Source organism: Pollicipes pollicipes, unplaced genomic scaffold (assembly GCF_011947565.3).
Source record: "Pollicipes pollicipes isolate AB1234 unplaced genomic scaffold, Ppol_2.1 Scaffold_4881;HRSCAF=5763_pilon_pilon_pilon, whole genome shotgun sequence".
Lineage (NCBI taxonomy): Eukaryota > Metazoa > Arthropoda > Thecostraca > Pollicipedomorpha > Pollicipedidae > Pollicipes > Pollicipes pollicipes.
Window position 1 is genome coordinate 58,963,256 of NW_023596576.1, and position 53,764 is coordinate 59,017,019.

The window sequence follows — 53,764 nt, forward strand, 5'->3', positions numbered from 1 at the left end:
CTCGTAATGTCTGCCCTTGTCACACTTGAAAAACTTACTCTCTAGGTCAATGGTAAAGGCTACATAAAATACATTAGTACTTAGCCAAGCATTCATTCGTTCAGTTAGGAAACACAAAAATAGGTATCATTGTGATGCTCGTGATGGTCACCCTTACCACAATTAGAAAAACTAAACCTCGAGTTCAAAGATCAAGACCATAAAACCGCAGCACATCGACATGTGTTCAGTTTATTAAAAAATGCAACAAAAGGGTATGATATCGATGCACAGGATAGCTGCCTTTGTCATGCTTGAAAAACTCAATTTCAAGGTCAATGTGACAACAAATGCGGTACCCTTGTAGTTGTTCATTTACTGAATGGGAATGTTCCACGTTTGAAGACATCGAAGCAAGCATCAGATGTGATGAAATAAGCCCAATTCTATTGGTATACTTTTAAGTGGAAAAAAGAAAACACGATTTCTCTGTTTGGTAAATCATCACGTCGCCACCGCACCATGCACAACATTGATTCAGAGCCAGTTGACGTCCGCTATGTCTGTAAATCGAGCTCACGAACGCCAGATGTGAAATATTCGGCAGAGGGGCTTAGGTCTGTAGGGGGGCAGAGTTACGGCTTGCACTGAGTCGCCTTCAATATGTCTATTTCAGCGCTAGGCCCGACGCAGATATGAAACACTCTATTTAGAGAAGGTGAGTGGAACACTGCCTTGTATTTATTCGTTTACTTGAGAAATGACACAAAATTCGTGTCATGATGGTGATCGTGATGCCCGCTTTCGTCACACTTGAAAAAACACAAGTTCATGCCAAAGCCACAAGAATTTGTATTCTGACATCTTTCATTACAACAAACTAACAACATGGGTACCTTAGTTACGCTCATAATTTTTGATTTTGTTGTATTTTTTCATTAAACAAGCAAATGCCAGGGTACAAAGGTTAAAAAAGAACAAAGGTAAAATGCCTTTGCCCTTTGATCTTGGGGGCTAGTTTTTTCAATGTTACGACAGCAGACATCACAATATTATGTGGTGTATATTGTATACATTATATTACATCATCTCGTCATTCCAGTAGGATTTTTCGGAGCTGCACAACACTGCAAGTAGGGAAGGGGCGAACTCTCTGGACCAAGAACAAATCCAAACAATTGAAGAAAAAACCCAAAGATTTGAAGTGCAGCGAATGGCCTCCCTGACTGATTTGGGGGACAGGGCACGGGGCGATAGGGTTTCCCTGTACTGATCCTTTTGAGGTTAACAGCTGCGGCACCAGGTATGGTGTGGTGACCAATGTATGTCATTTATACCTGGAACAGGTGACTTTTCCTTGGTGCCACCTTGAGACCGACGGCGCGCAGCCTTTCAAGTACTTTGTGGAGTATCTGGAAATGCACTCCGCGCTTGAGCTGGTGCAGAAAATGGCACCGACGTGCAGTCGCACTGCCGATAGATCTCCCAATGCCTTTATCATGGCATGTGTAGGAAATATGATGACTGTGTGCATTCCATTGGCATTCTACGCAGGTAATACGTTTTCCCCAATGCATAAAAGGCACATGTTTGACTGGAGCTCTCTGACAAACGTAAACTTCAGAATGCGTGCCTTACTTTCAAGGTAGATGCAATCTCCAGCCACCGAGCGAGAAAATAAGATTATCTTTGCTTGGGAGCACGGATGTTTTTGGAACCAGTAACTTGTTAAGAGCACGCATAGCTTGTGCAGTCCTCATTTTATCGGAGTCCTTCGCAACAAGCATGGTGGGAGAGTTCCAGTCTGACGGTACCCTTTCTTCGATAACTTTGCAGCCCTGCAACTCATCCAGTTGCGCCTTCCATTGGGCCTCGCGCGCGGGGAGTGGGGTAGGGCTTGGTGCATACCGGACACGCGCCGGGCTTTAAACCAAGATCATTCTCTTCTCACGATACCGATCAATATCTGAATGGCCGCCTTGAAAATGCCTCCGGGAACGCAGCCATTAGGGTGGCCAACTTGTTACGCTGGGGACCAGCGACGGAATCGCCCACCACGAAATCAGAGAGAACGTCATCAGTTTTCCTTCTCACGTACCGCCCATCGTCTGAAGACACAGCGTCCACCTGTGCTGCCGTGCTGTTGGCACCGCCCGACGCAAGCTAGGGCCAGCAGGACTGATCATTCGTGATCGGCTCAGCATATCCGATGATGCTGCGTCTGTGCAGGGTGATGGTGCCGTCAGAATGATTGCGAACATACAAAGGAATCTCATTTTCCGAGCCAATAGTCAAGCTTCACATCCAGGCCAATGGCAGTACGTGTCGGCATCGACACAGGCTTCTTTATTCTCAGTTTTAATTTGATTTCATGGTCTGGCGAGCAGTCAAGCAAGACTTTGTCCCAACCCAAGACTGCATTCTGCATACAAGTATCGACCACTACACATTTCGTTTCGCAGGCCCCTGCATTGGGCCCTATTGCCTCCACTCGAAGCTCACAAGTATCCAAAGCGTTCAGCGTGCCTTGAGGCTGAAACCAGACGGGTGGGTGGAGTCGAAAGCGAGCCTGATGAGAAGACACCGCAAACACGGCTGTCTATCAAAAGTACTTAACTGCCAGAATCAGTTAAGGCGTACCCACAATGAGCCTGGCCATGGCTGCTTGAGCTGTCGGGAGGTTCACGTCTGGCCGTCAGCCCGCCCGCCAGCACGTTTTGGCGATGCCTCTTGAGATGACCGAAGCCGCGTCAAAACCAGCATTGGACGGTGCGCTGCCCATGTCCGCGCCCTAGTGGCGGATCCTCTTCATCCGATGGCGCGCCATCCGCTGCCTGCCTCGAGGCGTCAAGGGCTATGATCGCTCGCCGCTGGGAGGAGCGCCGCGCCGGCCCGGGCACCGAGCTCGCCGCAGCCTCTAGCGGTGCGCGGCCCGGGTCGGCTAGCGTGGTGGCCTTGCCGCTGTCCAGCGGCGCGCCGCCCGGGTCGGCGAGCGCGGTCCACAATGCGGTCCGGCGATAGAGCTGGCGATCCGCCACGCCTACGCTCAGTCGTCTCGGCGACCAGCTGGCGCAATAACCGGCTGCTCCCCTACCGAGCGATCCGGGGAGTAGGAGCCACGTCCGTCTTCACAGGAGTCGACCGTTTCGTTCCGGTTTTGCTCCCCACGGAAGCGGGACGCAGATGCCCGACATTGTCACAAAGAGCCAGTGGTTACCTCGCCAAACTCCGCGCACTGAACCGCCTCGTGGTGACGTTGACTCTGAGAAGGGTCAGCTCCGCAGACGAAGCGCTCTCCCACGTCAGCTCACAGACTGCTGCCTCGTACCACACCACACCTTGGCGTAAGTGCAGGCATTTCTGGTCCAGTGAGAGACAGACGAGACAATGACGACAGAGCGCTGCTTAGTAGGTCCGGCACGCAGATCTTATTTACATCTCCCACCGCATAGAAAACAAACCTGGGCAATTTTTTTTTAAAGGCCCAATGGATTATTTTCTTGATGATAAAAGAATAGTCCAACACTGACTTTTTCCCTTCTTGCACGGCGCTCAGCTGTGCGGCTGCCGTTTCGGGCCTCGGGGATACGAAATCTTCAGTGAGAAGTGACGCCACTTTAACCGGCGCTCGCCAGCACTGTGCACAAACTTGATCTCGAGCCCGCAGCATTTCGCCATCATGATGCCGGCAGACTCGTCGGCAGGGATGCCTCCCAGATCCACCAAGCGCCAACATTGCCGGATGAACGCGTCTGGCGGCTTTGAACCGTCAAAAGTCGGGAAGCCTGCAAAACACGCCCTGGCCGTTGGCGTGTGGTCTGGGACGTCACGCTGACCTCGGTACCTCGGGCCATCACGTGACCAGGGATATCGTAACCAGTGGCGGACGCAGCCAGCCGAAAAGGAGGGCCTGACGGATAGCGATGGTCTTTGCCACCGACAATGCCACGAATAACGCGATGCTCGCTTGCGGGCTTTCCGTCCCTCTGTGTCCTTAGATGTCCTCGCGGCAGTCACATCGGCTGGCTGCATGCTCCTAACGATTCAGATGCCTGTACATCGTGGCGGGGTGACGAAGTACACAGCGTTGTGCTGTGAGTTTCGTAATGCCGCCCGACACGGGAGAGTGGGCTATTAACTTAATTGACACCTATTTGACTCTGGTAGTTTAGTATTTTTGGTAGACAGCCATGTTTGCGGTATCTTCTCATCAGGCTCGCTTTCAATTACGCCCATCCGTCTAGTTTCAGCCTCAAGGCACACTGAACGCTCTGGATACTTGTGAGCTTCGAGTGGAGGGAATAGGGGCCAATGCAGGGGCCTGCGAAACGGAGTGTGTAGTGGTCGATACTTGTATGCAGGATGCAGTCTTGGGCTGGGACAAAGTCTTGCCTGACTGTTCGCCAGACCATGAAATCAAATTAAAACTGAGAATAAAGAAGTCTGTGTCAGCACAGGGAGAGTGGGCTAGTTGTGAATCTGGATTTGCCACCATGGAAACAGTTTGTCGAGCAGCAGTTTCACAATTATTAAGAACGCATCCTACCGTTCGTCAGGCGAAAAATGCAGCGGGGCAGTGCTCCAGTCAGCGGCGACCAAATCGTGCAAAACCATACGAATGCTTATTTGATGAAAGTTTTGCTTTTTTTCTGGTGCTCTTCTGTTACACCTCATGATCAAGACAGAAGTGGTCACGTGATGGCTACTGCAGTGGCTAGGTATGGCATCCGTGTGTTGGATCTTGTTCGAGGGATTGATGATAACCACGTCAGGCGATTATTCACATCCAATGGGTAACTGGAACCTTGCTGCGAACACAATTTTGGTAAGCGAAAGAAGTCTCAACATCTAACTATGCCGACGAACGCTATATCTGGCTGTATTCGTGCAGCAGGTTTTAGACGAGATAACTCATAATAAGCGCCGACCGCATACAACGTGCACTGTACAAGACATATTCAAGCCTGCCGAAGGCTTGACCAAGGGCCTCTCACCAGCATTGGCACGCGCATTGCCCAACCGCGCCACCGGTGTGGTCAGAAGGAGGAAATATATGTGTTTGACACTTGCTATTAACGTGAATAGTTATTGCCCTTATGACATATCTCTGGTGGATTCGTGACTGTAAAAGGCTGTCACATAAGCCCCCTGACCAGAAGTCGCAAGGTGTGCTAAAGGCTGGAACGCAGCACTGACGTTGGGCATGTTGGCAACGGCAAGTGTTGTTTTGACATCGATAGCTGTCGGATGACTACCGTTAAGGCTTCAGTCGGTTGGTGTCAGTCGTCATGTATAGGTAAATGGGTAACTGGGTAACTGAGCGTCAATCTTCTGGGCGTGTATCTCGTGAGTATAGGCCTCATGAGCGTAGATACAGTGATAGTAGGCCTCCTGGTCGTAGGCCTCCCGGGCTGTCCCCATTCGTTGATCGAAAAAACAACAACTAGTATCTGTCATATTGATGACTATGATGTCTGCTTTCATCACACACAGCAAAGCGGAGAGCGGAGAGCGGAGAAACGTCACGGCGATCGACGATCACTTGATATGATCGTAGAGGTATCTCTGCCAGTCCTAAAAAGTGTTGGTGGAAACGCGTGATATTAACACCTGCAAATGACTTTTTACCATGAGTTTGTTTTTTCCCTCTTTGCATTATTAGTTTAGGTGACGAGGATTAATATGCTACCCATTTCATTACATTAATTAAATAAACGAAACCCAGGATACTTAAGTTTTGACCATTCATTAATCTGTAAAGGTGAAACTAAGGGAATTCGAGATAAGAATATTCTAAATTCGCGAATGACCCAACGTGTTTGACCTTGACGGAAAGCTCTTGGAAATTTAAAGGCGTGTCTCAAATGGTCAAAGCTGATCTTCACGGCGGCGAAAACGACCGGTATTCTGGAGAGATTTGTGAACAGAAATGTATCTCAAAACAATCCAAGATGCAGCAGCACGACGGGATTGACGGGATAGCTGCGGTATCGCAAACTGCTTTTCGATCGAGATTCTCGTATTTTGCTTGGTGCTTCGCAACTGGCGATTTCTGCGAAACGGAATCAAGAACGAATTCATGGGAAAGGGGAAAACCGGACCATACTTCCCTAAATGGCTTGAGCCTTGCAAGAAATGGCGTCTCTAGAGTCTAGAATGCGAAGAAGGCAGAGTATCTATCAACAAGGGATTTTCTTTTAAAAACTCGTGTAACAGAAAGCGGAATGCGTTCAGTTACGAAAATCGGGACGCCATTTGACATTTTGCTCACAAGCTGACGTTCGTCTCCTAAGACAGCATTTTGCATTCACCCTCGGGTAAGATGCGACCTAATAAAGCAATCAATCAACTGAGTATTGATATCGCTGATTCGCAGATGATTTACTTCAAATTGTAATAGAATTGTCTTTTTTCCAACCTTAGCATGGACTTGGCAGAAAAGCTTTGTTATCAAGGAATATTAGCAGCACTTTAGGCCCATAGCAGCTTGGCGTCCTCAGTGCAGACCTTGAACCTTAAATGCGCCGGCGCTGACAAGATGGCGTACGCTCCAAAAAATGATGGTCGTCCGAATTCGAAGTTCTACGAATCTCCAGAAGTCCTTGCACTGTTTGAGGGTGTGAAATCGTGGCTCTTAAAGAATTCAAAGAAGGTAAGCTTTATTGAGCGCCAGTTATTGTTAAAATAGTGCGAGTATAAGTGCGTTGCATTTGTCGCGCTTTGGGACCGGCTTTTTGTATAGGCCCAGACAAATGCATATGCTTTGGGGTTGAAATGTGCCCTTGAACGAAATATATGAATTTTTGTGATCGTTCAATGATCCAAAACACACAATTTCTGAGCATGCTGTGGCAGGAGGATATGGATGGTATGTTCTTAGTAGGTTAAGGTAACTTCCGAGCTGGGAGTTTTTTCAGCACTTATATGCCTTCAGATTATGTGGAGGCCAGACTATGAAAATAACTGTTATTTAGAATGTGTCTGGCTTAAAAGTAACATTGAGATAGCAGCTTTCAATTTTGTGCACGGGCACTGTTTTGAGAGATCATTGTGTAAGCATATAGTGACCATCAGTTCCAGCATGTAAGGATCTATTTTTTCAAGGGGCTATGCTGTAGCAAAGGTATTTTCAGGCAGGCCCACTCCAAAAGTGTCATCTTAAGAATGTGAAAATACAGTGCAACTTGTCTTGTCATAAGTTTCAAATGCTTGAGCACAATGCTTGGAGCACCAATGTCTGGTAGATGCATGGTGCATTTGATGGTGCATGAATGGTATATGGAACTGCTGTGTGATTTGTTTAAAATAGCATAATTTGCAGTTTCCTGGCTTAAGATGCACAAGTAGGTATGGGCAAAGTGATGTCTTGTGTGCAGTTGGTGTTGTAACTATTATTGAAGCATCAGGTAATAACTTATCATGCTGAGAACATGTCCAGCAATATTTCTATACAATATTATTTTCAAAAGGGTGTTTGTTGTGCACTGTGAATGAAGACATCAAGTACCATATTGTTTTGATTTATTTATGTGCTAGAAGAGCTCAAATTACTATCTGATGTATTCAGTAAATGCTAATCTATAAGGTGGGCATTTTATTTGGGAACCTTGCTCCATCCAGGTTAATTCACAATCTATAAGGTGGATGTTTTATGCAGGAAATCTTGTTCCATTCAGGTAAGTTCACAAAAAACTGGTGATATTAACATTGCGGAAACAGAAAAGGACTAGTAGAATCAGAACTGTTCTATTTTTCATCACAGGATTAGGTGCTATATCAAAATTTTCCTGCTGTTGGCAAAATATATATGCTGTGGACATAGTTTGTGGACCAGTGATGGCATTTTAGAGAAATTATTGGGGTCTTTTCAACTGCAAATTGAAATGCTTGAGTGTCATTCTTTTCATTTTCACAATGACAGCCTTCATAGGTGCATACATTGGAGGATGCTTTGTTATGATATCACACCACGCATTGTAGCCTCAAGTTGAAGCTTGCTTTATAGCCTAGAAAGTAGGCATGCATTTGCTGTTGCACTCACTAAGAGGTGAGAAAATAATGAAAAAGGTATTAGCTACCAGTTTATACTGGCATGTGGCACACCACCAACAAACCAGCAATACTAAATATGTTTTCTGCTTTGTAATCTTGGTTATCAAACTGACCTTGGGTATTTTGAACAACCCAAATATTATTCCATTTTTAGCAATGCACATAGTCTGCCTGGCTGGCATCATTTCTGCTATGCATGGCTAAATTTGTTACCAAGTTTATAATGACATGCATAATGTGAATATAGACCACTTCAATCCCTCTGTTATAGTTTGCTGGAGGAAAATAATTTTTGCGCACAAATTCAGCTGCTGTGTATCAGATGTGGCACTCTGCCTAACAACTGCCCTTGCATACATCACAGATATTCTGGTTTCAATGGGATTTGGGCTATTTTGGCTAGTAAGAATTATTTCAGGGCTGCAGGATGGAAGAGAATGGGTGGTGGAGAGGATGGGGAGGGGGGGGGGGGGGCAAAGCGGCATGCATCCTGGAGGCCTATGCCAAAGCCTGTTCCACACAAGCACCCCTCATTGGGGTATGTGCTGGGAGCTCTGGGACCTTTCCTGGAGCTCTCAGTAATGTGGATATTTACTGGCCAGACTAGTTTGAGTGAGCCTGACCTGGCCAGCTCCAGACCTGCTCCAGGACTTCAAACATCTGTGCTGGTGCCTAAGGGTCTTTGCTCCACCTCCTCTTGATAAGATGTTGTTGAAACCTGCCATTGTATCCAGACTAGTGTGACAGGGACAAGATGCTTGGAGCAGCCTTGGTCCTGCCACAAGCAAGGCAGCAATCTGCCCTGTTTTTGGGAAGCTTGACAATGCAAATTTCTATGTTTTTGACTAACGACGTACGGGTTTGCCCCAAACATGTGTAGTTAAACGTAGGTTCTCCATCGCTAATGGTTATCTAAGGTGTTCAAGATCCCCGCCTGGCATGGAAGGCATTATGGACCAGAAGGGGTCGGCTTCACGTGCCCCAATTTTTTTGCAGCACGTCGCAGCAGATCCTCCAACAGCGAAGAGTCTAGTCCAGCTTGTTGTTCAACTGATACAGTTTCAAGAGGACAACTTCGGAAAGGATGCTGACAAACCCGCTAGAACACGGCTTCCAGTAAGTTACATTTTTTTTCGAAAATGATAAGTCTGTGTGGCTGGTTATTTTATGTGGATATATTTTGTTAACCATATCATGCATAATGGTGCAATTATTTGAAATGTCATTTTGCAAGGTTCTGGTCAGTACCAGTCATTGCAGCATGTGACACACCTGTGTTAATTAGTGAAATTTGTGCCAAGCTATGTTGCTCCCCTTGTGTGGCAGTAACATTATCTGTTGATAATAGCATTTTAGCTTCAACATTTTTGCTGGCTGGCACCCAGATACCATCACCAGTACAAGTTGCCCATTAATGTAACCACACTCCCACCTGCCCCCTTGTAGCTCTGACAACAGGTATCCCTGTGCTGAGTGAAGATACACAGCATGCTCTGCCATCATCACAGATACATGCTCTGCCATCTGTCGTGGTCCTGTGCTCTTCCTGCACTTATTCCATCACGTTGGGAGTTTGGGGGTGAAGATGATCCTAACCTATCCTAGCCTATGATGATCCCAGCCTATCTGCCCTGCCGATGTTGTTACTCATAATGGAAGCCAGGACGCCATGCTGGCGTGAGGTATGTTTCGGAAGTAGGCTGTGTCGTTTACGTACGTCCGGTGAGAAAGTGTTGGATTTGTGTAGTATCTTGATAGCTTTTTATTCCAAATAACAGCAGCTTGATGTGATTTTGTTTTAATATTGAGCATATGGTAAGTCACCTGTGTGTGGTTCAGAGAGAGTAATGTGGGGCTTTGAACAAATAGACGTATTGAAAATATTTCGGTGCTGTTCACAATCCTGCCCTTTTTAAGACACAAGTCCCTCCGGTTTCTGATCTACACGCCGGCGAAAATGGGGAAAGTTATATTGGGGAGAGTTTTTCAAAGTCACCTCGGCATTCATGACTTTATGATGACGTCATTCAAGTCGTGTCATTCCGTAAGCCATGCGGCGAGCAAGACCAAGAAAACGTTGCCGATGCGTTCATATCTGACGTTAGTGAGCGCGATTTCCACATATAGCGGCCGTCAATTGGTTCTCAATCAATGCTCTGCAATGTACGATGACGTGGTCAAACCATCGCAACGAAACCAACCATGGAGGAACATATTTTCTAAATGGAGAATTGTGTTGTCTACAGCAGTCTTTTCCACGTACGAAGTATGGCAACACTTAAAACTGAGTTTGTTTCATCGTATTTGACGCTTGTTTCAATGCCTTCAGATGTGTGAAATTTCCTTTAAATAAATGAATTCATAAGCATTTCTTATCAAGAAAGTTTCTCACTGCCATATTAGCCCGTCTAATCTCATCCGTATTGTTTTATTACGTGCGTCATTTGATTACGTTTTTGCATCATGTTGACTGAATGACACGTTTGCCTGTGTTGTTCTGCATCTCACATTGGTGTCTTCTCCATAGGCACGGTGTTTTGTGGACTTCGAACCAGGCAATGGTTTATGTCAAATTCTGGCAGCAGTATATAAGTTTAAGACGGACCATGCCCTACGAAGGTTTGATCTCCAGGTAAGGAGCATCTTGTTACTGTGAAGTTAGTCCTACATCACTCACTGCGCATGCTTTCAATGGATGTTCTAGACGTGTTCATGTTCTTGCCATCAGTAGACAATGATGTGTCATTCAAAAGTTGCCACCGACGTGGTAATCTACATGCAAGCATAAACCTTCAACGTCCGAAACTGCGTCCATCCGTCTTGCTTCGTGTGGTCTAGCCCGCCATTCAATGGGCGAATACGTGCCGCAAATCCCCATTCTGCGGCGGCCCAGCGCGTAGTTTGAGCCGGCTCGCAGTCGCCCCGTCCTCGATTAACTTGTGGCGGGTGGCCGGGCGCCGACAGTCGCCGTCCAAGATGGACCGCCACATCGAGCTGTTCCAAGCGATCGAGAAGACGCTGGTGGCCGCCGGCCAGTTGGTCATCCCCAGCGTGTTCATCGCGCACGAGGTGGACAAGACGGAGCGCGACAAGCTGAAGGAGACGGTGCGCGCGCACGGCGGCACCATCGCCGGTACGTCGGCGACCGGCGGCCGCCCTGCGCCCGCGTCGGACGGCCAGCCCGCTTTGCCGAGTGGACGAGGGCCGTACCTTTGCGTGCTCTTCGTGTTTGGTGTGTTGATGTGACGTTGATTTGTGTAAAATGGTGATCAGCTGTGTTCTATGTGGTGTTCCTGAACTAGGCCAAAAGAGCCCGTGAAGATCAGAGGCACACGCGGGGTGTGCTGGGCTCAGGTGGTGCTGACGTACCCGGACCCGCGCCGCCAGAGTCCCGCGACAAGGCCACGCACGTGGTGTACCCGACGCAGGACCCGCTGGAGGAAGAGTACGCCCGACCGCTGTTCAAGCGCGACAAGTACACCATGCTGCACTGGTACTACTTCCCCGACTCGTACGACACGTGGGTCACAGGTCAGTCGACACGACGTAGTCAACGGAACGTGGGGGGGGGGGGGGGGGGGGGCGTCCTCTCGTCTGAAACGTGTCTCGGGATATTTTGTTGCTGCAGTTGCATGACTTATCCTTTTGGTCAGATCCATTTTTGCTTAGTGCTGGCATTAAGTTGCTTGTGGAACAAATAATGAGGATTTTGTTTGTGTGACCTGCTGACGTCATGCACATATAATGCCTTAAATCCTAGCATGTTGGCAAAGGTGGTAGCAAATTTGATAGTTCTTCCTTTACATTGTTCGCTTACGCGCGTATTGCGCATGCGCAGGTCTTGAATTGGACGACAACGTACCCGAGTCGCCCGAATTCGATGCCGAGAAGCAGTGGCGAGTCACCCTGAACTGGGTCCAGGACCTGGACGAGTACAACGAGTGGATGAATGAGGAAGACTACGAGGTCGACGAGACGGGCAAGAAGAACAAACACGAGGTAAAGGAATGCTCGACGACAGGCTGCCATACCCAGGCTTGTCGCGAGCCACGATCATGCATATGGAATTTCGATAAACCTTTTATCTAGTTATTGTGTCAAATGCTGTGGTATGAAGAAGCCAGTTCAGGAGAAAAGGCAGCACTTCTGGCTGACCCAACCAGGATAATCCTGGACGTGAGTCTCAGAAGTGCTGGTAACTGTCTTGGCTTTCAGGGATATAAAACAGTTGCACTTGCTTAAGGACCCATGGTTGGCGTTGCGGTCTACCCCTGCATGGCGTCATGTGACTATGTCAGAGCTGACTGACCAGTGTACTGTCACCAGATGTGTTTGTCCGTCGACGACCTGGACGCCATGGCCGCCGGCGAGTCGGAGAAGGCCAAAAAGTCCTCCAAAAAGCGGAAACGCTCGCCGTCTCCGGTGGCCTCCAAATCCAAGTCCCGAAAGTAAGCCACCAGCAGACCGGATGGGCGCGGTGCTCCCGTGCACTGGGAGCGGTTGTTTGATCTTTGGCGGAGATATCGTATGGCGCGTGTGTGACCTGCACTGTAGCGTGTCATGCAAGTAAGCGTCTCACAAGTACAGCGTCATCTGCCACGACCACGCCGCTGTACGCTGCGCCCTCCGCGACTGTTGTGGCTCAGATTTGCCAATGGCCTGTGCCCTGCCGATCCGTAGGACTCCCGGCCCGAAGCCCAAGAGCAAGCGGTCCAAGAACGACGACGAGGAGGACCTGACGAAGGACATGGAGGATCCGCCGGCCGAGACCAGCATTGCCGAGGTGGCGCTCCCCAAAGGCTGTAAGTCCGCGCCCGGCCGCCGGTCCGTGTGCTCGGCTGTGAAGCGGTCGTTAAACCCCCTCCTTTTCGTCGCCATCTGACCGTTCAGTAGCGTACAGTTAATTTCAAGCACATACGATGTGGACAAGCGACATGACCGCCACACAGTGTCATCGGCTTCCGGTCTTGTCCGTCTGACGTCTCAGCGTGGGCTGTATGGTGGAGCTCCTCCGCGCCATCTGACTAACGGCTAGCCATTGGGTGCGACTAACCCCAACGCGGCCCCTGGCGTCCGCAGCCAGCAAGAAAGATGGCGACAACCAGCCGGTGAAGGGCGGCACGCTGGTGGACCTGGATGAGGAGGCCAATCAGGAGGAGCCCAGCAAGGCGGCCGACGAGAAGAAGGTGAGCCGACGCGGGCCGGCTCTGGGGGCCACGGGGCTGCCCTGAGAGCCACGGGGCTGCTCTGGGAGCCGCGGGGCTGCTCTGGGAGCTGTGGGGCTGCTCTGGAAGCCACGGGGCCGCTCTGGGAGCCGCGGGGCTGCTCTGGGAGCTGTGGGGCTGCTCTGGAAGCCACGGGGCCGCTCTGGGAGCCGCGGGGCTGCTCTGGGGGCTGTGGGGCTGCTCTGGAAGCCACGGGGCCGCTCTGGGAGTAGCGGGGCTGCTCTGGGAGCTGTGGGGCTGCTCTGGAAGCCACGGGGCCGCTCTGTGAGTAGCGGGGCTGCTCTGGGAGTAGCGGGGCTGCTCTGGGAGCCACGGGGCCGCTCCGGGAGCCGCGGGGCGCGGGGATACTCGGAGCTGAAGGGCGCGGGGCTAGTCGAGGAGCCGCGGGGCGCGTAGCTGGTTTGGGAGCCGCGGGCCGCGGCAGGCTAACGCTACCAAGCCAGCGATGTGCCTTGAGCTGCTGTTGATACGTCGTGGGTAACTGGCGCGCGTTATATTGCAACTTCTTGGTCGGTGGGATATCAGTCAGACGAAAATGCGTTCACCAGGGTCCTGGAAATTATTCAGCCCTTATGGCTGAATGCGTGTTTTGCTTTCAGCTGGCACATCAGGCTCCGGAGTGTGCTTGGCTTAGTACATCACTGCCAGTGATCACATTCATTGTACCACTTTCATAGTGACGCACGGTGGCAGGCTGTTACTGTAACTACACAAAATAACCCACCACTGTCACTGAATGTATTAAACTCATTTTCATTTTACGCCTTCCGTTATTGCTGTTGCGTTTGACGCCGAGTGAGGTCAATGGTTGCAACTGGCTCTGCTCTTTCAAAAATTGACGAGGACTGACTGCTTGGTGGCATCAAAGTGTTAGTGTTCACACTGAAGTGAACGCCTGTTAGTGACAGGGGTCTGTGCCTCGTGCTAAGTTTCACCCAAACGACAACTGAAGACCACAGCCCCAATTCAAGTTGAACACGACTCGCCCGCGTCCGGCCTGACTGAAAGCCCCAGCGCGATGCTGGCTCCCGATACCACCTGCGGGGCTGGGGGGGGGGGGGGGGGGGGGACGGGCGCCACTCTGCTGCGGGGCGACTGGCTCTCGCGTCTGGAGCCCGGCCCCTCGCCCCGCCACGGAGGCTGCTCCGCTGCCCGGCCGCACGCCCGTCCGCCGGGCCGACGTCCCCTCCTCCCGCCTGACGCTCTGCCCACCGCCGCCGCCGCAGGACGAGATGGAGGACAACGCTACTGAGCAGACGCACAATATCATCGTGCCCAGCTACTCGGCTTGGTTCGACTACAACGCCATCCACGGCATCGAGAAGCGCGCCATGCCCGAGTTCTTCAACGACAAGAACAAGAGCAAGACACCAGAGACCTACTTGGCCTACAGGAACTTCATGATCGACACATACAGGTGGGCCGATGAGGCTAGCACAGGGGCTGTAGCCAGCCGTTGGTATGGTAAGAACATCTGTGTCGGGCGGTTTTGATTGTTTGTGTGTGGTGTGTGCGTGTGTTACTGGCCGTGACCTTTCAGCGGTTGTGTGTGTGTGCGTAAAACCCGATCGTTTCCCCCCAACTCGACAGTCTTCCGCTGTCAGCAATGGCCATGCATGCCCAATGACCCCTGCCAGCAACTAAGTGCTGCTGTCCCCCAGACCCCGCACACACCGGGTGTCCTGCCTGTGCCCCCCTCCCTGCTTGGCGTGCGTCTCGAGTCCGGTACTGCTGTCCGTTCATGTATTCCCCGTGCCCGGCAGACTGAACCCCACGGAGTACATGACGAGCACGGCTGCCCGGCGGAACCTGGCCGGCGATGTTTGCGCCATCATGCGGGTGCACGCCTTCCTGGAGCAGTGGGGCCTCATCAACTACCAGGTCAGCCGGCCGGCGCCGCGTGGGGTAGCCGCAGCGCTACTGGAGAGCCGAGCTTGTTCGACCGGCGACAAATCACCGGATAGCTGGTGCCGTGTGAACTGTGTTGGATCGCGCCAGCTGATGCTCAGGCGCCGTTGCCGTGGTTGGCCGCAGCGTGGCCGAGCGGTGGTTGGCGCCAGCGCGGCGGGGCGGGGCGCCGGGCGCTGCCGTCGCCGTAGTGTCGCGCGTGACCGTCGTCCCCCGGCGGCAGGTGGATAGCGACAGCCGGCCCATGTCGATGGGGCCGCCGCCCACCTCGCACTTCCACGTGCTGTCGGACACGCCCACCGGCCTGCAGCCCATCAACCCGCCGCGCACCGGGCAGCCGTCGGCCGCCAAGCAGTTGTGCGACTTCGACAAGAAGCCCGACGGCGAGGCGGCCGGCGCCGGCGCCCGCGCCGACGCCAAGGACATCACAGACAACTTCGGCCTCAAGCTCGATCAGTAAGCCGGCGGCTCGGGCGGGCGGCGGCCTTCGGTCTGCCGGTTGTCTTGTCAAAACTTGGGGTCCGGGGCGGGTGGGGGCGTGTTGGTGATGAGCTATGTAGGTGGTCGGGACAGACGGCTACCAGCAGGAATCTGCACGGACTAGCGTGCCTCTGTGGTTACACAGCTACGCATGCCGGCGGTGCCTACCGGCTGCGTGGTGTTTCTCTTCGGTCGTCTCTGGCCCGGCACCGCTCGTATCACCTCTTGAACCCCCTGTCCGGCCCTGCAGCGCCGTGAGCTCATTGCATCTTCTCTCTGTGCGTGGCCAGGTACGCCAAGAAGTCCGGCCTGATGCGGAACAAGCAGGCAGCGAACCTGGCGCGGGACTGGACCGAGCAGGAGACGCTGCTGCTGCTCGAGGCGCTCGAGCTGTACAAGGACGACTGGAACAAGGTCAGCGGCAGCGGCCGGCGGATCGGCAGCGGGCGCCCAGCAGGCGGCGGGGAGGCACGAGCGGGTCCGAGTCAGAAGGGCTGCTGTGTATTTTTTCGCTGGTGTTTGTAACCGAAAATGCGTGAGATACTCGTAAAAGCACTGCAACGTCACTGAGCCACTATTCCGGCCGGTGCGGCGCCGGCGGCTGGTGGTTTGTGGTGCCGAGCCGCGCGCGCTCGCCACGGTCGGCGCCGGTGCTGCGGCCCGGCCACGGCTGTCGTGCCTGAGAGCCGCGCGTGACGCAGGTGTCCGCCCCCGCCGGCAGGTGTGTGAGCACGTGGGCACGCGCACGCAGGACGAGTGTATCCTGTACTTCCTGCGGCTGCCCATCGAGGACCCCTACCTGGAGGATCCCACCTGGGGTACGGAACGCCACTGCGAATGCGAGTGCTTCTGACGCGATGCGGGGCTGGTTGGTGTTGATTGTCATAATTACCGTCCTGCCGTCTACGATAATCTAACCAGTAGCTTTGCTGGTGATCTCAGTTACTGTGTTTCGGTTCCGTATCCGTATCCGTATATATATATATATATATATATATATATATATATATATATATATATATATATATATTCAGTATCCGTTTCGGTTCGACGTATTTTTCTGGTTTTGCCACGATCACAAGCCGTATGTTCGCATGAAATCTGTCTTAGGTCCATCAACTTGCAGTGCGTTGGTGAACTTTCGTGTGTCGTGTCTACCATTTCCCCATGGTTCATCCTACTCGTCGGCCCGCCCCACAATCGCCTTGTACGCGGGAGAACTGACGCTATTTCGTAACCTGTACGGTATGTGGCGCGAGCTAACCACACGACCGGGTTTGCGCGCGCAGGCGAGGGGGCCATCGGACCGCTGGCGTACCAGCCGATCCCGTTCAGCAAGTCAGGCAACCCGATCATGTCGACGGTGGCCTTCCTGGCCAGCACGGTGGACCCGCGCGTGGCCGCCTCCGCCGCCAAGGCAGCCATGGAGGAGTTCGCGCGCATCAAGGAGGAGGTGCCGTCGGCGCTGCTCGACCAGCACGTCAAGAACGTGGCGCGAGCTATCGCCGAGGGCAAGGAACCCCAGGCGGCGCTGGAGAAGGTGGGTGCATGGGAGGGTGGGAGTTGTGGAGTATTTGAATGTTTGAATATTTGAATATTTGAAATTTGGAAGGAATATTCGGTGGAGTATTCGGATTCGGCGAATATCGGAGCGGCGAAATCGGTATTCGAATGGCATCGACTCCGGGTTTGAGTCCCGCAGGTAGCGAACTGCGCCATACTGGTCACACGCCACTGGTATGCGATACTCCCATAGCTCTCGCGCCGAATGAACATTGCGAAGGCACCCGATCGTTAACATTGAATGCCAGATATGTTTTGCACAATACATTACTGGCTTCCTGTGCTGATTTCGGGCTAATGAACTTCCTTGATCGATGTCTTCCCAATTCACGACGCCCTTGCCACTTTGTGTTAGTGCCGTGCCCGCCGGCCGTGCAACCACCCCGATATTTCCTTTTTCCTTTGGTATTTACCGGATTACCAGGATATTGAAATTAAGTGGAATGCTCATCCAGGGGAGAGTTCCGTTACGTTGGCGTGCGGTAGATCATCTGTAGGTGTCTCCGGGCAGGGGTTTAGCTTCCTTTTCAGGTCGGGGTGAGGGGAGCTCAAGCTCCTCCCAGGGCTTCAGTTTCAACCCTTGGCCCTCAACTTGAGAAAAAAGTTTCCGACAATGTCCAAGGTAAACCCTGTTTGATGGTGCATTTTTTGGCGTAGGATTTGTAATTTTCATGGTTCATCCCCCCATACCCAAAAATAACTGATGTTGCAAAACTCTAACCCTGGCACCAGACATTCTTTTTTTGTGCCATGACAATCCGTGGAGATACTCATGGGGCACTGATATTCACACACGTACGTGAAGCCGCGTGTCCGTGTGGCGGCGCGGCCTCCGGCTCGCCTCTCCACCCCGCCGTGCTGACCGGCCGCCCCCCGTGCCGCGGCCGCCGGCCCGCCTCCCCGCCCCGCCGTGCTGACCGGCCGCCTCCCGTGCCGCGGCCGCCGGCCCGCCTCCCCACCCCGCCTTGCTGACCGGCCGCGCCCCGTGCCGCAGAGCGGGATCGCCGGCACCGTGCCCGAGAAGGAGGACGAGGAGCGGAAGGCGACCGACAAGAAGGAGCCGTCCGCCGGCGGCGAGGGCGGCGACAAGCCGGACGGCGACGAGGCCGCTGAGAAGCGCGACGGCGACGCAGCCAAGGAGGCGGCCGGCGCCGAGGAGAAAGAAGCGGCCGGCGCAGGCGGTGACCAGCCGGCGCCCGCCGCCGCCGCCGCCGCCGCCGGTGGCGAGCCGGTCAAGGAGGAGCCGGCCGAGCCGGCCACGCCCGAGGAGGTGGCGCGCGTGGAGACGGAACGCGACCGGCTGGTGAAGGACGCTAGCCTGCAGACGGCCGCGTCGGCCGCACTCAGCGCCGCCGCCATCAAGGCCAAGCACCTGGCCGCGGTCGAGGAGCGTAAGATCAAGTCGCTGGTGGCACAGCTGGTCGAGACGCAGATGAAGAAGCTGGAGATCAAGCTGCGCCACTTCGAGGAGCTGGAGACGACGATGGACAAGGAGCGCGAGACGCTCGAGTACCAGCGCCAGCAGCTGCTGCAGGAGCGCCAGCAGTTCCACATGGAGCAGCTGCGTGCCGCCGAGTTCCGCGCGCGCCAGCAGGCGCAGGCAGTGCTGGCGCAGGGCGGCGCGCCAGCCGCCGTCGCCGCCATCGGCTCGCCGGTGCCGTCGCCCAGCACGGGCGCCTCGCCGCAGCCGCCAGCGCAGGCATCGCCGGCGCCAGTCTCGCCCGCCGTCCAGTAGGCGGCGCCACCGGCGCCCGCTGTCCGGTAGGCCGGCTCCGCCCGCCGTCCAGTAGGCGGCGCCACCGGCGCCCGCTGTCCGGTAGGCCGGCTCCGCCCGCCGTCCAGTAGGCGGCGCCACCGGCGCCCGCTGTCCGGTAGGCCGGCTCCGCCTGCCGCCCAGGAGGCGGCGCCACCGGCGCCCGCTGTCCGGTAGGCCGGCTCCGCCTGCCGTCCAGTAGGCGGCGCCACCGGCGCCCGCTGTCCGGTAGGCCGGCTCCGCCTGCCGCCCAGGAGGCGGCGCCAGCGTCGCCCGGCATACTGCGGCGGGGTGCGCCGCAAGTGGCGCCGGCGCGCCCTCATCACGCCCGCGGGCTCTGCACACTCCGGCGGCTCTCATCTACAGTACTCTATGTGTGTGTGAGTGTGAGTGTGAGTGTGTGCGTGCGAACAGGCCACACGGGCCATTGAACTGTGGCAAGCGGCTGGCTTGTCGGTTACGAGTGAACAGGGTGACCGGCCGCCTGGACGATTCTAAGGTCTCAGCGTGATTCCGTTTTTGTTGGAATGCGTCGTCCGTGCCCGCTGCTTGGTTCCCACGACCCGTGTACAACTCTCCCTGACTACGTCAAAGCATGTGTATCATTGCGCAACATTGTAATACATAAGTGATGCTGTCGTTTGGCTGTCACTGGCTCCGTTGGAGGCCGCGACGTCCGTTCTGCTGAAACTAACATGGTCATGCTCAGACAACGTACGTGGGCGTATCGCAACTTGCTGTCAGTGATGGTCAGGTAGCGCACACCATCGGGGTCAGTTTGTTAAGAGAACAGCGTGCTCGTCCAGCTTCCGTCGTGATGGAACGAAAGGCGTAAAACCGGCGTAGACATTGTTCTCACTTGAGGCGATGCGACCGAGCTTGCGTCTGTGAGGTGCCGCACCACCGTGGCTCGGCTTCAATTCGTGATCTCCGGCGCGCGCGCGCAGGGCGGGTGGAGCCTCAATTCCAAGGTCGCGTCGTCCCACAGGGACTCATAACCAAGGAGACATCAGGCGTGGAAGAGGACTGCACGGACGCCACAGCCACTTTTTGTTGCTCACATTATGTTTTAAACCTGGCGTAAAAAACAAAGGCGGTCACAACCATTTCAGGTCCCTCATTAGGCTGACGCGTCTTTTTGTTAACATGGTGTGTGCCGTGGCTCGGTTCGCCCTATTAATTATCTGGCTTCGCGGCCCTCGTGCGAGTTTCTGCGCATGAACCGTACATTGTGGGCGGGCGCATTTTTATGAACGTATCGCGGTAGCTTGAGTGTAATGACGCAATCGTAGTGTAAAAAAGAGTCATTTATTACAGTACGTTTTTGTACAACTTGATTGCAAACAATCGAATGGCTACCATTAGTTGAAAAAGATCGTTGCGTGGCTCCCGTAGCAGCCAGGGGTGCAGGCAAGCCTTCTCATTAAGTCTCGGGTTTTTATGGTTTCATCCATCGATGGTACCCGACAGAAAGCTAAAATTGGCGTGGTTTACAATCGCCGAGTTCTGTCCCTCCCCCGACCCAACTTAAGGAACTCCTTCCTGCGCCCCTGGTCACGGTTGCCCGCGGCTCAGATGGCACGCATGTAAAAACGAATGCCGGGCAATCCCCATGAAACAAAGCTAGAACACTCAAGTACCATACAGAAGTCGACTGAAATATTAGGTTACAGACGTTAGCTGGAGATAATTATATATACAAGCTACGTCTAGCTTGACGTGGACAAAATGGTTAAATATAAGTAAAGATAGAACGATCCAGTTACGTTTCGTCGTTTGTCCAAGTATCTAGATAGCAGGCTGGTCATGTTCATCAGTGCCATGATATCACTAACCATCCGGGAGGCCTCTACCTGTTAACTACTCCTTCTGAATAACCCGGAGACCGGTGGCCCTAAATCCAGCCGTATCTGGCGTCTCCATCTCGCGCCTAACACGCGCCTGTACCCTCTCCGATTGGGCCAATTAACCGCGCTCATTAGTACCCACGGAGCACTACGGGGGACGCGCTCGGCGGGGCGCATCCCGCCCCGGAACCGGTGTGGCGACATTTTCGTGGGACGAGCGACGCCGCGGGCGCCGCGCGTCCATCCGCCGGCGACCGTCAGGGTCCGGCGCAGCCGCCGCCGGCTGCTCCTCTTCAGCCGGCGACCATCGGATGACCCCCGACTGACCTTGGGACGGGGCCGGACCGGACCGTCAAGGTGAGCAGCTGGCGCTCCGTTTTTGTGATCTGATCTCGCTCGGTCTCGTTTGGATTGGCCAATGTGGGCGGAGCGTGCTCTCACCAACATAGAAACACATTCGGATGCTGACAATCAAAACCTGCGATGGCATCTTTACTCCGCTACGTGGTGAGACTGCGCTCAGTTACGCACTAAAAGGATCACGGTGGCACATTGGACGCTGGAACTCGCACCCTCACACTCGCACTACTCGCTAAACTCGCACCCAGCCTGGATCCACACTGCTTGATTTTTCTTCGAACTACATCCGCTACCCTACAGCCCATAAAGTCATCGATCATGAACGTGTGTTTTCTTCGGCAGCTGTTACAGCCACCAGTCAGACGTGAACTGTCCTCGGCTGGAGCCGCGCACTACACTCTGCAGCAGGGGCGTACCCGCACCTCTTCAGCTGGCGGACTGAGGATGAGATCTCCTGCACCGCCGTCCATGAAACAGGCGGTCGTCTGGCACAGAGCCCTGCACTTCACCCGCCCCGGGTGTTTCGTGGGGCGTCCGGCTGTTTGCACAGGCGTGATCCTTGAGAGCACCACCCGGGGCGCGCGGGCGGGGGCCTGTGCCGCTGCTGAACGGGCGCAAGAGGTTCAAGGGCGAGGTCTGGATCACGAGCGCCTTCCCATATGTTTTCACGACCGCTGCTGCCTGATGGCGGGCGGTCAGGCGACTCTAGCACAGTGAGTCAGTGGCAGATGAAACGGCCGAGACCAGGCGACCACTGCAGGTACGTCGCTTGGTCGATCTGGTGGCGTGAACATTCTGCGCTGGTTCCGATACATGGCGCATCACGGGTGTAACCCCGCTTCCGAGAGTAAACGGGACATCAGGATTGTAGGGTTATGATGGAGTTGGGAGGAGATGACCTGATATGGGAATGAAATTTGCACGAGAAAAGTGCGTGAAAATGTGCATACTACCTGAGAACTTAACGAGATGCAGTTTAACATTGTGAAAATGCAAGCGTGTGTATTCTCCAAGCCCTCCACCAGTGGTGTAGTGTACACCCACGTAGTGCATGGTGACGAACAGGCCATAGGTACAGGATTTGTATATGCCGAGTGATGGGTGGGGATCCAGCGTCTTCCTAGGGCCCTGATGTTTGACATGGCAGTTGTGAGTATGATGCATAGATACTTTGTTTAGGGGCATTAATCCCTCAGAAGTCATAGGTACCCCTCCCAATGAGTTTTTAAAAGATCACTCAGAATAGACAAAGCTCGTAATAGATTCCACAATAAACTGCCGAAACGTAATTCCGGCTCGGCCGACCCTCCCCACTTCGCTCATACAACGCGGTATAGGCGTCCGACGTTACCACGGAGACGTACGTGTATTCCCAGCGCGTCCGGAGACTGCAAACGGTTCAACAGTCACTAACACTAATAACGAGGAGCCCGAGCAAACAAGCAAACATCCCGTACATTTGTGCTAGCGCTGAGTGTGCTCTGCGCCATCCCCCTTCTCTACACTCGCGCCTGTCTCTGACGCTGCAGAGTTGTTGCAGAACCTGCGTTGATGTGATGTCAGATATGACTGCAGTCCAGACGTCGCCGAGGCGGCAGACGGCGCGGCCAGCAGAGTTTGTCTCACGTCCGGGAGAAGAGAAGGACCACGCCGCACCCACGTCGAGGATACCACCTGCAGGCTATCGACATTCATCGCGATCTACCTAGTAAGAGCAAAGTAGGAAGATTTGCATCCGTTTTTTTTCTTCTCTCTGAGCTGCCCATACCAGGGGTGTTGTTGGTGAGAGGGCCTGCCCTCCGATCCACCCATCCGTGGCAGGGTGCGTTCGAGTCCCTTTAGGCTCGCGCTGTTGGCCCTGACAATATGGTCTGCGGTCGGTAACAGCCACCGCGTCCAAGGTCAGGTGACCTCAGGGGGCGGGGCGGACCGTGCCGAGCATTGCAGAACGTTAAACTTTGGCCACCGTTTCCTGCCGTTGACATGGGATCGCATAATCGGATGATAAAGATCAGTGCTCACACAACAAGCACCGCTCAGCGTGAGCTCCGATCTCAGAAATCCATCTATTGAAAAGGACAGATAAAATCTATAAAAACAGAAAAGTGTGTCCGGAATGAGGGGGCGTATGATATGTACATGCGTATAATATAATGTCACGCTACACATTACCCGTCCTTGGCCATTTTGGTCAGCTGCCATTTGACCTTCATCTATACAAGTCACGTAAATCTGGTCCCAGGGAGGCCGGGCCGCGTGTCTACCACGCATTACTCATACGGCTGACGCTCCATGAGCTGGGCTAGAACCAGATATAGAGGACATGGATGTGAAAGTTTTAAGACAATTTTACGAACATATTTGATGCAAATAAGGCTGTCCATGAGAGCTTTGAACTCGTTTACGACGATGATTAATCCCATTTCCAGAGCTTTAGCTTTCAGCCAATTTTGTGAATTTGGATCTGGTTGTGTTCTGTATCATAAAAGCAAAGGTGGTTGTATGAACCAATGAAACACCATTTTGTATAAGTTTTCCTCTCCTTACATTTACCCTAGTCTACCCTAATCATCTTGCATGCAAGTGCTGAGCTTAATGAGACCGGGTAAGCCATTGCAAAGTGGAAGCGCCTTAGCTTTCCTGGCAAAAGGCCGACATTGCTTTGATATGAAAGCAAAGGTCTGGACGATTTTTGCGTCTGTTTCGTGCATATGTCTCATGTCACTCCCTGGTTTCCAGACACAAATCCTGACACATTCAGATGCTTTAGGAAGACGTAGTAGTCGCTTCCGCACACGAGAATAAAGGCCGAACCGATGATAGTCACTAAAATCTAGATGCTGGTAACGATAGACACACCGAGCCCGCTATACCTTTGGTACATTATACCCCTGGTGCACTATGCGCTTGGTACCCTCTACTCTTGGAACACTATATCCTTGGTACACTATACCGTTGGTACACCATATCCTTGGTGCGCTACACCCTTGGTACACTTTACCCTGGTGCACTTTACCCTTGGTACATTATAGCCCTGGTGCACTGCACCCTTGGTGCACCATACCCTTCGCACACTATACCCCTGGCATACTAAACCCTTGGTAAGCACACTTTACCCTTGACACCCTAATCCCTTGGTACACTATACCCTTGGTACGCTATCTTCTTGGTATACTAACCCGTTGGTACACCATACCCTTGGTATACTATAGCCTTGGCTGGCGTTTTCCGGAAGAGTTACGCGCCCGGTCATGACTCGGTCGTGACTCGGAGTGATGAACTGGAGGGGGTCCGGCGAGCTGACGTCACGTGGTAACCTCGGAGCTGACCTAGACCCCGGAGGTCACCGCTCGTTAACTTAATGGGAGCAACGGCGCTAACTGCCCACGGTTTATGCCAGCCGGCGCCGAAACCGAGATCCGCCTAGCGCAGACGCCATTTTGTGTTTGATTTCTAGTTTCGAGCAAATACCACGCCACTGCTCATGGTTGCTACAGAATAGTGATGCAAAAGACACCTATTGCATAAGCTTAACCTTGCTTCTGAATGGCTTGCATATATATCGCGCTTAGATAAGCTTGTTCAGACATGGTTTTGGCGCAGGGAGCAGAAGTGTGCGAGATATTTCATGTCTCCCAAATAAAGGCCATGGGAACTACCACTCACTACCTTTCCTACGTTTTAGTCATGGGAGAGACATCTCGAACGCTTAAAGGCGGGCTCAAACTGCCTTCTCTAATAGCCTTTTATGTTTCACAGGACTGAGATCAGGCATGATAGCTGGGCTTTCTTCCTTTGCTTCTATTACAGCTGAGATAGTTGACGTCTTCCTCACGGAGATCGCTTTGATTTATCTGCATTGTCCTATTTGGAGCGTTAGCTATTAACCGCTGACAGCATTTAGTTGTCGACGCTCGAGCCAAACGATCGATTGCTCACAACAAATGTCCCATACAACGACATGACAGCCAAATGCGGTACCCACGTAGTTCACGTAATACATGCACACACATACACACACACACACACACACACACATACACACACACACACACACACACACATATATATATATATATATATATATATATATATATATATTTATGTATATATATATATATATGTATTCATGTATACACATATGAGTGTGTTCTACGGTGACGAAGCATAATTTTCTCCATCAGAGATGTGCATGTTTAGATGCTGACATTGACAAATGAGTCCAAGGCTGAAAACATTCGCAAGTGATGCCTATAATAGCGGGAAAGCGGGCGTCAGCTCCAATCACCCGCACACTAATAATTTAGACAGGATGCTAACCACACACAGATATTATGCATCACTCCATTGGTATCAGTATGCCTGATCATTAATGACCTCAACCGGCATTCTTGAAGCAAGTTGTGCAGGACTTCTGCGACACAATGTAAACTTATGAGCAACACGCTCGCATCTGGCGTTGAACTGCGCGCAGACTACTGGCCACACGTTCAGAGTTCTTTATCCCTGTTAGAGCACGTGCCTCCAGGCCCGTTCATCGTTGTCAGAGCATGTGTCTCCAGGCCCGTTCATCCCTGTCAGAGCATGTGTCTCCAGGCCCGCTCATCCCTGTCAGAGCACGTGTCTCCAGGCCCGTTCATCCCTGTCAGAGCACGTGCCTCCAGGCCCGTTCATCCCTGTCAGAGCACGTGTCTCCAGGCCCGTTCATCGTTGTCAGAGCATGTGTCTCCAGGCCCGTTCATCCCTGTCAGAGCATGTGTCTCCAGGCCCGCTCATCCCTGTCAGAGCACGTGTCTCCAGGCCCGTTCATCCCTGTCAGAGCACGTGCCTCCAGGCCCGTTCATCCCTGTCAGAGCACGTGTCTCCAGGCCCGTTCATCCCTGTCAGAGCATGTGTCTCCAGGCCCGTTCATCGTTGTCAGAGCACGTGCCTCCAGGCCCGTTCATCGTTGTCAGAGGACGTATCTCCAGGCCCGTTCATCCCTGTTAGAGCACGTGCCTCCAGGCCCGTTCATCCCTGTTAGAGCACGTGCCTCCAGGCCCGTTCATCGTTGTCAGAGCATGTGTCTCCAGGCCCGTTCATCCCTGTCAGAGCACGTGTCTCCAGGCCCGTTCATCCCTGTCAGAGCACGTGCCTCCAGGCCCGTTCATCGTTGTCAGAGCACGTGCCTCCAGGCCCGTTCATCGTTGTCAGAGGACGTATCTCCAGGCCCGTTCATCCCTGTCAAAGCACATGTCTCCAGGCCCGTTCGGCGGGATCAGCTACAGGCTCTGCGCCGCCAGCTAGTGCAGGTTAGAGGTGCCGTCTTGACGTCCGCAGGCTCGCAAACCACGGGTAACATGGGGACAAAGTGCTGTCTCTTTCGTCCGCTACCACTGAAGACTGCAGACTCTGCAGCGGGTTCTGCAGCCGGTCCTCAAGGTGTGAAAGGGCACTCAGAGCCATGGGGTTTCTGCGCCGCTGGCGGCCGGCACCGGCGGCTCGGCACCGGTCACGTGCGCCGCCGCCTACAGAGGAGCACGACCGGGCCGCCCCTCGAGCCGCGGGCGTCGGGGCGGACCCGGACACGGGCAGACATCCGGCGCCTCGCCTCCCGCATGGCATCAGAAGGGGCAGCGGGAACAGGGCGCTCGGGGGAGGGGTGGGGAGATGGATATTGGTGGGCGTCTGAGGAACTGGATATCTTGGAGGTGTGAGCGCGTTTGATTCTGAATTACGCTCGGACGAGCGTCCTCCTCACCAGAGTCTTGATCCCCGCCACGCTTGATCCATGCATATGTAGCAGTGCACGGCTTAGAGTCATGTCGTTTCTCCGCCGTTTTTCAGTGTTTCTTTTGACAGGTATAGGTAAGTCCTAAAGCGGCCTATAGGTAAAGGGAGACGGATATAATATAGGTAAGAGGGTCACATGGTAAGCCATACTTTTCCAACCGGATAGTGGCTCATATGCGCAACGCGAGTGTCTTTTATGCCTAAGTACGCCATGTGTTGTTTGCATCTTGATGACATGGATCTAGACCACCCAAAAGTTTTGCTAACTCCCCACGCCTATTTTTTTCAAAACGAACAGTCATCATACAATCAAGCAGCTATTTTCTCCATGAACAGTGGAGATTAAAAGAAACCTTCCCTTGTTTAATAGTACTTCCAGCTCCCCATGCCGCCGAACGCTGCACCAAAAGAATACGGCGACGCAATGCAGATAAGTATATGTAGAGCACTAGCCTCATTAAGTGCGCGTATACCTTCGCCGAAGCCAAGGTAGCTTAAGTTATAGCTAAAGACGGAGCTGTTTTAGATATTTGAGCGATGCTTTCTGCTGAATAAAATACGCAGACACGCAAACTGCGATGCATGAAATCCCATGCTCCCATCGGCTGTGCCTGTGGGACTTCTTGCTTCGCCGAGCCTTCCACTGCCTTGATAGGAAGATCACCTTTTGAGGCATCGCCCTTTGGAGCTTCCGTGCGCGGGGACCGCCATCTGGCACCTCCGCCAGCCGGCGGGACGCTGTCACGGGGCGTGGCGGACCCCACCGTCGGGTCGGAGGCATGTACCCGAGTTCAAAGTCAAGGCCACGCCCGTCGCCCAGCACAGCGCGTCGCTATCTGATCGCGTTTTGCACTGCGGAGCAATAAGCGGAGATCAAGTGGGTGATGTTTGGTGGTCGCCTGGCTCCTAAAGTGTTTATGATTGTAGGGCCTTAGCAGTGGAAACAACAGACACGCCAAAGGCGTCCGTGGAGGACAATGGCCCCGCTGACATGCCTCCTGTGTTCTTGTGCTTCTCGTGCCAGCGTCCAAGGCCACCTGCTCTGTTGTCAGATGCGTGAGCCACGCATCGCCGCGTGGCTCGACTCGCATAGCGAGCTCCCGCCGGCTGCGGAGGGCCGTCGGGGTCGGCCCGGCCCGCGTCGACTCCACTTCACCGCGCGGAGCCCCGTCGGGACGACCCGTCGGCGGTGGCGTAATCGATTCGTCATTGGGCAGGTACCCGGGCAGGACAGCACGTTTCCACGCCGCCGGCCGCGCTGCCCGTGCAGTGAATGATGACGCGTCGGTGACGGCCGAAGGAGCACGCAGCCGGATGCGGCGCTGCTCGGAGCATGACGTCATCCCGCCACCAATCAGCGCCGTCGAGCGGCCGCTCCCCGAACGGCACCTACGCAGTACGCAGGCCTCTCGTGCGCGTCCTGAGGACCGCCGGTCCTGGGATAGCCTATCCAGGGACAGCCAGCCCAGGGACAGCCCGGTCCAGTGACAGCCGGCCCAGGGATAGCCAGCCCGGGAACAGCCAACCCAGTGACAGCCGGCCCAGGTATGGCCGCCGGCTGGAGCAAGGCAGTGGATGGGTGGAGCGCACAAGGGCGGCCAGCATGGCTGACCTCTAGTCATTTCTCCTTTAAATACCTGGGGCTGGATAATCCAAACGCTGAAACCATCTCAGAAATCGTGTCGAAAGAAGGCATCCCTAGGAAAGATACTGCCACTGTCTCGAAGTGAGACATTCCGTGCCCGCCTCCTCCAGCAGCGGACCGGTGGAAATACCTGACATCAGCGGCCAGTGGAGCGTGTTTCCCGCTACCGTCAGCGGCAGACCGCAAAAAATCGAGGTTTGGCTCGCCCGTGATCAGTCAGCCCATTGCCCGCTTTGCTCTATTACGCACAGACAAGGTCGCTGGATTCAACCACGTGGTGAACAGAGATCACATAAATCGCCCTCACGTTTTGGAAGCGGTGTACGACCGTGCGGCGCCTGCGGGCTTACGCTCATTGGTGCGGTGTTCGGAACTCGCTGGTGGAGGAAACGTCTTCAAGGACATGCCTTCATCCGCTTTCATCTTATCGATTTATAATGTTACAAATGTCAGAGGCAAGATACATACATTTATATATATATATATATATATATATATATATATATATATATATATATGTGTGTGTGTGTGTGTGTGTGTGTGTGTGTGTGCTTGATTAAAAATGACAGCTGACCCAGCATTGACGAGCTTTTTGACGCATCGCTCTAGTTTCCGGCATTTGACTTGGCATTATCGTTTAGATTAAAAATGTTCCGCGCAAAATTACTCATCTATTCTTCGCTCTTTACATTCCAACGTCTTGTGATCCTATTTCATCGTCGGAGAAGACTGAATGACACAAGATGTTAGTTTTAAGTTTTAAAGGACAAAAATTGTGCACTACTATTGGAAAACATATTTTGGTACAGAGAACACAACTGAAGCATGGCTAATTGAAGTGAGATAAAATCCTATTTTCACGTTGATTAAAAATACATAATGGGAATATATATATATATATATATATATATATATATATATATATATATATATATGTGTGTGTTCCAATTATGTATTTCCCCAATATTCCTAATGTATATATGCATATGCTCAATATATATATATATATATATATACATATATATATATATATTTATAATAACATGTATTCATAATGGGAACACTACAAAGACACAATAGGGATACTTTTGTCACAATCACACCAATGGTGCTCACCACCCATCACCTAGTAGTGCAATGGTTGTACAAGAATTTGTTTGTGTGTTTAGGGCTGAAGAGAGTTCGTTAATAAATATACTTCCGCAACTTTAAAGACGTCTGCTGTCATTGCACGTCCGTAAAATGGCAGTGCTGTCTGTCAGTTGTTGTGTCAACGTCCTGTCGTGTTCGTGTCGTATGTGGTCCAGTATGTGGTGCCCCGTTACGCAAGTGCAGTGTCAGGCGTCGTGAGAGTGTCGTTGTGGCTACACCAATGTAGTGTATGAAACGAAGTTTGCAGCCTTCGATGTTGTATTTGAAGTGATACACTACATTGGTACAATTTAGTCTGTCGGGTTTGCCTGGGCTGTTTTTCATATTAGGTGGTGGGCGATGAGCACTACTGATGCGATTGTGGCAATACTGTTCCCATTGTGTCTTTGTAGTGCCCCAATTATGAGTGCATTTTATGTACATAACAGCGAAAGTAGGATTTTGTCTTAGTTCAATGAGCCATGCTTTACTTGTGCTTTCTGTAACAAAAGATGTTCTCCAATAGAAGCGCACAATTTCTTATTCTTTTAAACTCAAAACTTATTTCTTGTGTCATTCAGTCTTCTCCGACGGTGAGACAGGATCTCGAAACGTCAGAAGGTAAAGAGCAAACATTATATGAGCAATTTGCGCGAGCTATCTTTAATCTAAGCGATAATGCCAAGTCAAAAGCCCGGAAACTGGAACGGTACGTCAAAATGCTCCTCAATGCTGTGTCAGCAGTCATTTTTAATCAACCATCTCTTCCCCCCTCTCTCTCTCTCTCCCTTTCTCTTCCCTCTTACGTCCATACTTATTTGTTTGTCCATGGATGCATCTATGCATATACATCCGTTTTGTAAACCTGAATTATGCGAATGTATATATATATATATATATATATATATATATATATATATATATATATGTGTGTGTGTGTGTGTGTGTGTGTGTGTGCATGTATGTATGTGCACATCACATGCATTCGTATATGGTTGTGCCAACAATTGGGATTCTAGTCGTTTTGATACGCTGCGGTGCGGCGGTCGGACTCCTTATGGTTATCGTCATTTGTACCACCGGACAAGCGAGTCCTTAAATAAGCCTCAATCCAAAGAACAGGAAACCTGAGGGAACACGGGACTGTTGTCATAAAACTCCTCCAGTCCCGCTGCGCGGCACTTCAGCTTTGTCCAATTTCATGACGCTTGTTCCCGTCGGCAGTTTCAAAGTTGCTGCTTGTGTCGCATATACATCCACGTGCGCGAAAATATCAGCAGCCAGAAAGCTCACTTAGCTTAAAATATGTTTCTAGTGAGAAGCCCGATGAATGGTTCCTGATTCGAACAATACAATACATTTGTTCCTTCCTGTTTGCGTAGTTGTAACTGTTCTGGCTGCGTTCAGCCGCGTTGACGCTGAAGACAATCCGCATCCACCATCCAGAGTGTTTCAGTCATGGTCACGCAACTTTAGAAGCCGTCTTCCCTCATTCCATGTTCACTACCTCGTATATCTTCGCCAGGCATCCGCTTCCACGCCCACACCCGTTGCCTCCGTGTATCCGCGTCCTCTGCGGCTGCCGGCATCCTCCAGGCGGCACGCCCACTACCCGAAGCACCGCTGGTCGGCCGGGCCACCTCAGTCAAAGACCCGGACCCGTCCCGGCCGTCCGGGTGTGATGACCTCCGACCCCACCTGACCGCCGCGTCGGGACGCGCGCGCCGTCCACCGCCCCGGGCGGCGGCCGCGTTTGATCCGCCTGCTCGGCAACGGCGGTGGGCTGGTGAGCGGGCGATGGCGGCGTCGCGTGACTGCGATGACCGACCTCTGCCCTTGGCGAGAGACGAGGGGTTTCTGTTGTGACTCTCCGTCCCAACTGATCACAGATGGCGACGGCCGATTGACGGCCGGATGGGGAGATGGCGATCTCGGCACCAGGCCGCTGGGAGGATGTCCGATCGGCCCCGGCGATGGCGGCAATTCTGACCTTAGGACGCCGCTGTCGAACAATGCCCCACCTTTAGCATCCGGCGAGCTGGTCGTGAAGAAAGACACCCGGCCTGTAGCTATCCAGGTTTAGTGCTCCTAAAACTATCTCAGATGTCATCACGGCTCCCAACGAGCTGAAAGAATCTGAATGGTCTAGGGCTTTGCCACAACCGTCAAAAGACTGAACTGTTCTTGAAGACCAGTACGCTAACCCGCGGGGTCCACGTGACGGTCCGACTTTTACGTAATCCAACCCAGCACCTGTCAGTGACCGATGGTGTGACACCATCGGTCACTGGTGTGACGCCATCGGTGCTGCTCTTGCGCTCAAACGTCGATCGTAATTGGTGATTAAAGACGGGCTTAGCAGGACGATAAACTGACTCGTTCCCTGGTGCTCCACGTAACGCATCCTTTACTGAAAATGTGAGACAGTTTCGAGTTACGGGCTGGTCCAACTGCCCCGTGTGTATGTACATCCGTATTTGTTTCGCTCGGGCGCCGACATTAACCGCGCCCGACAGGGGCTTTGAGACGGCCACACCCGGCTGTGGGTGGGGTGCGGGTGGGGGATGGGGGGGGGGGGGTGAGTTGACTTATCCCTGGAATCTCCTACTTCCAGACGCCGTATAAGAAAATTTAAAGGCCTCGTCAACTTATGAGTAACGCACATTAAAGTTTTGAGCTCAGGTCAAATGTGAGGACACCAGAGGCCACCAATATTGATACTGAGGGCACGGACATAGGCTTTAAGACTGTGTGGAATACGCGGTTATACGCGTCGCGCCTGTTTATCTAGCCTCTCCGCTTCTGGCAACACAGGTCATTAATTTTGGATGGTCTTGCATGACTGCATGTCCTCACAAGACCTATTTGGACCTCATTATGCAATGGAATGATGTCACAACATGTTTTCATTGGAGTATTCTAATTCTGTGCTTTCTGCGTTGACCTAGCATTTTCTGAAAAATCTGGAAATGTACAAACTGTAGATAATACCATATCCTATTTTTACAGCAAGTTTGAACTATGGTGAATGGCCTATTGAGAAGTATGTGTGATCAATCATTAAGAGACTGGCATCTTTAACCTTACCTAGGTAACTAACATTGTTAGATCAAATCTTCAAGTTTGTACAAGGGACACCAAATTGATAAATGCACAGGTACTGAAACTTTCGTTTTGCTCCTATTGCTCATTTTCGACCTGTGCTCGAAAAACCGTATGGGAAGTCAACTTTCCCTTCGGCCGGGCGCGGGTTAAAACAACCAGAGAGGGCTTTACCGTGTATGGTTTAAGGTCTTCTTCACCCGTCGTTTGATGATCGGCGACGGCCAGCGGTGCGTGTGTGCGTGCGCGCGCGCGTGTGTGTGTGTGTGTGTGTGTGCGTGTGTGTGGGCGCGTATTCAAAATCCCAGTAACTTTCATCTCTCCGGCATGGGGAGGCACACAGCCCCAATATTGGACATCCTGCCCACCACCAAGCTCTCCCGAGGACGCGCAAACACCTATGAAGTGCCGGCCACTTGTTCTGTCCGTATGTATATACGGGTCAACGTACCCACATCCGGAAAGGCTATGCTATGTATTCTTAGGTTGGATCTATTTCCACCAGGACGTTCATTTTCAGGCGGTAGCGAGCATTATAAACGCGTTTGGGATCTCTTGGCGCCTAATTGCATGTTCGACATGCCCTTCATAATTGATGTTTATGCGGCGCGATTGGCTGACGACGTTCACGTGACAAGGCGCTACTTACCATGAAGAATGACGTGATTACATGGATGAGTAACACTAGCGCCGCTGTATAACATTAGCGACCGATCACCTAATGAGCCAACAGTGGTCATAGCCGGAGTTACGATTTTGATCTTGCCTGGCGCTCCAAAGCAGCGGCTTGAGTTGCTTTAGTGTCGCCGCGGGTGCCCCTGAGGCCAGTTGTTTGCATGTTGCCAACATCAGATGACTCGATGGCAGCGCGCCACGTCCGGCGGTGCCTAACCACCATTATCTTCCACGTCACCGCGGGCTATGCGATTACCCTCGCCTATGCTATGAGGAACCGGGCTGCAGGGACGCCGACCAAGCTCGTGCGGCGATGACCCCGCCGCCGGGGCAGCGGCCCGCCCGCCCGGCCCGGCCCGCAGTCGGGAGCCAGCCGCGGGCCGACGCCTGCGGGCCGGGCGCGCAACAGAAATAGCAGACCCGCGCCAGCGGCGCCGGACATGCCCGCGGGGCTCGATGGCCGCGGCTCGGATGGGCCGATCGCACGTCATGAGAGGCCCGGCCGCCGCGGCGGGTCAGCGCTCCGGTGATGGGTCCCCTCCGGAGTGCGTGTGTAGTGCGTGGCGCCGCGGCGCGCGCCGTCGCTGGGTGGTCCGCCATCGAGGGGTCATTCACGGTGTGTGGGCTTTGTTGCCAGAGCTAGGTGGGGAGAAGTGACGTTATTTGTATAGGGTTATCGTGTGGGGAAGTGAAGCGAGTAAGGATGAAAAATTTGTGCTATTTGGACAAACTAGTCCAAATGTGTCCGAATCCATAACACCGCCGTTTCTAAATTACACCGTCAAAGCTTCTAGGCCGAAAATTGCTGACCTAAACTTCATGTTGACTGAACAAGCTTTTGTCACTGACGAATAGGGCAAATCAGGAGAGCGAAGTAGTTTTCAGTCAATATGCTTAAATCGTGCGATTGAGCAGTGACGATGACGCGGCTTTGCTTCAGCAGACGGGCCACAGAACTACCTATCGACCATGGTGATCATAATCATGCCAAGTTTTGATCAAAGTCCACGTCGGTTGGCGCTCGGAGAGTCTGAAGAGACCTGCGTTCGTGGTTCCGGACTGTAGATATTCAGCATCAGGCCATGGTCGTTTGCAGGAATTCGCAATGCGGTGGGGACAAACTCAAACCTATTCGCCGAAAGCTCCGACCAGCGCGCCACAGCCGTGCAAAGTATGTTGCATGACGTTAAACAGCATGACACGTTCTCGATCAGATTGACTTTGCGCATCTACCGTGGATTTTGCTGTCATATAGTATTCATGCACATATAAATGCATGTAAAAAGTTCATAAGGGGGGAGGGGGGGGGGGGCACGAGAACCACGACCGCGACTACGCCGCCCCATAAAAGGCTGGGTGCTTCCGTGTTTTACATGCTAAACTGCTGCCCCAGCGCGAGGGGTGACGTGTGTGGCAAATTTGCATAGCACTGCGCCGCTTTGGAATCCCCGGACAATAAACGGGCGTTGAGGATGCAGGCACCTGCGGCATGCATCGCGTGCTGTGTGCTTGCATACTAAACGAGCTCGACGCCACCCGAGTTTATCGCTTCCGACACAGACCGAGCTTTTCGAATCAGTTACCGGGACAAACACTTCAGCCCGGCCCTACATCATTCCACCACCTCCCGCTGAGATCAGCCCGCGTCTACCTGCGGTCTGCGTCGGGTCCTTCGCCTCCCACGCGTGCGCCGCTAACCGCCGCCGCGCCAGACCGTGTCCGGGCGTGGGACAAGCCATCTGTTCGGAGCACCTGGCCGACGCATCTTCGCTGCACGCTGGCTGTCGAGCCGCCTGTTTACGCCGCTGCCGCCGACCTGGGGCGTAGGTCGGGCGGGCAGTTCCGGTCTGTGGCTTAACCCGCCGCCCCGCTGCAACGCTGGGAACGGCGCAGCGGCGGCGTGACCTTGACCTCGGGAGGCAAAGGGCAGGCTCGAGGGCGCTCACGACGGCGTGAAGTCATGTTTCACGGCGCCGTCGTATAAAACCAGGAGGATGCGCAGTTGGATCCCAGTCAGAAACATGCTGCGGATGGTGCTGGTGAGTACGCGAGACGTGGCGGACGCGTCTTTTGAGGGCAGGCTTTGGAAATCGCTAGGGCTGATGATAGGATGGCGGGACGGGAGTGACTTGCGGAGCTTACTGGTACTGCATCCGGGTTCTCTAATGGTGGTAGGATTATGCGTATTAGAGAGAGGCGTGAATGGGATGCCGGATGTCGAAAACGCTCGAAAAAAGAGTAAGTGCGCGTGCTTGTGTAGGCCATCATGGCATGCAGTAATGCGGTTGGCCGAAATGTAGGAGCATCCAGGAGCTTAAGGGCGTAAGCTTGCTGGACAATTAACACTTTTTATAAGTAGCAAAGAAATTCTTGTGTCGAATGACCTTTCTGGTCAAACTACCTGTGCCAATGGGCATGTTTTATGCGGTTTGTTTCTAACCCTCGTGTGATATTTGTCATCCAGAATTAATACGACGATAAGTTCTGAGTCGGCATTGCGACCAATACTCTCCCTGTGCGTGTTCACAAGGCATGCCATACAACGTCTCTTCCGAAAAGATTAACCCCAGCCAAGTCGGCTTAGCAGCTCTCAGATTGAGCACCGCGATAAACAACATACCTTCTGAGGCGCTGGATGGTGTTTTCACAACAGTGTAAATATTTCCCTTATCAGTTACGGGATCGCTGTCAGCGCCTGATCCCGGTCACGCCTCCCTCACGTGTAGCACACCTGGCTACCGTGACGCTTACCTGATCCAGGCGACGGACCGGCCCCGCGGACCACTGCGCGTGATCAGGGTTTTGATGGGGCGCGTCGTGTGCTGCGCAATAGCAGACCAAGACGCGCAGGACAACTTGGACGACCTCATGGTCATCCTTCAAACAGTGGGGGTGGCCAATGTGAGACAATGCTACGTCTGATTTTCGACTTGTGGTTGTGCTAAGGGGGTTTCGTTGCCGCTGTTTATGGGAGTCATCTTTATGTTCCATTGTGTGCATGCACCACGACCATGCTCCCTCATGCAGTTTGAGCGGGTGAGTTATAGTGGGCGCAGGTCTGCTTCCTATTCTTATCATCCAAGTCATTCAGAGCACTAAATTGACGCCGTCAATAGCAATATTATGTACGTCATCCATTGCATGTAGCAGGAAATATATCGTTTTCAACAGATTTAAATCAAACGGAGACAATTTACAGCACAGGTGGCGTCTAATGTACCTCAAACGAAGTTGCTAGCCTCATAAGAAAGAGCCATTGTTTGCTACTTTCACGATCGTCACTTGAAAATGTGTACCGGTTAACATATCGCTAATAGCTAACAAGTAGTCACATCTTTCGGAGACCTGACGCCAGGTACATAAGGATGCTGCATTCTCATTAAGACACACGCTAACATTGTAAGGCGTGATCACGAACAGCCGCCGGGTCGACCGTCCTGTATTTTGTACCGGGTATTTCTAGCTGCCTTTTTATTGATGCTGATCGGCATAATGCTTAGCTGTTACAGTAAGACATGGATCAAAATGATTGGTACGCGCTTGGTGTTTTTGATTCGTCTAATGGTTGTTGAGCTTACAGGATGGCTTCCGTTTCCAGGTATCATGCCTGGTGGCTGGTGGGCTCTGCTCCAAGCTGCCACTGGGTCCGGAGCACCGCTCCTCGGGTTACTCCCATGGTGGACACAGTGAGCACGCGGCAGCGCCGGCCGCCTTCCGCGGCAGTGGCTCCCAGCCGGCGGGCGCCTTCCGCGCCGCGTCGGGCGGCATTGGCGGCTCCCTCGGCTCTGGGTTCTCGGCGCAGGCGTCTTCGGGCGCCGCCGGGTTCCGCGGCGGCCAGGCTCAGTTCGACGACGGCGGCTACCGGCCGGACCAGCGGGAGGGCGCGTTCGACGACGGCGGCTACCGGCCGGACCAGCTGGAGGGTGCGTTCGACGACGGCCTGTACAAGCCGACGCTGTACACTGGCGACGACGGCCTCTACAAGGATGACCAGTACGCGCCCAACACGGACGCCTCGTACCAGTTCCAGTTCGACGCGGGCGACCACGGTCGCGAGGAGGCGGCCGACAGGGAAGGCGAGGTGGACGGCAACTTCTACGCCGTGCACCCGGACGGCGTGCGACGGGATGTGGAGTTCACCGCCGGCCGCGAGGGGTTCGTGGTGACGCGAGACGAGTCGGTGCAGGGCCCCGTGCCAGAGTACGCGCTGCGCCAGGCGGCCAAGCCGCGCAAGGTGTACCCGCCGGCGGAGATCCGGACCTCGCTGTCCGACGACGGCATCTACCACTGGGAGTACGACGCCGGCGACTCGTCCCGCTCCGAGGACATCGACACAAAGACCAACTACTACGAGGGCGACTTCCAGTTCGTGGCTGATGATGACCAGAACCGCTACCAGGTCACGTACAAGGCGGGTGCCGGCATCGGTTTCGTGCCCGAGGGCGACCACTTGCCCATGCAGGTGCAGGAGACACCCGAGGTGGCTGAAGCCAAAGCCGCCTTCCTGGAGAAGTACGCCGAGATCGAAGCGGAGGCGAAGCAGTCGCTGGGCGCCGGGTACCAGCAGGCGAATCAGCGTCAGGCTGCCGCCTTCAACGGCCAGAGGGCGCCTCAGAGCTCGGGAGCCTTTAGCGGTGATAACGGCAACGGGTTTGTGGGCAGCAGACCTCGGCTGAACACGGGGACTGCGAACGGGGGTGCCTCGCCCTTTAGACAGTCGGCAGCGGGGTCACCGGGTTCCGGATACAACAGGCCATCCTCTTTCGGTAGCGGTGGCAACAAACCCCAGCTGAACACGGGGGCCGCGAACGGGGGTGCCTCACCCTTCAGACAGTCGGCAGCGGGGTCACCGGCTTCTGGAAACGGCCGGCCTTCCTCTTTCGGTGGCGATGGTGCCAGACCCCAGCTGAACGCGGGAAGGCCGAACGGGGGTGCCTCATCCTTCAGACAGTCGGCAGCGGGGTCACCGGCTTCTGGAAACGGCCGGCCTTCCTCTTTCGGTAGCGGTGGTGCCAGACCCCAGCTGAACGCGGGAAGGCCGAACGGGGGTGCCTCATCCTTCAGACAGTCGGCAGCGGGGTCACCGGCCTCCGGAAACGGCCGGCCTTCCTCTTTCGGTAGCGGTGGTGCCAGACCCCAGCTGAACGCGGGAAGGCCGAACGGGGGTGCCTCATCCTTCAGACAGTCGGCAGCAGGGTCACCGGCCTCCGGATACAACAAGCCATCCTCTTTCGGTAACGGTGGTGCCAGGCCCCAGCTGGACACAGGGACTGCGAACGGAGGTGCCTCAGCCTTCAGACAGTCGGCAGCGGGGTCACCGGCTTCCGGATACAGCAAGCCGTCCTCTTTTGGTAGCGGTAGCAACAAACCCCAGCTGAACGCGGGAAGGCCGAACGGGGGTGCCTCGCCCTTCAGGCAGTCGGCAGCGGGGTCACCGGCTTCCGGATTCAACAAGCCGTCCTCTTTCGGTAGCAGCAGACCATCCTCTTTCGGAAACAGCAAGCCATCCTCTGCCAGCAACACCAGGCAGTCTGCGTTCAGCAACGGCGGCAAGCCGTCTTCCTTTGGCGCCCAGCCCTTCCCCGCTGGGTCCAGCAACCAGTACTCCAGCGTCAACGCGCCGCAGCCGGCTGGTGGTGCGGCCAGCCGCCCCAGCGGCGCAGGCCTCCACAGTGACCCGAGCGTGCACCCAAGCCAGATGGTGTCGGGGCTGGCGCTGGGCGGTCACATGAAGAAGAGCGCGGCGTCCGCACCGCAGCCCGAGCCGATCGGCTACTCCTACCTGCCGCCCAGCCGGACGTAGCGTCCGTCAGCGGCGGCGACACGGCTGTGAGCGGCCTGCCAGGGCTTCGACAGCGGCGGTCTGCCAGGGGTTCGGTAGCTGCGGCCTGCCAGGGCTTCGGTAGCTGCGGCCCGCCAGGGCTTCGGCAGCGATGGTCTGCCAGGGCTTCGGCAGCGGCAGCCTGCCAGGGCTTCGGCAGCGGCGGCCTGCCAGTGCTTCGGCAGTGGTGGTCTGCCAGGGCTTCGGCAGCGGCGGCCTGCCAGGGCTTCGGCAGCGACAGCCTGCCGAGGCCGGGCCGAAGACGCCGCTGGAAACCGGGCTGGCTCCCAGCGGCGTTCGGCGCCAGCGCTCGGCGGCGCCTCAGTGGAGACTGAGCCGTGCTTCCAGTGGCATTCAGTGGCGGCTGGGACTTGCTTCCAGCGGTGTCTCGGCGGGGTTTTCGGTCGTACTTTCAGCACCGCCTAGGCGTTGGCTGAAGATGGGTTCTTTTGTCACCAGAGCGCTTGCAGTGGCGTCGTTGTTTTGGTTCTGTCGGTGATGACTTTGTCCCTGGTATCGTTCAAAAATAAACGGGCGCGAGATGTTCTGCTCCCTCTAGAAAACCTCCATATTCACATTGTCTACGGAAAGCGGTTGCTGTCGTTGGGATCTTCATTTACGTAGAAGCCATCAGACATAAAATGGCCCACCACGCTGCCTACGCAGCAGCATTTTAGTCCCGGAACACAGCACAGAGATCTCAGTTAGCGGCATGTGTTGTTTCCGAACAGCGCAGCGAGATGACAGGGGTGGCTGAGATATGGGTCATACGGTATTTTTTGAAAGAACGTAACCAAACACTGCATGAAACCATGTTTTCCAAGCCAACTTAAAGTGATTTACATTCATCGCTGACCTGGAACGTTGCCACGTGCGGATGAGGCGTCACAGCCTGGACAGAGGGCTAAGCGGTGCTGCTTGCAGCGTTATCTTTACCAAATGCTTCGATCTATTAGTTCGCTTTTAATATCTTACGCCCAGTATTGATCCAAAAAAGCTTGCAAATACTCCTTTGGACTCACTATATTAGCGTCATTCATAATGCAAACACCATGGCATTTCTGGTGCATTGTATGGTAGGTATTGCGGATCCGACATGTTGTCGGCTCCAAGATATCCTTTCTTACCGGAGAAGAGTGTGGCAGTCAGCGCAAACGTAAAGAAACACATGATGCAATTACATAATCCCCTAACAATCTTTGGGGGCGTACTTCCCTGTGGGATGTACGACCAATGTGACCACAGATAACATCACATGACGTAAAAAGACGTGTTTTAGTCCTATATCATCGCTGCCCTGTCATATAAAGAGTGACAAAGAGCCCCGTAAATACCACCGATTCTGTCAGCTTGCACCTGCTGTTACGATGGCATACTTGTGCCACGGCCTTGGATGGATCCGCATAATTATACCAGACAATGGCCGCGACGAGACGCCAAGCATCAATTACGAACTGGGTGGAAACTGACTGGAACTACCATCCGCCGGATGCAGAAGCTAACAGCCCGCGCGAAGGATTCAAAAATACGCCGTCCGCGTTTGTTGGGGGGGGGGGGGGGCGAAGCAACAGCATATTCTTGTAGACTCGGCTGATTTCTTTCCCATATACGGAAGCAGAGGGTGCGACGCATTGCCACGGTAAGTTACAGAGCATGCTCACCACTGGGTCCCTGCCACGCCGGCGAATAGGGATACACCATGAAGGTGATTCGAGTGGAGGTAATCTCGCATCAGCTCTAGAGGTGGCCGCTGGTGTCCGTTGGCTGCCGGGGCGTCGCGCGGCGCCTTCAGATGTCGCTGCCGTCGCGTGCCTTACCGCCATCTGGCGCCTAGGCGGTCGCCTCGCCGGTCCGGTCTCGCCCCGCGCTGATGCCGCGTGGGCGGGCATCTGTGACGCCTGCGTACGCCTGCGTTTGGGGCTGGTTGTAAGCCCGACGCTGGCAGTCAGAGCTGATTTGAGTGTCGTAGAGCAGCGGGCACCAATCGCGTCGGACGGACGCAGTGCATCAGCACCATCCCACCCGGCCACGTAGCCGAACAACATGAGACGTGGTGTTGACACGGGAAAACACAACAGCCTTTTCGACTTGGGTTGAAAGCAACGGTAATGAAACTCTTACCAACTTTGGAGGGAGGGCGGTGACCATTTCGTGTTGTTTCTTTCCAATCAGTTGCCTTAAGGTCAATGTTGAATTTTCAGAGAGTTTGCGGGGCCCTGCCTCGGGCTTTCCTAGCTCCCGTGACCCCGGTTTGAATAATCATTGAATAATGTGTCAGATGTGTAACGTCATCAGTCATGACTCATGACAGACAAGTAAGTCACATGATAAAGCATGTCGTTCCTTTCAGTAACGATGGCTACATGGAAACTTGACTCAGCGCATCACTGCACATGGTTGACGACACGTAACTCACATTCATTTTCATGCACGCCGCCTCCATCACTCGCCACCCCCTCCAAGTCCTTGCGGCGCTCCATCTCACCATGACAAGCTGCGGCCGTCAGCCATGAGACGGCTTGTGCCCGGATCCCAAGGTTGGGTCCAGGATCCCATAGAGTTATGTGGTAGTAGGATCTCACGATCCGTTCCTGGGATCTTTCTCCGTTTTTAGGTATAGTCACGATATAGTACTGAGCATAATGAAAAATCATCACGTTTCACACGCCCATCAAGGCCTGCCCGGAATGCATAATGACTCATTAAGCAGTTGTATCTCATGTATTATTAACGCGACGAACCATCTTCCCTCGTACAAATTGGAATGATCGTGCACGATTCGGTGCACTAAAGACATTTGTAAATTGCTGTGAAATGCATGGACTCTCAAATGGCTGCTCAGTACGGTATTCAGGCATGCACCAGAATATGTGCGTTGCTAGGATGGAAATAGTCACGCCTGAAAGCTGATGCCTCTTGCGGACAGGTACCCGTGAACACCGAATAAAGGTGCGCGGTATGAATACATATATTTTGACACTGGTACTCAGCATATGTGTGATTGCCTAAATGATAATTTCGTTCACATGACATATGCTGCAAAGAATGGGTACTCCAGGCGTTTCTTGACATTTTGTCTGGGAGAGCACTCTGCCGCGCGGGGGGCAGCAGGTCGGGGGTGATACTGTACGGGGGCCTACACGTTCATGTGAGGCGCCAGGCGGCGCACCGGCTGTACAGTTTGTGGGCACACGAACTTCAGTCATGACTACACGCGCAGTGCGGGGGCGATTAAGAACAGGAGAAGGGGACCTCGCCGACCATCGGCGGCAAGCCGTCGACGGCGGGGTCCACGCACGGGTCGAGTCACATAACAGCCGGAAAGCAATGCCACTAGATGAAATATAAGGGCGCCGTGCCATCCGCGGTCTATTGGTAGGTGTATCCGAACTTGCCGGGGGAGCTGGCGCCGTCCGCCTGCATCACCGTGACGCCGTCGAAGCTGTAGGTCTGGGTGGCGCCGTGGTGGGCCGCCTTGGCGCCGCTGTAGTACGCCTTTCCTCTGGCGCTGCCTCTGACGCTGCTGGCCGGAGCCGTGATGATGCCGGTGTCGGGGGCAGCGGCGGCGGCGGCGGCGGCGGTGGCGTACGTCCGCTCGAAGGCCAGCTTGGCGGCCTTGACCTCAGGAGTGTCCTCCACACGGCCCTCGGCGTCCAGGGTGACCACGGGGCCGGCGGGCACGACGGACACGGCCGGGGCCAGGTAGGTGGACTTGATGGCGGGTGCGCCGTACGTCAGGCCCGCCCGGACGCCGCCGCGGGAGGCCGGCGCCGCGCCGGTGATGATGTTCACGTCCGGGGCAGCCTCGGCGGCGGCGGCAGCGCTGCGGAAGGCCTGGTCGAAGGCCTGCTTGGCGGCCTTCACCTCAGGCGTATCCTGCACGCGGCCGGCGGCGTCCAGGGTCACCACGGGGGCGAAGTGGCGGGCCGGGGCGCGCGGGGCCAGGTAGGCCGTCTTCACTGCCGGCGCCCTGCGGCTGGAGCCGGCGCGGAAGCCGCGCTGGCCGGCGGCGACGGGACCGGAGATGATGTCGGTGTCGGGGGCGGCCTCGGCAGCGGCGGCGGCCACGCTGTACGCCTGCTGGAACTGGCGCTTGGCCGCGGCTACCTCGGGTGTGTCGGCCACCGCTTTCGGGAGGGTGGTCAGCTCCTGGAGGGTGGCGAAGCGTACTTTGGCGGCCGGACGGGCTGAGTAACTCGTGCGGTAAGCCTGGGTTCTGAGCACGGGCCTGGCAGCCGCAACGGTGGCCGACGCTGGGGCGCTGTAGGCGGGAGGCGCGGCGTAGACCGCGCTGTTGTCCGGGGCGGCGGCGGCGGCAGCAGCAGCAGACTCGAACGCGCTCTTGAAGGACGCCTTGGCGGCGGCCACGTCGGCGGTGTCCTTCACGGACACGGGCAGGTGGGCTCCCGAGGCGATGAAGCCAGGTCTCGGCGCCCGCTCTATAATCCACGCGCCGGCGCTGGGCAGTCGTCAGCGACGAACTCAAAGTTGCCCTGAACGTTGTTGGCGCTATCGGCCGATTCGTGTCGGGAGCTGTCGCTGGTCTCGTACGAGAACTGGTAAGACCCGTCCTCGCCCTGAGAGGAGCGCACGTGGGCGATCTCCACTGGCCTGGAGCTCTGGCCGTAGGTGACGGCCGGCTGCACAGGCCGGCGGGTCTGCACCCGGGTGACGGCCGGCTGGACAAGGCGGCGGGTGTTCCCCCGGGTGACGGCCGGCGCGATGTACAGGCCGGACGGCTGCTTGGCCGAAGCTGTGATGATGTTGGTGTCGGGGGCGGCCTCTGCGGCGGCGGCGGCGGCGTTGTAGGCCGCCTGGAACTGCCTCTTGGCGGCGGCTACCTCGGGAGTGTCCGCCACCGGCTTGGGAGGGGTGGTGAGCTCCTCCAGCGTGGCAAACCGGACGGGTGCAGCGTTCTTGTGAGCTGCCTGGTAGGCTCGCGTGGGTACGCCCCGTGAAGTCGGCTTCTTGTGCGAGGTCACCACGAAGCCGCCGACGCCCGCGGTGTACTCAGTCTTGCCGCCATCGGCACCGAACTCGCCACGCACCTCGTTGGTCGGGCCGCCCTCCTGCACCTGGAAGAGGCCCTCCGCGCTGTCGAAGCCGTACTTGTAGGCGCCGTCGCTCTGCTGCGTGTAGAACTGGGCACGCCGTCCCTGATTGACGGGCGGCAGCTTCCAGCTCTGGCAGCCAGCGACCAAGAGCGCCAGTACAACCTGCGAACAACAGCAGCTGGTCAGTACAATGCGCCGGACCTCACCCGTTTAGCACAAAGCAGCATGAGCACGGCACGAGCGGGCGAGCCCGGGCGATCGCGCCGACGGCTGCCGCCTTAAAAGCCTACACCTCTCTCCCGGGCGGCGGACGGCGGCGGGCGCCGATGAGCGTGCGGAGCGACTCACCCGACGTGCGAAAGCCATGCTGACTAGCGTGTGTGGTGTCGTGTGCCGAGGGCCGTGCGCTTTTATAGCGGACTGCGAGCGCTCTCCCCCGCCGTTGCCGTTAGCAGCATGCTTGCCTTCAAGGCCGGCAAATGGAGCAGCCGACCCGGCGGGAAAGGGGTGACCGCAGCCGGCGGGGGCGCGGCGCGTGAGTAGGCGGGTCACACGGCCACGCCACCCCTCTGCCTGACGGTCGGCAATCGGATGACATCGCGCCGGAGCACGCCGCTTTCAAGCTATCTGCGGCGGCTATCGTGCGCCACATTTGGCGCTGACGGGTGTTTATCGCAGCGGTGTCACCCGTCGGCACCTGGAAAGAGCCGGGCTCGGAGAGTTGCAAGGACGGAGGCAGAGGATTCGTCAAATTTGCCTGAGGTTAGCTTGTTTTAAACCTGCAGTGGAGTCATACGGCTCACTGTCAATTACATTTCGGCCCGTTAATGGTTACAAACAAATTTGTTGGCGAAAAGCATGGCAACCCGGCCGGACGTGGTCAGGCTATCCGAATCAGCATTATTCCATGCGCTTTAAGTAAGGCACACTCAACCTATTGTCTCATTCGTTATTGTGCTTGCTCCGTGACGACAATCATGATCTAGGTGTGCTGAAGGGCTGGGAAAATTGGTAGCGTTTCACTTTGCCACAGCTCAGGCCATGTTTAAGTCAGATGCCTTTCAAAGCCCGGAACGAGGAATACGGCTGCAAAAGTCATAACCATTACCACGCAAATAATGCCAAAATATCCGAGAATGGAGCCTGGCACACCTGCGAAGCTTGATATGCAAAGGGAGTTATCAATGCATTGCAATATCGTCCCATCGTGAGGGTAGCGGTGCATGTCTGAAGATCGTTCGTCATTGTTTAATGTGTTACGAGAAAGCGCTTTTAACAGATCATTTGTTTGTGGACGGCGACCGCAAGCCGTGGTTATTTGGGGTTAGTAGGTCAAGTGACAACTCTAACAGCAAATCAGCCAGATTGTATGGCTTCATTCAACCTGTCAATGGGTTCATGGCTCAATGAATGCGACATTGTTGCCTTCAAACATTGACTCGGTCAGGTAATTTCCACATTACGACAATTGTGACCCAGACATTATCACCTTTTTCCGAGAGTGAAACAATCTCACTCTCTTCCGTAGTCTGTCATACAGCTCACTGAATTAGGCGCAGTAGGCATATATTTCAACATTTTCAAACACATACACGAGCCCAATAATGCCAAAACGTTTCTCACGTAGCCCCTTGCACTAACTCATAGCATGTTGAAATTGCTGTTGAACGTGCAGTTATGGAACCCCAAGTCAGCGACAGCGCGGTGGGCGCTACGCTTCGGCGTCGGCCGCGTCTGGCGTGGCGCTCGCGTTGGACAGGCGTGGCCAGCTGGCTGCGCCGAGAAGAACACACTTTCAGCAATGGTGCGCGCCGTTTTACGCTGCATGGTGTCGAATGCTTCAGGGCGGTTGGCGAGGCTCCTGAGTGACTTGTGACCAGTAAACTGGGCGGCATAACTCTTAGGACAATGACCGCCAAGAGGGCGCCTGATGGCCGACTCACGGATGACGTGATTTACATTTGTAATGTCTTCAGCCTGGACGATTTATGTTTCTCAACTGAGCACATACGGGAATGCGCTCACAGCGGAGAACTTTTGCATCGCATGCCATTTTTCACGAAGTTTTAGTTGACTGTCTGGTAGGGCATCGGACAGATCTCGGAATTCATGGCCTTTGGAAACGTATCACTTGAGTGCATCTGCAAGGCATTTTGTCCTATCTTTAAATGGAAAACATTTAGGATCAAGCTCTCTCAGAGTTTGATCGCGGCGGCCTCGGCCGCAAGCGGAAGAAGGGTGAACTCGAACGGATGACCCGGTGCTCTGCGCGTGGCCGGCCCGTCTGTCCCGTTCAGTGTACCGAGGGTGTGCCTTCCGTGCATTGCGCAAGAGGTTGAGATGAGTGAGTGAGACGCTTGGTGATATAGCCCAATGCACTGTGCGTGTGCGCGTGTGTCAAGGCTGTGTATGGATATAGCAAAGAGGCTAACAGGTTCAGGCTAAGACGCTGAGTGGGAAATCTGGCGACTGGTGTATTGTAGCTCATATCAGCTCCGTCGTACTCTCACGGAGAGGCCAGATAACAAGTGTGACACATTCAACAACCTTTATATCGTGGTTCGAAGCTGATGACACAAAATTTCATGCGTCAGCGGGCCTGTTGTCAGTTTGCTACAGCTACATTATCAAACGTCGAAGGGACTATATATATAATATGTACAACAGCTTTGCAATCTTGAGCACTTGTAGATGTGCAGCACGCTATTTCTGACCACAGAAAAGCATTGCACTTGTCACCTAAACTCGGTCAGCGTTTCAACTTCTTTCATTCCGATGGTTGATAACTTTGACCTAAGTTGACGCCAACTTACCTCTAGGTACCAGCCTAAATGGTACTTTGTGCCCGGGATTCTTTTGTTCCAAAGGTGCACCTAGTAAATCAAACAGTCAAGGGCACACTCAGGCTGGTTTTATCATATCACAAGTACACGTATAATTTGACTGCATCTATCAAAACGATTGCTTTGTACTTTTCGTGACCTCTGGTGAACTCAAAAATTGATTACCCAAGATCAAAATGTGGCGTACCCTTATCTTAACTCGACGAGACACTCACAACGGTATGTTTTTTCTTTTCGCACCACATCTGGAATTTGGAAATTCTAGGGGGTAATCAACTCCCTGGCCCGGCCTGGCGCAGGTGATGAAGGTGTGTGTTTTGAGAAGCACAAAGTAAAATGTACGTTTGGAAAAGCGCTACATAACATGTATGCCGTGCGCGTGCAAAACAGTTACGGTACTGTATTCCCAATTACATGTTAACAATTCATGTGCAGTATTCACGTATCTGGAAGCCAGTGTGTCACGTCTTTATTCGTATAATGTTCTTCGTGGTGACTATCCATACCGAAAATGAGCAAGTTTTTCGAGCGCTCAAATTCATTGCTTGACAGTGGTTTTGTCAAATCACAGCCCCGAGGCAACCCAGCCCCTTTAGCCCGTCTCCGACACTTTATGGTAACATTTTGCATCATGAGATTGCGGTTTATTACCACCATGCATGTCTAAGACATCATATATTCCAACTTCGCGATTTGATTTGTTGTAGTCTTTTACATTTGCGGCACACATTTGGGGAATAAGAGAGCTTGGTTTGCATTGCCTTGGCTTTAACTTAATCACAAAATGTCGCACACCACTAGAATAACGAACCTGAAAAGTAAGTACTCAGACAATTGAATAGCCCCTGATTGCTTAAGGGTTTCTTCTTCCAGCAAATGATAAAAGCAAATGCTCTGGAACATTCTGGGACAAATCTATAAAGAAGAATATCTACAGTATCCTCTGGCAAGACTGTTTTATGGATCCAGGCTCCTACACATGCCTTCAAGAAAATTTCGGAATGGTTCCTGGGTTCCGTCAGATACAATATTAAGAGTCAGATATCGAATTTAAGGGTGCGCCTCTGAGAGCTAGGCACATGCCTTTTCTGGGTACAAAGTTAAAGCTCAAGTAGACTGGACACGTTAAGTCAAATATGTGTCAAGCATGCGTCAGGTACTGCAGGCAAGTATCTCAGGCATATTCAAGTCAGGTATATGTCCGGTAGTATGTTCAGACACCACCCGAAACCCACCTGGCATACAGTGTTCAGATTGGCTCTTTACCCCGGGCCGCCTTCATTCCTGAGAATCTACATCATCGGCGTTTATCCCGTTCGGTTCCATAAGCAAATTTCCATGCTCGGACTGAGGCTTGGAATACAGGAGCTAGGGCCCGCACTCGGGCTTGTACTCGCGTGCAATGATCCGGATCAGACTGAGACTCGAATTGCAGTGTTGGTTCACGCGCAATGAAGCTTCTTGGACTCCGACTCCGAATGAAGGTCCTATGACTCGAGACTCTGACCCGTGAATCGGTGGCAGGTCATACCAAAGACAGGAGTTTCTTGAACCTGGTTATCCCGCTCTCGCCGGGCGGGGAGGTAAACGCCAGGAAGACTTGCCCGGCAACGAGTAAAAAAATTACCTGCAGCGCCGCGTTCAAAAATTTGGCATCAAATACTTTGAATACCTGTGCTTGACTCTTGGCGCAGTTGTAGTCTTCTTGAGAATTACCTAGATTATCTTCAGTGAAGGTGGGATTGGTGAAGCTCCTTGATTTTGTGGTTGCTGAGGTTGATCTCTTCACTAAATGCTTGTTTAAACTGATCTGATGCTTGTTGTACCAACGAGTTCCTCCGAGTATTAACACGCGCCCGGGTGGCCGGTTCGATACCCTTCGCTCGGGTGTGGGGTCAATTTGACTCCCTGAGATCTTAAGAACTAAGAAAGCTAGAGCCTTAAATTTTACAGGGTGTATTTGCCTGTATCTGAACTCACACAGATCAGAGTTTGAGGTTGCTTGGTTATGACCTTTGGGTCAAATAAGATCAAACAAGGTCAAATTGCAGGTTGGTCTCCAGTGTGCCCCCAGAACCTAGATACTTGTTCTAATCAAAAGGTCACATGCTCATCTAGGTTAAGTGAGCTTGTTTGAACTTTTGAACGTCATGGACCTCAAAAGCATACAAGACCGCTTTGAGTTTTGCATTTGGATAAACGACAAAGATCATGCTAGGCAGTATGCTCCCAAAAACGAAATGTTGACCGAGATCATTCCAGGTCAGTGGCCTATTCTGATCTTTACGAAATCCATGAAAGGTGTATAACGCGGTTCCCGTTATAAATAAATTCGAAATGAGCATCAGGAACTACCCCATATGGCAAGCGCTGGGGTAATGAAACAGGCTGGTTTTGACATTGACCTGACCTTCATACCTGACCTAAGGCCAATAAAATTGGTTTATTCAATTGTTGTGTTGCTTAAGAAAGTATCTTAGAGATGTATGATTTCGTCTAACACTCCGCTGTTCGATCCGGTTGAACGATTTCCTAGAAATTCGCTGAAGCCATGGCCTGACTTTGACCTGCCATAGGTCAGTGACTTTACAAGATACGTATAAATTTGTGAGGCCAGACGATCCGCTATTAAATTGCCTACGATTATGCAAAATGTGGCGCGACCACGTTGCGACGTTCGGAAACCGTTCCGGAAAAACCTTCGGGGGGTCAATTTGACCCCCACCCGAGCGCGTGTTAACGCGAGTCAGGGACGAAGTTGAATTCACGAGTGCATGAACGTCATAGCAAGCAAGAGGCCAGTGTCAAGTTTGAAGTCAGTCTTGCGTCGCAGCTCCAAAGGGTTTATTTCAAACAGTCTCGAAAATTATAAAGGGCGGGGGTCATAGCGCCATGCCCCGCCCATGTTTTTACGTCCTTGGTTTAGTCAATCGAACTGGTCACAATCATTGATGTTCCTGAGAACACAGGAAAAGTGATACTATTTTTCCCATAGTTCTGGCCCGTTTTGCCAGTGTAACGCTATATATGGCGAGTGCCCTTGAAAATGTTCTCATCTCTGCTTGAATATTCTTTTAAAAAATCCTTTGAGGTGAAGGCGTGATATTTTGCATATTGAATAAAAAAACAACAGAGAGCGTGCGTATTGACTCAGCCTAATCAGCCAATGTTCTGCGCTATCAGCTAAAAAATATTGGTGTACGAAATCAGTTGTCTCATCAGTATTTTATTGGAACACCTGAGCAATAGGATCGCCGCCAGTCTGGGTCATAACTTGCAGGCTCTGCTTCCATAGGCAGACACTGCTCTGTATGGTATCTCGTGATACTTCTTCCAATGCCTCTGTCAGCCCGCCCAGACTGGAGAACTTCTGGTGACAAGATCAGTACACTTCTTTTGACAGCGTGTGCCAGAGGCAACAGTCCAAGGATCAGGGATGTGTGGGTCATTCGTCCTCTTTGCTCATGCGGGAGCATCCAGCGAAAAACTCTCTGAGTAGCCAGGCTTGTGTGAGTGGGCAACGTCCCGCTGAAAAATGGGTGCTCGGACAAAAAGCCGAATGGAAAAGACTGTGCCAAGAAGGTCGAACGCCAGAAAGTCAACAGACGTATATGGCTGGGATAGGTTTCGAATCTAACTGTTGACTAGAATGAAATTCGAATCTGGAAAAGTGGAAGAACAAAGGTTAAATGAGATAGCGGTCGGCAGGGATAAAAGTCGAATACAAAAGTTGAAGGAAAAAGTTGAACCTGTTTTAATTCGGCAGAAATCAATGTCAAAATAAAAAAGACAAAAAAACCCAGAGTCCAAAAGGACAAAGCCGACAGAAAGTTCACGAATCAGTTGGGAATGGTTTGATGACACGCTCGTTATTATAAACATAGGTCGGAAGTGCCGAGTACTGACAATATAATCGATGCTTGCTTTATAACGGTGCTTAAGCGCACTTCCGGGTACATGGAATGCCGATAACTTAAGACAGGGACTATAATCTCAATGCCAAACACAGGGGTGCAGTTTCTTATTCAGTTGGTAGGGAGGCGGAGTACTCCAGTCCCTTTTATTTCTAGCTCAGTTGAGCTAAAGCTATGGCTGCGACTTGAAAGCAAACGGCGAGCTGATAACCTACAAAGTTCTTTAACTTAGGTATGGTCTTTTAGACCAAACAGAGACCTATAACTCAACTTAACCTTAACGTTCGGCCATACAAAGTAGCTAAATCACCGTACGGCAGCAAACGCGTTTTTTTTTAGTGAAATAAACATAATATTGACCTCGTAATTATATAGCATGAACCCTGACAATTGTCCAAATATTTTGTACATGCTGGAATCTCATCAGGTAAGTGTCAGTATGGAGTAGAACAGTAATCACGTTCCGTTCGATTAAATCTGGATCCGTCCGGTTCAGTTCGGTAATGTCCGCTCCGGGTCCCTCCCAGTACGGTTCGATTACGTCCAGTCCATTTGGTCCAGCCCAGTTAAATCCTGCTTCGTCCGGTTCCGTTCGGTCCCGTCTAGATCGGTCTGGCTCCATCCAGTCCTGTTTGGTCACGTCCTGCCCCGTTTAATTATGTCATACTTCGTCCCGTTCCGTATGATCTTGCCCTTTTTCCTCCACTTCCGTTGGGATTCGTCTGGTGCCATATAGCGACGCCCAGTGACGTCCGATTCATCCTGATCGCGTCTGGGCACACGGGGTTCCGTCTAGTGCCATATAGCGACGCCCAGTGACGTCTGATTCAGCCTGATCGCGACTGGGCACACGGGGTTCCGTTTGGTGCCGCCTAGCGACGCCCAGTGACGTCCGATTCAGCCTGATTGCGACTGGGCACGGGGGTTTCCGTTTGGTGCCGTCCAGTTCTAAATCGCTTTGGTCAGCAGTGTTTTACTCATCCGAGGTGGCCTTTTTCCCTGTCAATGTCCGTTTATTCAACACATTCCGTTCCGAATTTTATCCCTGTCGACGGCTAGCCGCGCCGATGTTTTTTGTATTTTGTCCTATTCGGTTGTTATCCCTGCCGACTCCTGCTCCTTTCAGCGTTTTGTTCTTCTTTCGTCCGATTCCTTAGTTTATCAGAGGTTTATCCCCTTTGACACTACAACTCGGCTCCGGAAATCAAGTCAGCCAGGTGGAGCTCCCTGCTAGCTGACAACCACTTTTGTTCCAGAAGGCCGATGTACGCAGCTGACATGACCTTGTAGTTTTCCAGGTATAAAAATGCGGTTTTCTATTTCAGGTGACACCAGGACTAAGCAGATTTTTTTCAAAAACCTTGATTTTTCGTGGCGCGAATGACTTGCCGGAACCTGGTGCTTCTTACCGCTCCGAAATGCACGGTTGTGCTGAGCTTTCGCGGCACGTAAACGTGGGATCCTTCTCATCGGCAAAACTTGGAAATTAATACGGCCTTCCCCACTGACAATCCTCCGGTATAACGTCCTGGCTAGGGTTTCCGCTTCTAACGCACTGCGCCAGACATCGGTGGAATTTAAAGCCGCTTCACCACTTTCATCTTCTTCAGCTTGAGGTGACTCGGAACGATCAAATTGAAACTTCCTGACTTGAAGATCTTGCGTTGGCTTAGGTGGATTCCAGACCGGTCTTCTTGAGAGCAGACGAGGCCTGGGGGAGACTGGGGCTAGTTGTCAAATGGGGTAGTTGTGACCATGCTTATATTTCCACTATTACAATGAAATAAATATGCGAAGCATAGCGCATGCCGAAAATTTTGTTTCCACCATTACATCACATAAACGGTGTCTATGCGTGCGAAGTGGGTGGAGCAGGAATGCTGGCATTCCATTTAAACGTATGATCTCATGAATTTAGAACATTTGATCTCGTGCCTCTGCGGTTTTTTTGCTGCTTTTGTTATGAACTTGTTTATTTTGTGTGTTTACTTAGCAGAGTGAACGGAGTTTTTATCAACTCGGGTGCATGATTCGCATTTTGCAAGAGTAGGAAGCACACGGCCAAAAATGTCGTTCGGGTGCGTTGTCACGACTTGTGACGGGACTTGCGTCAAAGTGAAAGTGACAAGGCGTCTAGCCCCACGGAAGCTTATATAGCACAGCTGCTGGCGTTGAGCCCGCAGTTCCCAGAAGGCGACAGACGAAAAGGCCCAGCGGGTTTGTAGGCTTTGGCAGACAGTCAGTTGAGCTCTGTGGATATCCCTTTGACCCGGAGATCTTCCCAGAGGCTTTTTTCAGCCGGCGCACCGGGCGGATCCGCCTGGTCCAGCCCACTCACAGCACGTGTCTCAAGAGAGGTCATCACGCGTCCCGGGTCGACTGTGAGCGGTTCGTCATCTTGTTCCAAAGCAGGCCGGATTCGAAGGCGGGGTTGTGGGGCGCCGAATGGTGGCTTTAGGTCAGTCCCAATCGTCAGCCTTGACAACACTCGACAGCTCCCAAGTGCCGCACCGCCAAAGCCGGTCAGCTGGAGTCGAATAACGGGTGCGTGTGCAATACCGACGGCACTTTAAGGAGCTCTGGAAGAGTGTGACGCCGTCAAGCACTCCAAAGAAACGCAAGGACTCGAGACCGACGGAA

The 53,764-nt window shown here is 53.4% G+C and overlaps 4 protein-coding genes across 4 annotated transcripts; 2 read left to right on the forward strand and 2 right to left on the reverse strand.

Moving 5' to 3' along the window:
- The first annotated feature begins 6,508 nt into the window (after positions 1–6,508).
- mor (SWI/SNF- related protein mor) lies at positions 6,509–31,417 on the forward strand. The gene is made up of 17 exons (XM_037223748.1): positions 6,509–6,631; positions 9,028–9,147; positions 10,559–10,663; positions 10,996–11,164; positions 11,419–11,562; positions 11,870–12,030; positions 12,358–12,479; positions 12,712–12,833; positions 13,111–13,217; positions 14,483–14,673; positions 15,020–15,137; positions 15,388–15,620; positions 15,935–16,058; positions 16,366–16,462; positions 16,934–17,184; positions 18,202–18,842; positions 31,312–31,417. Exons 1-17 carry the CDS (start codon positions 6,518–6,520, stop codon positions 31,415–31,417), a joined length of 2,925 nt encoding a protein of 974 aa, XP_037079643.1. The 5' UTR covers positions 6,509–6,517.
- Positions 31,418–35,477: 4,060 nt separating this feature from the next.
- Positions 35,478–39,860, forward strand: LOC119101625 (protein SPT2 homolog). Its single transcript, XM_037225025.1, has 2 exons — positions 35,478–35,531; positions 37,091–39,860. The coding sequence occupies exons 1-2, from the start codon at positions 35,487–35,489 to the stop codon at positions 39,293–39,295; spliced, it is 2,250 nt and encodes a 749-aa protein (XP_037080920.1). The 5' UTR covers positions 35,478–35,486; the 3' UTR covers positions 39,296–39,860.
- Positions 39,861–42,035: 2,175 nt separating this feature from the next.
- On the reverse strand, positions 42,036–43,243 carry LOC119100673 (uncharacterized; the record flags this gene model as incomplete). The annotated part of the gene is made up of 1 exon (XM_037223749.1): positions 42,036–43,243. A coding segment is annotated over one exon (561 nt), but the record flags the coding sequence as incomplete, so codon positions are not given.
- A 418-nt stretch (positions 43,244–43,661) lies between these two features.
- Positions 43,662–44,735, reverse strand: LOC119100810 (uncharacterized). The gene is made up of 2 exons (XM_037223959.1): positions 44,716–44,735; positions 43,662–44,529 (listed from the first exon to the last, which is right to left on the reverse strand). Exons 1-2 carry the CDS (start codon positions 44,731–44,733, stop codon positions 43,753–43,755), a joined length of 795 nt encoding a protein of 264 aa, XP_037079854.1. The 5' UTR covers positions 44,734–44,735; the 3' UTR covers positions 43,662–43,752.
- Positions 44,736–53,764: the final 9,029 nt, after the last annotated feature.

What these genes read in the sequence shown, in the direction of transcription:
- mor (XM_037223748.1), top strand. Translation starts at nt 6,518, where the DNA reads ATGGCGTACGCTCCAAAAAATGATGGTCGTCCGAATTCGAAGTTCTAC. An exon ending in TCCAAATCCAAGTCCCGAAA is followed by an intron (nt 12,480 to 12,711) that starts GTAAGCCACCAG and finishes GCCGATCCGTAG; the next exon opens with GACTCCCGGCCCGAAGCCCA. An exon ending in GGGGCCTCATCAACTACCAG is followed by an intron (nt 15,138 to 15,387) that starts GTCAGCCGGCCG and finishes CCCCGGCGGCAG; the next exon opens with GTGGATAGCGACAGCCGGCC.
- LOC119101625 (XM_037225025.1), top strand. Translation starts at nt 35,487, where the DNA reads ATGCGCAGTTGGATCCCAGTCAGAAACATGCTGCGGATGGTGCTG. An exon ending in ACATGCTGCGGATGGTGCTG is followed by an intron (nt 35,532 to 37,090) that starts GTGAGTACGCGA and finishes TTCCGTTTCCAG; the next exon opens with GTATCATGCCTGGTGGCTGG.